The sequence below is a fragment of the Henckelia pumila genome, chromosome 3, assembly GCF_033568475.1.
Source record: "Henckelia pumila isolate YLH828 chromosome 3, ASM3356847v2, whole genome shotgun sequence".
NCBI classification, from domain to species: domain Eukaryota; kingdom Viridiplantae; phylum Streptophyta; class Magnoliopsida; order Lamiales; family Gesneriaceae; genus Henckelia; species Henckelia pumila.
In genome coordinates, this window is record NC_133122.1 from 180179222 (window position 1) to 180251310 (window position 72089).

Sequence of the window (72089 nt, forward strand, 5' to 3'; positions counted from 1 at the left end):
TTGAGTTTCTTATTAAGTGATTGTAAGACTTATTTGGGTGATTTCCCTATGAGATTAGAGATATGATTTTGAGTTGTCAAGTGATGAAAATTTTCATTAGGATACAGTGATGATTGATAATGAGAGACGTGGACTGTAATCAGGATTGGAAGTGGTGGTATGTGTTCCCATTATTGCTCTGGAAGTCTTTTGTACTTCAGAAAGGTTATTGGAAAGTTACCCCAGTCTAGAGACCATGATGTTACTAGTGATTATTTAGATTCAGTGAGGTCTTGTAAAATTATATGAGAGAATAAAGAACTTGTTGTTCTTATTCAAGTCCATATCGGTACTTAAGATGTATTTCGAGGACGAAATTATCTTAAGTGGGGGAGAATATAGTAGACCGATTCTATTTTACAAGATTAAATGATTTTAAACATGTTAGAAAATGACATATAATTTTAAAAGTGTCAATACATGTTTAAGGAGTCCTTATTTAGTTAAAATAAGTGGAAAATCATATCCGAAACGTCCGAAAAAGGTAGGGTAGGTCCCAGGGGTCCAAAAATGAGTTTGGAAGGACCAAAACAGTTCGGAGCATACGGACCAGTTCGGGCCCTCCGAACCACTTCGGGCCCTCCAAACCCAGTTCGGGCCATCCGAACTCAGTAGAGCCCAGGTGTCAAAATGGCTCGGACAAGTGGCAGTTCGGGCCGTCCGAACTCCGCCTATAAATAGGCCATCCGAGGGCCTCATTTCTAACTCTCTCTCTCTCTCTCTCTCTCTCTCTCTCTCTCTCTCTCTCTCTCTCTCTCTCTCTCTCTCTCTCTCTCTCGGTTTCAGCTTGGTTTTAGGGGTTTAGGGGTGATTCCAGCCTTCCTAGGCTTGGTCCGGAGGTTGGCCAGGTGCTTCGGGATTGCGGCGGAGCGGTGCCCAAGTTCTGGGGCAGTCGTCATCAGCGGGCTGACGACGGACGCAGGTATAGCTTTGGCTCCTTATAGTAAATAGGAAGTATGCTATAGTCTAGTTAAGGCTTTTAGAATAAAGTGATAATGCATGAGTACTTTGCATTGTAGTATAGACTGTAGGCTTGTACATAGTGCTGGTCTAGCTTGCCTAGTTTTTGAGGTACGGAAGTATTTTTCGAGATATCCAGATTGAGTATGCATGTATTATGTGTTTGCATGGATTATGTGATTGCATGTTTTATATGCCTTTATATATACAGCATGTCACGACTATATGTTGCATACATGAGCATATTGAGCCTGTATCCTTGCGATATCCGGTATTTGGATATTTATCCTGTCAGTAGATGGTTGGACACAGAGACACATGTTAGGTCACCAAAATCAGTTTGACACGGATCTCGTGTTAGGTCACTGATATTTGGTTGGACACGTGTACTTGTGTTAGGTCAACATCAGGGCTTCTGGGTATGTTGGTCACCTCCTGTAGCAACGGCTCAGCGTGGAACATACCAGGACCCAAGTTTGTTCTTGATCAGATATTCTTGACCTCGTGTCTTGGTACACAGTTCACTTGCATACATGCACATATAATACCGTATACTCATACTCTCGTACTGAGCTTATCATGCTCACGTCCCGTACTTGTTGTATCTGGACACCCTATTCCATAGGGCAGGTCTGCGGCTGGATGATGCGGGTGGTTCCAGGAGGGCTTAGGCATTGGATGACCAGCAAGGCTTTGTCTAGACTTTTGTTTCTGTTGTATTTGAGTTAATACATTTGATTTATTCGATTTGGTTGTATCATAATTATTTTATTTGGGGATTTATTTATGCTTTTCCGCTGTTAATTTTGATGATTTTATTATTTAAGTTAAATGCATGCTTAAACTTTTGATTAGTAGGTGATCACGGCGCGGATCACTACATGTCCTGTATCCAAATGTCCACTCACTTGTAGGGATTGCAATGAGCCGGGTTTAGTGTTAAACCCGCCCCGGATGAGGCGGGTTCAAACCCGATCAAACGGGTTTTGGGGCGGGGCGGCTCTTGGTCAACGGGTCCGGAGACGTGTCCGGGGCGGGTCCCGGGTTTGAGTGCACCCCCCGAACCCGCCCCGTATATATATATATATTTATATTTTATATATCATATAAAATAATATATAACATTTATAATATATTATATATAGTATATATTAATATATACAGTATCTCTATAAAATATATTATATTATATATATAGTATATATATTTTAGATATACAATATATTATATACAGTAATATACCGTAGATTATATATATGTATAATTTTTTTTTGTTCAGTATATATCGTATAAATATATATATATATACATACTGTATATATATATTTCATATAAATAAATAGATATGTATATATAAATATATTTATAATATTATAAATAATAATATATTTAATTTTTATTAAAAAATAAATGTTAACGGGTTCGTGGGTCCAAACCCGGGTTGGACCACCAGGTTTTGAGGCGGGGCGGGTCAAAAAAAGAGGCGGGGCGGGTTCGGGTCTGGGTCTAATATCTTTTGGCGGGCGGTTCTTGGGTTTGGCAAAACCCGCCTCGAACCCGCCCCGTTGCCATCCCCACTCACTTGCTTGTTTGTCTCGCTAAGGATCGGACGTTCCTATCGTAGTTCGGACCTTTCGAACTGTTCTTTTGCATCCGAACATTGACCATGCTTCTGAAAACGTTCGGACCTTTCGAACTGAATTCGAACATTTCGAACCGCCCTGCATCAGAACTTAAACAAGGCCTAGTTCAGTGCTTCCGAACTGTACCTCGGACCTTCCAAACCTTCGAGTGGATCTGAAGCTTGAAATTCATATTTTATTCCTAATTAAGTTTTTATTTGTATAAATTTTAACCCTTAACCATATTTAATATTTAATTAACTTAAATCAGGGTATGAGTTACTACCATTAGCCCATTACCATCCCCAACTCTCCAGAAAATCCCCTTACGGATGACATTGCGCCTCCATAGTGATGATCACCACATAAAAGAAGGTTTGGAACCCAGATCCGCCACCATTACGTCAAAGTGTTTAACACAGAGAGATTTAAAGATATTGGCCATCAACGAGTTAGGATAATGGAACACTCGTCAAACTTGCTTGGCCACAAGGGCTTTGTTAAATGCACTCAACTTATGAAAACCCATTCCCTGCCACTTCGGCCTACAGACGCTATCCCAACTCAACCAATGCATACCCATTTTCCCTGTGTTTTTAGACCACCAAAAAATTGCACAAGGTTGCTTTATTCCTTGACAGACTGAGATTGGTATTTTAAGGCAAAACAAATCATAAGTCGGTATAGCTTGCAACACTACTTTAATTAGAACTTCACGACCTCCCATAGAAAATCTTTTGACCACCACCCTTGAATTTTCCGACAAACGCACTCGCACAAATAGGAAAAATGGAGTCGTTTTTTTTTAATAAAGAGAATGTTGGCATCCCAAATAGAGATCGTGAGCCTGTACCATTGAAGTAGGAAACACGTTCTTGATATATTAGATAACACCATAAGAAGTATTAGGGCTAAAAAAAAGCGCAGATTTATCATAATTAACCATCTGACTTGACGCCCTTTCATAAATTCGTAAACATTGGCGAAATTGTAAGAAACACTCTTTCTTCGCTATAAAAAAGACTAGACTATCATCTACAAAGAAAAAATATGAAACAACCGGACATGACGCTGCAATCTTCACTCCTTTGAAGAGCCTTTGATTCACGACTTTTGAAATTATAGAGGACAAGCCATGTGCACATAGAACAAACAAAAATGAGGATAGCTTATCTCTTTGCCTCGGCCCTATAGAAGGCTGAATTTTGCCAACAAAAAATTGGTTGATCCGGAAAGCATATCTAACTAAGATAACACACCTCATAATAAAATTAACCCACTCCTTGGAAAACCCTCGTTTAATCATTATAGTACTCAAAAAGCTCCACTTAAATTTGTCACTCATATCAAGCTCTAAAAGCTGTGTATCCTGATTTCTCCTTCTTGTTATTCCTAATCCAATTCATACATTCAAAACCAATAATGACTGTAGTAGCCCGATTCTATTTTACAAGATTAATTTTCTAATCATGTTTAGAATTAATGAAACATGAATTAAGATATTTTTATATAATTTAACGGACCAAGGAATTGGGTCTAGAATGCCCGAAAAATGCTTAATGGGTTTATTTAGGCTCGGGCAGTTCGAGGGTCCAAACCAGATCGAAGCCACCGATGGAGTTTGGAAGATAAGGGTCAGATCGGAGCGTCCGAACTCAGTGCCATGCACGTGGACATTGGGATTGAACACGTAGCTGCATGCAAGGGATCAGAGCCTCCGAAGTGGGATCAGAGAGTCAGATCTTACCCGGTCGGAACGTGGAACTCATGAATGGATCGGAGCGTCCAATCGATGTCTATAAATAGGGGTCCGAGAGCTCTTATTTCTTGCTCATTTCTCATCTCTCCTTGGCCCATGTTAGCTTGATTTTAAGAGCTTTTGGTTACTCTTATTTTAAGAGTTGGAGTGGTAGTAGTTTTTTTTATAACGGACAGTGTCCGTAGTAGTGGCCAGGCGGGGAGCTCTGACAAGGTGTCCAAGAGTCTTAGCAAGGTTGTGCCCAAGCTCTAGGGCATGCGACATCAGCGGGCTGACGACAGACGAAGGTATGGTTATGGTTTCTTATAGGAAATAGGGAGTATGTTATAGTTTAGTTAAGACTTTTAGAGCATGTTAGGTTTTGTTTGGCATGCCAGATAATGCATGGTATTTATGTATTGTAGTGCTGCATGGTAGGCTTGGACCTAGAGGGGAGCTTCTAGGATCTGCCTTAGTAAGGTACTGAAGTTTTATTCGAGATATCCAGATTGAGTATACATGTATTATGTGATTGCATGATTTATATGATACATCATGCCACGATTGTATGTTGCATACATGAGCATATTGAGCCTTTATCCTAGAAGTATCCTATAGTAGGGCGCTCACCCTACGAGTTTGTGGATGGTTGGATACTGTGAGACCTCGGTTCTAAACAATAATTAAACATACCAGACCCAACCAAGAAAAGCGATTATTTTTTTTTTATAAAAGAGAACGCCTCGCGCTCGCGCTCGACAACATCTCGCGCGCGCGCAAGCTATGCCTCCAGATCCCCAGCTGAAGGCTCGCGCCCGCGCGAGATACATCTCTCCACCAAACATCTCGAAAAAAATTGATACACACTCCTCTTCATCCCTTTCCACCAGAATCTAGTTCGCAAATTCTTATACATTTTCATGCTTCCAGGATGAACTGATAATCGACTCCTGTGAGCTTGAGAAAGAATATCGTTCCTGAGTTCCGCAACATCAGGTACAACCACTCAATTAGATAAGCACAATAATCCATCTGCCTGAAAATGGAATCCAGATGTATTAACCCCATTGGTTAGACGTGCCAAACGCTGAGTCTTAACATCAGATATCTGAGCATTTCTGATCCGAGAATACAATGCTGGCTAAGATAGAATAGTATACAATCGAATCTCATTTCTCCCTTTCCTGTGCTTGAGCGTAAAACTCAATGAACAACACTCTTGTATCATATGAGATATTTCATTAGTCTGAAGTGTAGACAGTCTCACCTGCCGACTCAAGACATCAGCAGTAAGATTAGCAGAACTTGGATGATATTTGATTTCATAATCATAATCCTTCAGAAGATCCATCCAGCGTCTCTGTCGCATATTCAACTCCGCCTGAGTGAATAAATACTTCAAACTCTTGTGATCCGTAAATATCTCAAATTTCTCGCCATAAAGATAATGCCTCCAAATATTGAGTGCAAATACAATGGCGGCTAACTTGAGATCATGTACTGGATAATTATTCTCATGCGTCTTCAACTGTCGAGAAGCATAGACAATAACATGTCCATGCTGTGTAAGAACACATCCTAACCCCTGACCAGATGCATCAGTATAGACAATATAACCTCCTGATCCAGAAGGTAGAGCTAACACAGGTGCAGTAGTAAGACGTCTACGCAGCTCGTGAAATGACTCCTCACAATCCGAGGACCATATGAAGGCAACATCTTTCCGCGTAAGCTGTGTCAAAGGCCTGGCCAACTGTGCAAAATTCTCGATGAACCGACGGTAATAACCCGCTAGACCCAAGAAACTTCGAATCTCAGCAACCGTCGTCGGACGAGACCAGTTCAGCACTGCCTCTATCTTACTTGGATCAACAGATATCCCTTCACTAGAAATTACATGACCGAGAAACACTACCCGATCAAGCCAGAATTCGCACTTGCTTAATTTCGCATACATCTGCTTATCTCGTAACGTCTGTAAAATAATTCTCAGATGCTGTGCATGCTTATCCTTGTCATGAGAATAGACAAGAATATCATCAATAAAGACGATGACAAATCTATCCAGATATTCTTGAAATACCTGATTCATCAGATTCATAAAGACTGCCGGTGCATTCGTCAAACCGAATGGCATCACCAGAAATTCATAATGCCCGTATCTGGTCTTGAAAGCAGTCGTAGAAATATCTGAGTCTCGTACCCGCATCTGGTGGTATCCAGATCTCAGATCTATCTTCGAGTAAACAGAAGTACCCTGTAATTGATCGAACAGATCATCAATCCACGACAAAGGATACTTATTCTTGATGGTGACACGATTCAACTGCCTGTAGTCAATACATAATCGCATCGATCCATCCTTCTTCTTGACGAACAAAACAGGTGCTCCCCACGAAGAAACACTCGGACGAATATATCCCTTATCAAACAGATCCTGCAATTGCTGTTTCAATTCCCTCATCTCTGACGGTGCCAGACGATAAGGTGCTCGAGATATAGGCATAGTTCCTGGTACTAGATCAATACCAAATTCAACCTCTCGAACCGGAGGAAAATCAGGAATCTCATCAGGGAATACATCAGGAAACTTGCTGACAACCGGTAACTGATCGATACCCGGACTACTCGTGGACATATCAACTGCATAGATGAGGTAGCCCTCCCCACCTGACTCTAAGACATGACATGCCTTCAAAGCCGAAACAAGTGGCATCGGAGGTCGCGCACCCTCTCCATAAAAGTACCATCACCCTCATCCGGATGAAACTGTATCAGACGCTGATAACAATCCACAGTAGCGTGATACAAAGTCAGCATATCTATTCCCAAAATACAATCCAAATCTGTCATCGCTAGAATCATCAGATTAGTAGACAACACGTGACCCTCAAACTCTAGAAGGCAACCCATCACTAGACGCTTAGTCACTACCTCCTGCTCCAGCGGAGTAGATACAACTAAATCCATATCTAATAATACATAAGGTAATATATGTATCTTAACAAAATGGCTAGAAATAAAAGAATGCGGTGCTCCAGTATCAATTAAAAAAAGTTCAGGAATACCACATAACAAAAAGGTGCCTACCAACATGTGATCGCTTCCCTTAGTAGCCTGGTCTTGAGACAGAGCAAACACCTGCCCTTGTGAGTGTGGACGGTAACCAGAAGAACTCTGTGGTGCTGGCTGCTGACGTGGAAAAGTAGAAGCCTGAGATCCAACCTCTGATCCCGATCCACTAGCAGAACCCATACGCTGAGGACAATCTCTCCGCAGATGTCCCTGCTCACCACAAATATAACAAGAACCAGTAGCCTTTCGACATGAAGCTGCAGGATGTTTCCCTCCACAGTGGCTGCAAAATTCCTCTTTCTTCTTCTTCTTCCCGAAACGGAATGTACCTCGTGAACCACGAGAACCAGATAAAGTAGAAGGAGTAGAAGAAGACATAGGTCCAGATTGCACAACAGATTGAGCTCTAGGCTCAAAGATCCACTAGGCTGTCCTGGCATCATCAACTGTGCCCGCCTGTTGCTGGTCTCCACAAGACGGCAACGGTTCACCAAAGTCTCATAAGATGTCGGATCATTACAGACGACAACTTGTGAGTAGATATCTTGATTCAAACCTTGCAGAAAGATATCATACTTGGATGCATCACTGTCACTGATATGAGGACTGAAAGGTAGCAGATCAAGAAATCGTTGCTGATATTGATCAATAGTCATTGATCCTTGCCTCAGAGTAAGCAAATCCATCGATCGTGCTCGGCGAACAGCTGGAGGAAAATACAGTTTCTGAAACTGCTGACAAAAATCTCTCCAAGTCACCTGTCCTCTCTTAGTACGTGCCTGAGCAACCTTGGCATCCCACCAAAATCATGCTCGATCCTCTAAAACGAATTCTAAAACTTCCAATTTCTGCTCCTCAGTGCAATCGAAAGCTCGAAAAGCACTCTCGAGTTTGGACATCCAACTTCTTGCTTGTTCAGGATTCTCGCCTCCCACCAAGGGTTTCGGTCCTACTTGCATGAACTTATTAATAGTGTAGCGACGTCTACCCTCATGAGGACGATGCTGATCATCACGATGGCGATGATGACGATGATGACCACCTCCCTGGTCAATACTACTGTGACTCTCGCCAGCCATATCCTGAAAAGAATTGCACATTAAAATCCCAAATGTGCAATAATTACTCAAGACTAAACTAAATCCCAAGTACTAATTCCCAAAATCTATGCATGCTCTGATATCAAAAATGTAGTGACCCTGCATGGAATCACCTACTAACTGGCAACTAATAGCATGCATTAAACTTAATACAGCAAAATACTTAACAAAATAAAACGTGCGGAAACATAATCCATAAATTATATATCAGCTTAGTAAAATATATCCAGGCTTAATACTGTAGTGATACAATCATATCGAAAAACTTAAAAGTAAACATTATACAGCTATATCGAATCCTGCTGTATAATAAACTCCTCAAGGCTCCTGCTCCGTCCATCCTGCGACCTGCCGCATGGAATAGGTTGTCCAAGATAATAACTAGAACGTGAGCGCTAACGCCCAATACATAAACATGAGTAAACATATGTATATAGTGCATGCAACATGATGACTGGTAAAGGGTCATCTGAAAAGTCATGCTCAGTACCGGCGCCACATGAGTGCTGCCACCGCACGGATCAACCTCTGGGTGCAACCAAACTCGTCAAGTACACCAGAGTAGTCAGACATAAATGTCTCCGCCGTCGCGGTACTCTCAGTGACAGACTATCGAGTATAGAGCTGAGCGGCTCTATAATAAGGTATATCAAGGTATAGGCTCAAAGTGTATATGCACATGACATATGAATATAGAAAGCGGTAAATCATATATCATGCCATATAATAATGTCAAATAAATGCAACATATAAACATGTATACTCGCTGGCAATCTCAGTCAATGTGTACGTACCTCTAAGCTAGTTCAAGTATAGTAGGATCCTAGATTCCAAGCCTATATTCAGAAGTTCATCGTATCACTACACAAGTTCTATAAGCCTTAACTAAGCTAATAAGTACTCCCAAAACTTAAATAGATTCCCGGACCATACCTTCGTCCGTCGATAGCCCTTTGAAGTCGCTAGTTCCGGATGACTATAACCACTCCTTGGTTATTCCAGAACCTCTATTATAACCGATAGGGACCTCAAGTGTATAACTCACACTATATAACTGAAGAAGAAAACTCGGGAATTCGTATTCAAATTATGACTCCGAAGAGCCCTATTTATAGCCAAAAATCCGTCGGAGTTCGGACCCTCCGAACCTGCATGTACGACACTTGTCAAAATCGCGGATTAGTCATCTAGCATTGCTGTCTGGGGGAGTTCGGAGCCTCCTAAGTGCTGGGTTCGGATCCTCCGAACCCAGGTTCGGATGGTCCGAACTTTGTATTTGAGTTCGGATGGTCCGAACTCATTTCGGTGCCTCCGAACTGTCCGAGACTCCCAGGACCCTCCCTACCATTTTCGGACGTTCCGAAGCTGTTTTTCCACTTATTTTTATCAAATAAGGACTCCTTAATCATGTTTTGCCACATTTAAAATTATATGCCATATCATAGCATGGAAAGTGGAACTTGGCTATCACCCTTATATGCAGCAATCCCTCTGGTAATTCTGAAGTCCAATTATGCCTTGAAATTGGTTAATTACTAACCCTTAATCATGTTTAACATATCATTATCTTAAAATAAAATCTGGGTTACTACAGTTACTATAACTGTTTAACCAGAAAAGATATCTTTGGAATTTATTGGTATATTGAGCAATATGTGAGATATAGTTCAAGCAAGTATTGCAATTATATGGGATAATATCCACTATGTATCACTGTTAAGATGATACAGTGGATACAGATCTGACATGTATGGAAATACCATGATGTTTACTGAATCATTCGGAAGATCTTGTAAAATGATGTGAATAAAGAAATTGTATTTCTTATTCAAATCCATATCGGTACTTAAGATTTATTTCGAGGATGAAATTATCTTAAGTGGGAAAAAATGTAGTAGCCCGGTTCTATTTTATAAGATTAATTTGCTAATCATGTTTAGAATTAATAAAACATGAAGTAAGGGATTTTTTATATAATCTAACGGACCAAGGAATTGGGTCCAAAATGCCCGAAAAATGCTTAATGGGCTTATTTGGGCTCGGGCAGTTCGGAGGATTCTAACCAAATCGGAGCCACCGATGGAGTTTGGAAGCTAAGGGGCAGATCGGAGCGTCCGAACTCAGTTCCATGCACGTGGCCATAAGGCTTGAACACGTAGCTGCATGAAAGGGATCAGAGCGTTCGATCTTACCCGATTGGAACGTGGCACTCATGCACGGATATGAGCGTCTGATCGATGCCTATAAATAGGGGTCCGAGAGCTCTCATTTCTTGCTCATTTCTCACCTCTCCTTGGCCCATGTTAGCTTTATTTTAAGAGCTTTTGGGTACTCTTATTTTAAGAGTTGGAGTAGGTAGTAGTTTTTTTTTTATAACGGACAGTGTCCATAGTAGTGGCCAGGCAGCGGAGCTCTGGCAAGGTGTCCAGGAGTAGTATCAAGGCTGTGCCCAAGCTCTGGGGCATGCGACATCAGCGGGCTGACGACGGACGAAGGTATGGTTCTGGCTCCTTATAGGAAATAGGGAGTATATTATAGTTTAATTAAGACTTTTAGAGCATGTTAGGTGTTGTTTGGCATGCTAGATAATGCATTGTATTTATGTATCATAATGCTGCAGGTAGGCTTGGACCTAGAGAAGAGCTTCTAGGATCTGTCTTAGTAAGGTACGTAAGTATTATTCGAGATATCCAGATTGAGTATACATGTATTATGTGTTTGCATGTATTATGTGATTGCATGATTTATATGATACAACATGTCACGACTGTATGTTGCATACATGATTATATTGAGCATTTATCCTAGAAGTATCCCGTAGTAGGGCACTCACCCTACGAGTTTGTGGATGGTTGGATACGTAAGTTTTGTGTCAGGTCACCATTATAGTTGGACACTTGTACCAGTATCAGGACATCATTATCCACTGGGTATATGAGCCACCTCCTGAGGCGACGGCGCATCATGTTATATACCCTGGGCCCGGTCTATGAGCTTGATTTCTTGACCTGAGTGTCTTGGTACTCAGTTCACTTGCATACATGCACGTATAATACCGTATCCTCATACTCTTGTACTGAGCGTTTTATGCTCACTTCCGGTTATTTTCTGTTGTCTGGATACCTTATTCAATGGGGCAGGTTGCAGATATTTATCCTGAGGATGAGGAGATTAGGTGGTGGTCAATACATGATTGCAAGGTTGACCACTAGGTGGTATTTCTTGGTATATAGTCTCCGCATTTACTCTGCTTAAGATTTTCTATTAAGTCAAATGTATGCTTAAGTTTTGATTAGTAAATGATCACGATGCGGGTCACTACAATGGCATTATCCAAAATTAGTCTCTTTGGAATAAAAACAATTTGATATGAGTCAATAGCTTGATCAAGCACTGGCCCGGGCCTATTAGTGATTACACAAGACACAATCTTATAACATGTATCGCATAAACTAAGAAACCTAAAATCTTTCAACATCGTAGAATCTGGCACCTTGGGAATTAGGGTGATAAGTGTAGAGTTTCGCTCCAAAGGATCCCTTTTTCGTTGAGAATTTTAAGCTCCACAATAGTGACATTCGATCTTTTTTTTTAACCATTAGATATTTTATGATTTACCAAAATGATATTCACTTTGTACCATTTGATTTTTTTTATTTACAAAAATGTCACGCACTCTGTAAAATTAATATATTTATTGCGTTTTTGTGATTAATAATCACAAAAACGCTATATTTGTTTGTTTGTTGATAAAAAATGGACTGTACAAAAAGGCAAAACGTGCAGAATACTAGTATATATAATTTTCTTATTTTTATTCTTAACAAGTATATGATATGTACGACAATAACAAAATTGAGTAACTTTTTACTTGCCGAAAAATCTAAGGTTACGTAAAGATATCAATTATAATCTTTTGACAATGTAATCATATTTCAATTACTCATCTAATTATTATTATTCTGATGAACGCGTTGCATGCTTATATAATCTGTTTTTAATAAAACTTAAAAAAATATAGCATTTTTTCTAAATAAATAGTCACAAAAACGCAATAGATATATTGATGTTACAAAGTGAGTGACATTTTCATAAATAAATAGACATCAAAGAGCACAAAGTGAGTGTCATTCTGGTAAATAATAAAACATGTAATGGTTAAAAAAAGAGGAAGCCATATAAGATGACTAATTTGGCTTATAATTTTGGTTTTATTAAAAATTAATTTAGGATATAATGATAATTTCAAATCAAGTATCACCGATTAATTGAAAGTTGGTTAATTAAAGGACCTCTACTATAATAATATAATAAAATATTTCAACCATTAGTGTTTGGACTTCGTTGCCCATTATATCAAGCCTCACCGATTAATTGAAAGTTAGTTAAAACATCTAATTTCACATCAGCCGTTGCCCATGTAGGTGCCCATGGTGGTTGCCCATTATATCAAAACTTTATATATATATATATATATATATATATATATATATATATATATATATATATTACGTGACTAATATCACGGGACTGAAAAAACCATGCATATTAATCATAAAATGACAATGATATTAATCATTTAGATTTTGTTTGGACATGTACTTATAAAATATTTTTATAAATTATTTTTTAAATTTTTTTTAGAAAATATTTTAAAATTTGTTTTAAGAATAAATATGTGTTTAGACAATTATTCTACAAAAATATTTTAACATTTCAAAAGTAATGTTTTTCATCATTGTCTTTCATAGTTCCATTCTAACAACTTATAAAAACACATCTCAAGTGTTCTTTAAAAATATACTCGGAAAACACTTTTCAGAAAATATTTTCAAAAACATGATACAAAAATATTATCAAAATACATACTTTAAGTTTTTTCACTTATAAAACACTAAAAATATTTCTAAAATACATGTGCAAACGAAACTTAATTACAAAATTACGAGAAAAATGAGATAAAATCAGTAGTCAAAGCATGATTACAACAGGCTCCCCACAGAAATTGAAATTTGAGTTATGTCACGTATTGATGGGTGATGATCATTTTTCTTAATTATACTATATATAGTAAAATTTATATTGGTATACGATTATTGATAAAATATCAAATTGATACATGAACTATTGTAAATGACGTAATTGATAAATTATCGAACTAAAAATTCAGTTTTGACCTTGAATGAAATTGGTTTTAAGTCTAATTATTTTCAGTAAAAATTTAACTAAATGCATATTTTATTTTTTAAAATTATTTTATTGATTAAAATTATAAAAAAAGTTTATATATATTTAAAAATTATAATAAATAAGTGTCTTAATATATTATTGTTTAAATATATTTATATTTTACTCATTAATAAATTTACTCAATATAATAAAATTTCAAAATACTAGTAATATATAATCAAATGATATTTGTTCCTATCTATATTAAGGTATTATATTTTTTCTAAATAAATTTGATATTATTATAAAATCAAACTCAATAAATAATTCATATATATTGTTAAAATATATTTTAATTTACTGATAAAATATAATTTAAATAAATTTAATATTTTAGAATGAATCAATAAAATAACCTTAAGAATAAATATGTACCTAATTGATTTTAATAATAGTAATTGACTTAAGAACAATTTAACTTAAAGGTAAACTTTATTTTTTAATTTGATCATAAATCATTTACAATAATTCATATATCAATTTATCAATAGTTACAAATAAATTAGTTCAAAAAAAAAATATTTACAAATAAATAACTTGAGTGTAACTTTCTTTCCTATTTGATTTTTCTAGAAATTTAACCCCGAGATAAGTTTGGGTGAGCGTAGCATCGACCGCTTATCGACGAAGGCAAGAAGTGGGAGAGAAGCAAATGGCAGCTGCAGCCCACTCAAAATGCTTCCTGGTCACTGGCCCTCCGGTCTCTATGCACTTGTATCTTACATTCATTACTCAAAAGATCAGACCTTTTCTTTTTCCCGTTTCGATTGATCCTTTGTTTGTTTATTTTTGGCCAGGGAGTAGGCAAAACGACTCTGATAATCCGAGTGCTAGAAGCCCTCAAACGTTCTAATCAAACCTTAAAGATTCAAGGATTCTATACTCGTATGCTTCAATGTCTTATTTCATTGTTTGTAGGATGATTTATGCTTCTATTTCTATAATTGAATTGAATGTTCTTGTTGAGATGTTACTAATCTGTCTTAGGTTTTGACTTTGGAGTGGCACAACATTTAGTTTTGGAATTATTATTTTATTGTTATGTTGGTGAAAGGGTTGAATGTGATTGGAGATACTTGAATTACATAGGGGAGATAAGAGAAGGTTCAGAAAGGGTAGGCTACGAAGTGGTAACTCTAGATGGTCGTAAAGGCCCACTCGCTTCCACCAGAACTACTAGGTACCTACAAAATGCTATATTTTCCCCTTTCCCTTGTCCCATTGTGGACAATATATTTTTGTATTTGAGAATAGTCTGTTTCTGGAATGTGACTTGCTGTTATCTGATATTCATGCATTTTTTTTTTTGAAAATGATATTCATTCATTTTCAAGAATATGTATATGTATGGATAGCTAAACTGTAAGTGCTTGCAAATTTAGCAGTCAGGTAGGATAAAAAGATGGCTTAAATATTTTTTTATTTAAAAATTAATCTAAAAGATGCACCTTCTTCGAAATATAGAACGATGAAAGATGAATAATATGCTACTCAGGACAGATCTCTTGTATGCTCATGAGAATTTTTCCTCACTGGATAGTGGTTCAACCATTACGGGAAGCTCCCCAAGCATTGATAGTGGTTATTATTTGGTGACATTTTAGTTATTTGAAAATTGTCTCACTTCCATGGTCCGGTGTTCCAGTTTACATAGAGTAGCTATATTTTTTCAGTAATTTATGGTGTTTGCTCTGTCCACTACTGATCTAGTTGCTGTTTTAGAATCTGAGACTGAGAGTAAATAATCTTTATCCTTGCAGTCTTGAAGCCCAAAGATGGCCCAGTGTGGGAAGGTACAAAGTGGACGTTTCATCCTTTGAGTCATTAGCACTGCCTGAGCTACAGGTAGATGGATTCAAAGTTGTTTGGCACAGGTTACAGTTAATATGTGTGAGAACTTTAAGTAAATTTTCTAGCTTACTTGTGGACTGTGGTTTGATGGTTCTTGGATAATGGTGGCCAGACCCTTTTTTCTTTTCTTTTGTTTTGAAAATGATAAATCTCGAAGTCCTAGCTGAATATAAATATCCCTCTAAACAGGTCAAGGAAGACACTGATCTATTCATAATTGATGAAGTTGGTAAAATGGAGCTGTTTAGTTCATCTTTCTTTCCTGCTGTGTTACGGGTTCTGGAATCCAATATTCCTCTTCTGGCAACGGTCCCGATTCCAAAGTCTGGCAGAGATATTCCTGGAGGTAAAATGATCCTACAAACGTCAATGCTGCATTTTCTTTATTTTCATGAATTTAACATGTGACATAACCCATTTGATCTAGATAAAACTATTTTGTTCTGTAGCATTCCATGTTGAAAGATCTGCCAAGTAAATATTTATCAAGAGATGCCATAGGGTGAAAATCTTGAAAAAAGCAAATTATAGTTTTGTTATCATACTTGCTGGACTGACTACATTGACGTGATCATGTTGGCTCCATGATCAGCTTAGAGCTTAAAAAGCAACATAACTACATTTTCTCTAAAATATGGAACAGGCCAAGTCTATCTTTGTTGAAGAGTTGAAAAATATGGGAGTTTCAGAAACTTACGTGATCTTTATATTATTTATGCATGTCGTCATATTCATATTCATGAAGCTCTTGAATTTTATGTACTTATTTGAATCAGACACTAAAGTTGATTGTTGGTTTCTCAGATGCAAGTGAACAACTTCATATTTTTTACTTTAATTGAAGTTTCCCTTGATACTGTCACAGTTGCGCGGTTGAAAAATCATCCAGGGGCTACCATTCATATGCTAAACACTAGTAACAGGGATATCACAAAAGAACAAATATACTCCACCTTATTAGACTTACTGCAAAATCACTAGATCCCACCCAAAACTCGTGCTGCGGATTTCGAGAACAGAGACGTCTTTGCTTTGGTGAAGCATCTGTTGCACACAACAGATTTTTGAAAGTTATCGGCAATTTTCGGTGACATCCTTGGAATTTTGGTCCTAGAAATTTGCTGACATGTTGAGTATGAAACATAGTTTGATTCAGAAGGTGAGATGTGAAGCTTTCGCTTGGTAAGAATTAGACTACAAAGTGATTGGACCTTGCTTCTTGGTTCCCACTAATTTCTTTTATACTACAAAGGTGAAATGCTTTCACTCTGTTGATTTTGTAGCACTTGATTAGATTTTGATTTTGTATGAATTGACTCTTCGAAGTCACAGCCAAGTGGGAGTGAAATACATAGACATGGCCTGTGTGAAAGAAAGGAATGGTTTTCCAAATTGTTTTCCAAGCCCATTATATTGAAGGACCTCCAAATCAACTCAAAAAACGTCTTTGAGTCCATTATATTAAAGGGCCGGAAATCAATAATATCACTAAAATTGTTGTGAAGACAACAACTCGAAGAAAACACAAATAATCAGTCCAACACTGAAGCATTGTTTGCAATCACAAAACAAAAACTAATTTCAGAATCATTCATAAATCACTTGGACAAAATCATGATATCTTGCAAATACTCCCTAATATTTGAGTGATAAAAACAAAAGGAAACATGCAATTATGTAACCATAGAGGATGAACTATAAAGCATGTGTGAAAATGGCACAAATGAGGGAAAAAAAAGTAGAGATAAGAGGGTATTCCATGAAAAGGTTAGTTTGATGATGGGGTGCCTGGTTTACAATATGAATAGATTCCTTGAGGAGTAATAGTTTAAGGACCATGCACATGCTACACGCTTCCGACATCATTTGATAAGGCCTCCTTTACAACCTAATTAAAGCCCCACCCCCAAACCAACTAGCTCCATGCACAAGTACCACTTTTTATTCCATCACTCTAAAAGTCACTTTTATTATTTTACATTAATACAAAACACCAAAGCCCACGTGCTCCAACCCCCCACCCATGGCCTCATACGTTATATTCTTTCCGTCGTACTTGTTCACGCTATATTTACTTTTTCACTCGTTTCATTTATATATAGTCAAATTTTCATTTTCAGCATTATCTTTCTTATGTTTTTTAAATTAGACAAAAACTTTTGTCAGACGCTCTCACGAGTTAATTTTGTGAGACGAATCTTTTATTTGGATTATCCATGAAAAAATATTTTTTTTTTATGCCAAAGTATTTACTTTTGTTGTAAATATGAATATGATTGATCCATCTCACAATAGACCAACTTATCATTAACTACTTGTATAATTTATTTTACCCGATTAAAATCTTTATTAAGGACAAAATCAGAAATAATTGCTTTATAAAATTTATTTTTCCAAAAAAATTACATATGATTGAGCTAATTTTCTAACTCAAAACTCAAAAGTGCTTTTTAGAAGCAGTTCTAAGATAGTGTTTGAAAGAATTTATTTCAAAATTTTGTTAAAAAAACTGAGAAGTGCTTCCTAGAAGTTTTCTCAAACACTACCTGAATATTATCTAAATGAGTGGGACGGATGGATAATATATAATGTCCGTTTAATTATACTCACAAGTGGGAAAAATCACTTGGGGTTTGGTCTTAAACAAACTAGTGTGATGATTACAAGTGCTCGTTGTTGCGCCTAATTTCATGATTTGCGCGTAATAAATGGAAAAGTTATAATTTTTCACACTGTTTCTTGGCTTTAATTAGCCCTCACCTAATTTCATGTTTTGGGCGTAAAACATTATTTCCTGTACATTCACAGCATTAATAGAAATGATACCAAATTAAATAAACATTCTTAAAGCCTCTAATTAAGAGACTCGTGCTATAGATAAATTAAACTTTTTTTTATTTTAAAAAAAAAATGAAAACTACATGCGTAACACGAAGTACAGGATTTTACAAGGAAGTCTATAAATTTAATCACATACATACATGCATGCATGCATTTGTTGTTATTCTATACAATTGCATGTCTTCTACCAATATTTTATGGTGTGTATAAAATCTTTCGTGAAATTGACTTGCAAGCACGTCTGTGAAATTCGACCGAGGCTTTAATTTGCAAGTTTTATAATCGATTTTTCACTGTTCAAATTAAAAACCAAGTTGTGGATCTTAATTAATAACTCGTAATTTTGGGTCAAATTTAAGTATATGTATAAGATTAGTTGTTAATTAAATGGTAGCTAGGATTTTAGCATATGATTAAAATATTTCCAGCTGGAGACGAACTCTAAACCCACATGATCATCGAGATTATTGACATATATATATATTAATCATTATTCACTATTTGTCCAATATTCGCATCAAACTATTGATCCGAATTAACACACTAATTTCATGGTCAAATTCTCATGATGCATGAACACCCCTTTTGCATTTTTCAAACGTACGAAATTTTATGATTTATTTTTTAATTTTATTTTTTGGGAAAATAACAATATTTGTGTTCAATAAAAAAAAATTTATTGGTTCCTCTAAAATTGAGGAGAATATCCCAGAAAGACGAATGATTGGGTGCAGAGTGGAATTTTGCTGATGCTGACATTTCCAATCCCAAATAATAATAATAATAATTACTAAATGTGTATGTCTTTTTATTTATCGAAAATTGAGCCAAATGGCGCATAACAATATATATCTTTTCTGTTTTTCTGAGCTGTATTTACTGTTTTTTGATTTGACTCAATTATTAACTAATTAATTTTCATTATAAAAAATTTACGTAACATTCGGAGCCGTAAGCGTCCGCTGAAAAGTCTCGCCGGCCTCCTTGGTTAATTTATTTACCATTCTATAGTAATAATTAAATGACACACATATATATGTATATAATAATATGCAATTTATTATATACAAAACATCACACTTATTATCTCTTCCTGACATATATATAATTGTTAAAAAATATTCTTTGAATCTTGGTTGGTATTGACTCGATCCTCGTTCGATTGAGAATATAATATTCTATTTAGCATCAACTACGTACCGAAAAAACTAAGCGGTTTATATGCTTGTGTAAAACTAAATAGTATTTTAAAAAATTAATATAGTGATGTTTATTACAGTTGTATATCTTTACTATTTTATAATGATTTTTACCTCTTAGAAAACCTGTGTTGGTAGTTTAAGTTTTACACTAAATTTTTGTTCTTTATTAAAAATTATGATTACATACATTTTTAACTAAAAACAATGTAAAACCACACACATACATATATATATATATATATATATATATCAAAATTAGTCCTAAAAAGCACTTATATATATATATATCAAAATTAGTCCTAAAAAGCAAAGTGCAACTTCCAAACACGTCAATGCCACATGACCACAAACTAACTTCTCTATTTTTTTCTTCATAATTCATAACATTTGTTTTCTTCAACATCTTGAATTATCTAACTCATTTTAAAATGAATTTTATCTCAGAAAAGTGCATACTCGAATAATTTTTTTTGACCACATTAAAATTTTAAAATTTTTATATAGTTTTAATTAAAAAATAAAAACTTTATTTACTCGCAATACATGTGCTCCGGTGTCTATTTTTGATTAAAGAGGTCGAGTTCAATCTATCTTTATAATATATATCCAAGTATATCTAGTGACAATCCATATTTATTTATATATGTAAATTATAAAATGGTGTTAAAAAAATAATCAATGCCAGTTTTGTAAAATATCAGGTTGAAATTTATGAGAAGGGATTGTGAGACTACAAATTGGACCTTTTTTTCCTATCAACATCTGTAATAAATATTATATTCATAAATAAGGATGGAGACCGCATTTAAAGAGGAAATATCCATATATTTGGCCATAAAAACAGATCACCATTAAAAAGCATGGGGAGTTTGATTTGGTATAGTGAGAGAGAAAATGTTATAAAAATAGATACAAAAACTTTTTTGAGATATAGTTTTAGGAGTTAATTTTTTGATACAAATCTTTATGAAAAAAATATTATTATTTTATTATAATTATAGATCGGATCGACCGATCGTAATTTTCAAAATTGTCATAAATATGATTTTTTCCTTCTTATTTTAACAGTTTATAAAATAAAAATAATAAAAATGAAGGGATTCAATCACCATGGCACACCCGTTGGAAGGGGAGGGTAAGAGAAATCATCTAATATTACGTCCCAAAATGCTATGAGGTGCTCGGGAATGGTCGAAATTAGTTGAATAGGAGGATCACTGTGACTATATTTTTTGATAAATTTATAAAAAAAGAAAATGATTTATCTGTTATCATGGATGATTGGTTACGAAGAAATTATTTCGTTTATAGGATAATCGGATCTATTGCTCTTTTTTTGTATCTATTTCGCTTTAGGGGTTGATTCAGAGTTACAACATTTGTAAGTTTATGGTATGTTCATGTATTGACAAGTAAATTTTGGGCAATAACATTGGTAAAAACTTTTTTTTTTTCCCTCTAAAAAATTAATAAAAAAGTTTCATTAATGTTATTTTAGTGATTATCCGATCCGTAATAGTATTTATATTTTTCTTTAAGTTGTTTTTAATTATAAAAAGGAGTGCACTAATTCGTCTTAAGATAATAAATTTGTCATCCGAGTTCGAAACTCAAAATATCTTATAAATTATTTGAAATACTTTTCACACAAAAAACAACAAAAAAGAAGAGAAAAAGAATGTGAAGAAAAACAAGTCCACTGCACCTTCCATGCTACCATGGTGCACTTGATTCTTAACCAATTATAATTTTCATATAATAAAGCAATTAATTAATTAATCTTCAGAATTAATTAAATTAAATATTAAAAAAAAAACAGCAAAGAGAGAGATACAGAGGTGGCTTTTGGGTTCTTGATTGCGTGATTTACAGCAATGGTTGTCATCACATTATTCTTTCTTTTTGTTAAGAGCAATTATATATTAATTTTACCATATCATTATCCCCTCAGAAGCTAGCTAACAATTCTTCTGTTAGTATGCAAAAACTTTTCTTTCAAGGCCCATTCTCCATCCCATTTCGTGCTCAAGTTCTGGCGGTAAAGATTTGTTTTCTTTGCAAAGTTCACATTTTTTGAGCTGTTGATGCCGAACCCAGAATCATTAATTAATGCTCAAAGGGTATGGATCATATGACCTTTTGTTTTCTTTTTATGTTTCTCCGGAATTTGGAATGTGCTTGTTATCCTTCCATTCTCTTGATGGGTGCGTTTGAATTCTTGGGCAGTACTGGGTTGTTAATGAAGAGGAATTTATGAATCACTGATATGTTTACAGTTTCATTAGTTACGGGATCTTGGGTTCTTGAATTTTAGTTGATTGGAGGAATTTTCAGTTTAGATCAAATTTATGGTCATCGTTAATGAAATGTGAGAGGTATTAAATTTTTTTTCTGGGAGCTTTAAGTTTATACCGTTGTCTTCCCTGTGATCTTGCATTTACCCTTTTTGGTTTTTTTTTTTTTTTCTTCTTTTAGAGAGATTCTTTTTTCTTGTTGTGAAAGTTTCTTTTGCTACACTGTTGCATTTATGTAAAGGAAAATCTCTCTTCCAGGAGAATGTCCTTTTTCAGACGTGTCAAAAGATGAATTGGCTTCAAATAGTCACAATTTTAATTAGTTTACATTCTTATTATGATCCTTTGCTTCATTTGTGAACAGCATTAATCAACCAATGAGACAATCTCGGTTTTGACCAATTTGCAGTTGCTGGCCTCTGTGTTCCTAAGAAATATTGCTGCTTTAGATTTAGAGATTTGGGAATTCTAGAATGCAAATTACAATCTTGGGACCATTTAGTGTGTGTATTAACATATTTGATTTTGGTAAAACCACTATTTCTGTTGATTTTTGTAACACTGTTTCCCTGCTTCTGCAGGATTGGATTGTCTTTCCACAATAAAGCATTTAGTTTCCTTTCGAGGATGTAGAGTCACATAAATATTTGCAGAACAGTTATTTTTGCATGGGAATTTTGTTCCATTTTCTTGATATCGACTAAGACTACATGGCAAAAAAAGTTGTTTCACATCAGAGACATGTTGGGGGTAAGTGTGAACCTGTTCTTGTAGCTAAAAGAGATGGCAGAACTACCAAGAGTTGCTTAGTTTATTTGTTTCATCACACTGACACTTGTAATAATTTTCAGATGAAGCCTCCCGTGTGCTCACGGAATTAGTTCATCTAGAAGTGATTTTGTTTCTTTGATCCATGAGCAGTGATTATGTTTTTGAGAAAATACTGCAGTCTGTGTAATTTGAATTATATTAACAGATCGCACTAATATGTTTCCTAGGCACAATGTTCCTTTAAACTTAAAAAAATAGAAAGCTTAACTGCTAAACTATGAAAACTGAAAAGGTGGAGCATTTTATTCTTTTCGAAACTCTTTCAATAAGCTAAGTGGTGAGAAAAAAAATTTCTATTTCTTTGAGCTTTTCAGGTTTGGAGGCACCACGAAACAGTTTGGAGTTTCCGGTGGAGACATCGTATGGCTTATGTGCTGTAAGAGATAACATACTGGTAAGAGTTATTGCCTTGTACTGCTGTCCATATAAAATTTTCCTTTTCATTACTCTCATTTTATTGTTTGCATACATTTTATTTGATTCATGTATCCACTCGGTGTTGTTGATTAGCTGCTATGGTCACACTCCTCTTCTTTGCTACAAAACAACGAATTTCTTGTTTTCTTGGATGTTCTATTCTGATTCCAACTGATTATCAAACTTGTCTCTGACGATCTCTTTAATTCCACAAAACAATTGGAAGATGGTTATTTCTTATCATTCATTTGGTTTGCTGCATGTGTTCAGTATGCTTATAAAGTTACGAAGGAGTCATCTGACAAGAACTACCATCCCTCTGAGGCCCCAATGAAAAGGTTGATCAGCGAGGAGATTGCCGAAAAATTAAAAATGAAAAAAAATTCACCTAGCATAGTGGCTCGTCTAATGGGAGTTGATATGCTACCCTTCGATTCAAAAGCTGCGCTAGAAGTGGTTGAAGTAAAAAATAAAACTTCGGAAGGCAAGTTGTTGGGCAAGGAACGATCAGTTAAAGGCTCGGTTCGCCATGTCCTTCCTGCCTCAAATCCCTCTCAGCAGCTGGAACCCGGTTCCCTTAACCATCATATTGACAGCTATTCTGGAACATGTGGCACTCGTGTAAAGTTGAACAAGCCAAAGCCTCGAGAACATCCTCAAGAAGAAGAACTGCAGAGGTTTAAGAAAGAATTTGAAGCTTGGCAAGCTGCAAGATTTAGGGAATGTTCTAAGGTTGTAGAATACAGCAGCGACATAATACAGTTGGTTGCACAAGCAGACCTCAACAGAGAAAAGACTTATTGTTATTCTAATTCTAAAAGAATTGAGACTGGTGATAGACTGAGAGAACCCAAGGATCTTGCGGTTCTAGCAGGGCCACATGAAACACTTACTCTGCAGAACCGCAAAATGAAAAGCAAATATTGTCCAGCCGAGGAGAAGGAATCTCTATATTCAAATAGGATAACTCAAACTGACATATGTGCATCTCAGATGATGAATTCTGATCTCTCACTTGATATGGTTTCAGCTCCCACCAAGATTGTTATTTTACAGCCCGGTCCTGGAAGATTGAGTCTTTTTGAAGATTCATGGAATAATACGCCTAGCACTTCAGAAGAGAGAGGTAGCATAGAAGATTTCCTTGAAGAGGTGAAAGAAAGACTGAAGAATGAACTTCAAGGTAAAAGTTCTAAAAAGAGGACAACTGCTAGAGGAGGAGAAATCGAGACTCCTTATTGGGGAAAGCCTTCCGAACCAAAACAAATAGCTCAGCATATAGCTCAACAAGTCAGAGATGGCGCGGCAAAAGAACTTGGGATGAATTTACATCGGTCAGAGTCCACAAGGTCATACAGAAGTGAAATTCAGTTTAATGGAACAGATTCTCCCGAGTTCATTAACAGAGACACAAGAAAATTCTTGACAGAGAGGCTGACAAATGTTCTGAAAGGAGAAGCACATCGAGAAATTTCTTTGTCTGTCCCGGATAGAACTAAAAGATCAGTGTCAGGTGGTGATAAAATGAGCTACCCTGATAATTTTACTAGTGAACTAGAAACTCAAAGTCTGGCTTTTAGACGGGAGTTTGATGACAGTGTAGTGCAGCACAAACAACTTTCCCCTCGAAACCTGGTTAGATCTTTGTCTGCTCCAGTATCAGGAACTTCATTTGGGAAGCTCCTTCTTGAGGATCGCCATATACTAACCGGGGCACAAATAAGGAGGAAACATGAAGTTTTTGAGAAAGCCTCGTTGACTACCAAAAAACAGAAAAAGGATAGGTTCAACATTAAACAAAAGGTTTCAAGCTTTAAATACAGCTTGACTCTCCGAGGTAGGTTGTTTCGTAGGAGAGTTAAGTCGATACAGGAACCACCTCAAAAGAATAAACACTTCTTAAAAGACATCACGAGTGGACCAACTGTGATGATGAATTTCTGCGAAACACGCGTAAGGATCTTATTTGAGTCTCCCTTCCGAATATTAGATGCATTGTTCTAATCAAGTCATCTATCTTCTAAACGTTGTTGACTGTTGTTTATTCTAGGAAAATTTCACTGAAGTGCCGCCAAGCCCCGCATCTGTGTGCAGCAGCATTCATGAAGAGTGCTGGAGGCCAACAGATTACTTAAGTACAACACCATCTTCAGGTGTACATCAGCTGGAGGAAAGTGAGATGCCTCAAGTGTTCAAGGAAATAAACTCAAACTTGAATGGTGGGTAAATGGAACTATGGATTCACTTATGTAGTCTACTGATTAATTTTGGTAATCAATATTTTGCTGATACATGATGTTAAAACATTTTCAATATTAAATATAACTGCCAGTTAAAATTTTTGGTTGGCTGGAATTCGAAATTTGTCAGTATAAATGCCGAATCAATTTCTCTTAAACTCCAAAACCTTTTGACTATGAGAATTAACTTTACAGTAAGAAAATGATGCAAATTCAGCGCATAATACGATTGATACCATGACATGATCATCTACATGTATTAATTTCTCCAGATATTCTAAAATATTTTCTCATAGCTTATCATTTCTCCTTTTTTACTTTTGATCATGCAGAGTTGCGAAGAAGACTGAGTCAACTCGACGGTTCTTTTCCAGTGGAGACTATAAACGAACAGCAACCAATGGAAGTTGAAATAGACATAGAGGATCATGATGAAGCCTTTGTTAGAGATTTGCTTGTGGCTGCAGGTCTGTATGATGGTTCACTGAGTCGTTCTTTGTCTAAATGGGATCCACTTGGTAAGTCTATCAGCTATCAAGTCTTTGAAGAGGTGGAGGATTCTTATAGACGACAAGCCACTAAGGATAACGAAATGTGCACAAAATATCATGGAGAAAAATCAAGTCACAAGATGATTCTTGATTTGTTAAATGAAGTACTTCCAACTATACTCAAGCAACCTGTGAATATGTCGAGGCATATCGAAAAAGCTAATGGATTTTTGCATAAAGCTCCACGTGGAAGGAAGCTACTATCTTGTTTGTGGCAAATTATTCAAGAAAATTTGTACCCTGCAGCTGATGAATCATATTATTCTCTCGATAATCTGCTGGCCCGAGATTTGCAGTCAAACCTATGGTCCGGTTTGATGGATGATGATATAAACTTTATCAGTAGAGAGATTGAATATCAGATAACTAAAGATTTGATCGACGAAATGATTGAGCTTATTTGAAGACAGCTTCTTGAGGAGTTTTGAAATGTCCATTCCTGGATCATCTCCTTGCTATGCAGATTGGTTTGTTTTAGCTATAAAAGTTTGTTCCAAGCAACCCTCAATTACGAGGGCGAAAATATACAGAATAGCTTGATGGATAGAGGATCGTGTTCGTGTGTGCCGGTTGTGTGTTGTACAGTAGATGCTGGTGTAGATTGCTGATGTGAAGTTCATTGTTTCCTTTTCCCTTTAGATATCTTCATTCATAATCAATATTGTATCATTAATTTTCACTCTCACCATCCTTGATTTGTCTCTTGGAACGGAGCAGATGATGCCAAATGTGCTCTTTTAGATCACATTAAGCACTAGTAATTTTATTTTTTTTAGGTATATTAGTTTTGAAATTAAATAAAATACTTCGTGATTGAAATGAATGTATATTAGCAAATATGATATAGAAAGTATTAGAGAAACTAGTGTCCCGTTGTTGCATACAGTTAGAAATATTTATCTAATTAGCATGATATTTTTTGTTATTTTCAATAAGGTTGCCTTTGGTTTGTTTAGATTTGAAATCTATGCATCACTTATAGTTTTATTATTAACAATGAAACAATATATTAAATATTAAATTCATGTCTTATTTACATATTAGTTATATAAAATAGAATGTATTTCAAATTACATCATACTTACCATGAAATACTATATAAAACATTTAAGATGTGGGTTTGAAGTTTATATCTTAGCTTTCTAAACAAAAATATATTTGAATACTGATGAGTAGGAACCCAATTAAAGATAATTAAATTAAATTATAGTTGATTATAAAAAAAAGTATTACGTAATAAGATGAACAAAATAAAGCATCTGAATATTTTCGCAAAGCATCTCCTATCGCCTCTAACCTCATTTCGTGAGGCATGTGAAAATCCCAATATTTGTTGATTGAAATACTGAAGTATCTGTCATACAATGGAACACGGATGTCTCCACAATGGTATGATATTGTCCACTTTTGGTCTAAACCCTCATGAATTTGCTTTTGGACATCAACCAAAAGATCTCATACCAATAGAAATATCATTCCGATCGTTATCTTGATATTTCAATGTGGAACTTTGGTTGAATACCCAAAAATCCTCGCGTCAAACGAAGTTCCACCAATTATCCTTATGGTCCGGGCATCTACTCAAGCCTATCTGTTCTCTAATCATGGTTACTATTCTTTATTGCGTTGAGGCACACACCTTGCAAGAAATATCGAGAGCATCACCCATCTCGAGAGCTTATCACGTATTTTTACTGGGAGCCCTCACCTCTTTCGTTTAAGTATTCGAGAATTCCTCCCACATGGCTTGATCTAGACCATGGCTCTGATATCACTTGTCGTGCAACGAAAATAGGATATCTCCACAATAATATGATATTGTTCACTTTGGGTTTAAACCCTCATGGATTTGCTTTTGGACTTCACCCAAAAGATCTCATATTGATAGATATATCATTCCATCTAGATGTATTAAAATGGATTAGCGGGACGGGTCGGGCCGACCCACGACCTCTTTCAACCCACCATCAGGCGGGTCGGGGCAGGGCGGAACGACCCATCGTTTAAGCGGGTTGAAAAAACATCAACCCAACCCACCTATTTTAGGTGGACATTAAGCAGGTCTGCCCGGCCCATGTTTTAGACGGATTGGAAAATTACCAACCCAACCTGCCTATTTGGTATAGCGGGGTGGGCCAAGCCGATGAGTCTAGCCCATTTTGACACCTTTAATTCCATCTTATTATCCCATGATCTTTATCTTGATGTTTCAATGTGGGACTTTGGTTGAACAACTAACAATCCTCCCCTCAAATGAAGTTCAACCAATTATCCTTATGGTCCGGGCCTCCCCTCAAGCCTATCCTTCCTCTAATCGAGGTTACTCCTCTTCATTGCATTGGGATGCACGCCTTACAATAAATATCTAGACCACTGCTCTGATACCACTTGTCGTGCAACAAAATTCGGATATCTCTACAATGGCATTATATTGTCCAATTTGGTCTAAACTCTCATTGATTTGCTTTTGGACTTCACCTAAAAGGCCTCACCAATATATATATCATTTCATATATTAACTCATGATCTTTATCTTGCTCTTCTAATGCGGGACTTTGGTTAAATACACAACAGTATCATTTGGCTACCCAAAGTGCTTGTTTATCCGGATTTACTGACCTCCTAGATTAGATGTTCACTTAAAGTTGATGACAACCCGAATCAACTTATTATCCTGGGTGTGTTCACCCGGATCGACCTCTCTTCCCGGAGAGACGTATTCATCCGGATTGACTTGTCCTCCCGGAGAGACGTGTTCACCCGAATTGACTTGTTCTCTTGGATTTGTGTGTTCATGCGACACCAAATTCAAAGTATACATCCAATCTTAAAAAATAATCATTCATTTCTATAGATAAAGGGAAAAAAAGATCAAAATTAAATTTTTTCTTTCTATTATCTGATAGAATTTATTATCATATTCAATTTAAAATTTAAAAGAACTGTTTATCAACTTCTTTCCATTTAATATATTTATTTATTTCTAACCTTCCTCAATTTTTTATTTGCGTAGTTTTCTTTTATTATATTGCACAAGTATCGCATGCGCATCGATAACTAGCATAAATAAAGATGAGTAGGTCTAAACAGGTCAATATTGTCTATATTTACAATAAAAAATAATATTTTTTGGCAACAATATTATTTTATAGGTGACCGAAATAGAAGATTCATCTTACAAAATTGACTCATAAAATTGTCTCAAAAGATTTTTTTTTTAAGTCAAAGGAAATTACTATGGATATGATTGGAGATTTAAAAAGGCTATTTTAGGAACACAAAAAAATGCATCAATAAAGTGAAAACATAATTGTAATTTTAAACAAAACTCACCGAATCAATTATTAATTAATATAAGAGGTTCAACTTTAATTAAATAGTAAGAATAACAAGGTAAAATTGATATGTTTAATTATAATATGACAAAACAATTATTGGTAAAGCATACTTTAAAATGTACATTTTATGTTCGCAATTAATACATTATATTATATTATATATATATTATGGAGTACTAGAATCATAGTATATTGTGTATTTGACAACATATCAGGTTATGTTATGTTTGGACGGACAAAATTAAGTAAATTTCAAATCTAATTCATATCAAGTTATGTAAATTTCAACAGTACTTGTGATGACTCTCAATTCTCAAATACTCCCAAAATACGTGCCATTCGAAATACGTTCAATTAATCCAAACATAACCTAGTTAATGTTGGAAAAATTGGGTTGTGTACTCATTTAGAATCGATAAAATATTTGTGATAAAATTATTTCTCCAATTACCAATTAGGGTGAATGAGAAATTAATAAAGTGTTCACAAATAATTGTTCGAATTTTATCGAGTTAAAAGATTTAATAGAAAAATAACTAGCATGCAGTTATACTTGACATCTTTTGATGAAGGGTCCAATTTGAAGGGATACACCTTTTCTTTCAAGGCTTTCAATCTTTATTAATAGAACTCATATGTTTAATGGAAAGGTGTTAGATATTCTGAAAGTCGAATATACAGTAATTTTGTATTGTTCATATTGCTGCATTCAATAGTTTGTTCTTCATTTTCAAAAAGTTCAAAAAACATCTTCAAAGTTCGCCGGATTTTGTAATTTGTAGTGCTCATATTACAAAACGAAGTCATTGTATCTTGGGAGACGATTTTCATATTCCATTAGCACCGAGTGTGGGGCAAATTCATCTTAAGGACATATAGTCTGACTCTAGCCTCGGCTTATAGTTTTCTGTTCCCGTCTTGTCTCAAGTCATGTTGCAACATCACCCAGAACACAAACTGAACAATTTCATTTTGTACAGCACTCCGAACCCAACAATCTTAAGACGAATTTTTCTGTGTATTCTGAGATGACATCCACATCTATTGCGCCTGTTTAACCTACTATTCCAACGTCACATTTTGAGAAATCGGGGAAGTTTTCCCGTGTGGACTTCAAAAGATGGCACCAAAATATGTTGTTTTATTTGACCACACTGAATCTCGTGAATTTTTTGCAAGAGAATGCTCCTCCTGTATCTGAAAAAGAGACGGACAAAGATAAGTGGGCTACTTATGATGCTTGGAAGAATGAAGACTATCTTTGTCGCAATTACATTTTGAATGGTTTGGACAACACGTTATACAACATGTACAGTCAAGCCAAGACGTCAAAGGACATGTGGAAGTCTCTGGAAAAGAAGTACCGAACTGAAGATGCCGGAATGAATAAATTCATTGTTGGTAAGTTTTTAGATTTTAAAATAATTGATTTTAAATATGTGTTGAGCCAAGTCTAGGAATTTCAAATTTTGCTGCACGATTTGCACGCTGAGGTTATACAAATAAATGAGGCTTTCCAAGTGGCTTCGATGATCGAGAAACTTCTGACTTCGTGGAAGGATTTCAAAAATTATCTAAAACACAAAAGAAAGGATATGGGACTTGAGGATCTCATTGTGAGGCTGCGAATTGAAGAAGACAATCGCAAACAGTATGATCCTAAAGGAAAATCACCTATGGATACAATGAAAATTTGATGGAATCAAATGCTAACAAAAAGAGGAAGTTTTCCGGGAAAGGAAAAACTTCAGTGAAGGCTAAAAGGTTCAATGGAACGTGCTACAACTATGGTAAGCCAAATCATATGGCCAAGGACTGTCGACTTCCAAAGAAAGCCAATAGAGACCAATTTAACATGACTGTTGCAAACCGTGTTGCAACAGGTCGTGAGACAGAATTGGTTACAGACCTTTCTGCTGTGGTTTTTGAAGCCAATATGATGGAAAACCCTAAAGAATGGTGGGTAGACACTGGAGCAACACGTCACATTTGTTTTGATAAGACGTCGTTCTCAACATACTCATCTATGATCGGAAGAAAGCTCTTTATGTAAAATTCAGCAACATCGGATATCATGGGTGTTGCGCCCCGAGAACAAGACGTGCCACCGGCGTTATTTAAAATTCTCAAAAATTATAAAACAACTAATCTCGTAGTTCAGTATAAACCAAACCAGTCTATTATCATAAATAAATTCCAAAACATAGTCTTTACAACTTGATAAATCCAAAATAACGAAACAGATGTGGAAACTTATATAAACTTAATAACAAAATATTAATGCAAAAATCCCAATAATAAAAAAATAGCGAAATTTAGTCTTAATATTCCTCTATCACCATCCCCAAAACATATTTTTTACGATCTTCTAAACCATCAACTTCATCATATAGAAGGGGAAAAGTAAGGGGTGAGTGTTTTGGGAAACACTCAGCAAGTGGGGGCCGATCGATCATACCAAATTATATACATATATATATTTATTTCAAAAACTCATGGATTAATTTAAAGCATAAACATTTCATATCATGTCTCAACATAGCATAGCATAAATAACATCATAACATATTTGACATGACATAACATAATCTTTGACAAGACACTAAAATTCCTCTCATTACTCGTGGCTAACTGATCAGTTCCCTATATGTAATCCCTCTAAGGGGTGAGATCATAGAACGGTTATTATTACCCACCGTATCAGGGCCATAACATAAAATGGTTCGGAAATTCCCTTTCCACTCCTAATTCGAGTCATAACAGTGTCAAAATATATTTTCAACAAAACATCATCATGAACAATATTAATTATCAAAATTCCAACGATTAACATGAACGATTGAATTTTTAAAACATACATATAATTTTACAACATAAGGCCACTTACAAAAATTATTTGTGCAAATAACAGGTGAAGCTTTGACAGAAAGTTAGGAGCAAGACCCTCGAAAATTCAGATTTGAATTTTCGGAAATTTCGAGAACCTGAGCAATAATTCTTTCCAAATCCCTAAGCCACTAATCTAAGAAATTAAGAACAAACCGACAGATTAGTGATACTTAGTAACTATACTAAGTATTCGAAACCTTGGCAAAGGAAGAGGACAAACTCTGACGTACCTTTCAAGCCTAAACTTTGATGTCAAATTTGCTTTCCCAATCCTTATCCCCACGAGACTATGAAGGAAACAAGTGCCAACCTTTGACTACACATAGTAACCTAGGAGGAAGATGGCAACCCTTATTCACGTGAATAAGGCATAAAGTTGACAGAATTTTCTCGATTCAAATTGCTTGCTTGCTTCGGAAAAATATAGAGAAAAGAAATGCTCTGGGCGTGAATATTCTAAGAACTGAGGGACGGTTTGCGTAGCACATAAAGAGGCTGAAATTTTCCTTATTCCGTGTGAATTGGAGAAGGAAAAACAAATCTGCATTTTTATTGTTTGATTCAATTGCTGAAAATATGTTGATTGTGTACCAAGATCTCGGCCAACAAATTTTCTTGAGAAAAGGTAAGAATATAATTTCCATGCTTGGGAGATCCTTCCATGATGGTGCATATATACTTGGGGCCCAAGTTCCGGGTTTCACATCCCTCCCTCCTTATGAGAAGTTTCATCCTCAAAACTTGAGTCATCTTGTTCTTCAAATAAAAAGGGATACTTCTCCTGCATCATTTCTTTTAACTCCCAAGTAGCTTCTCTTTCAGTGTGATTTGACCATTGTACTTTGACGTAAGGGATAGTCCTTCGTCTAAGGACTTGGTCCATGGTATCCACTATTCGAATAGGGACTTCCTCATATTTCAGCTCTTCATTCAGATTACCATCAGTTACTAGTGGCTCAGCTTCCAAAATATGATTTGGGTTAGGAACATACTTTCTTAGCTGCGACACATGGAACACATTGTGAACCCTCGACATAGCAGGTGGTAAGGCTAGTTGATATGCCAATGTTCCTACTTTGTCGAGAATCTCAAATGGTCCCATATATCTCGGGTTCAATTTTCCAGCTCTGCAAAATCTCACGACTCCTTTCATAGGTGAAAATTTGACATAAGCTTTTTCGCCAACTTCAAATTCCAAAGGTCTTCTTTTCAAGTCCGCCCAACTTTTCTGGCGATCTTGTGCAGCTTTAAGTTTCTCCTTGATTATTGCAACCTTTCCCACTGTCTCCTGAATAATTTCGGGTCCGATAACAGCCTTTTCTCCGAATTCATCCCAATACAGAGGAGAACGACATTTTCTCCCATACAATGCTTCATACGGAGCCATCCCGATGCTGCTATGATAGCTGTTGTTGTAAGCAAATTCAATTAAAGGTAAATGTTCGCTCCAATTGCTGCTGAAATCCAGGGCATATGCACGCAACATATCTTTAAGAGTTTGGATTGTCCTCTCAGTTTGGCCATCAGTTTGAGGGTGATAAGTCGTACTGAGTGTGACTTTAATCCCCATAGCTTGCTGAAAGCTCTTCCAAATGCGCGATACAAACCTCGGATCTCTGTCAGACAAGATGCTGACTGGAACCCCATGTAGCTGTACTATATTATCCATATATAGCATAGCTAATTTTTCCAAACTATACTTCATGCATACTGGTTGGAAATGTGCAGATTTTGTGAGTCTATCTACGATCCAAATACCATCATGCCTCTGCTTTGATTCAGGGAGTCCCACTACAAAATCCATGGAAATGTGCTCCCATTTCCATTCCGGAATTTTTAATGGTTGGAGTAGCCCTCCAGGTCGCTGATGTTCTGCTTTAACCTGTTGGCATACTTGACACTTAGAGACGAATTATGCGACATCCTTCTTCATTCCTTTCCACCAAAAATTCCCTTTTAGATCTCTATACATCTTTGTACTTCCCGTATGAACTGAGAACTTTGACTTGTGTGCTTCAGACATGACTTCATTCCGAAGATCATTGACGTCCGGTACCCATATACGTCCTTTCATCCATAGGACTCCTTTATCATCCACTTGAAAGTCTAGTAATTTGCCCTCCTTGATTTGTTCCTTGAATTTAGCCAACGACGGATCTAGCTCTTGACTCAATTTGATTGTTTCTCGGAGATGCGGTTGAGCCGTTAATGAAGATAGAATCTTCTTGCTCATGTCTTTTCGACTCAAGGCATCAGCCACTTTATTGGCCTTACCTGGATGGTAGCTTATGATTAGATCGTAATCTTTTAAGAGTTATATTCATCTTCTTTGTCTCATATTCAGCTCCTTTTGCGTGAATAAATACTTGAGACTTTGGTGATCAGTGAAAATTTCACACTTGGCACCGTAGAGGTAATGTCTCCAAATTTTCAGTGCGAACAATACTGCTGCTAACTCAAGATCATGAGTGGGGTAGTTTTTCTCATGAGGTTTCAGCTGTCTAGATGCATAGGAGATCACTCTCCTTTCTTGCATTAGCACGCATCCCAAACCTTCCTTTGATGCATCACTATAAATTGCAAAATTTTTCCTTCCTCGGGTAGCACTAGTACTGGTGTAGATGCTAACCTTTCCTTCAGGACTCCGAAACTCTTTTCACAGTCCTTGTTCCAATCGAACTTTACGTTCTTTTGGGTGAGTTTCGTAAGAGGTATAACTATTGAGGAAAATCCTTCAACAAATTTTCGATAATAGCCAGCCAACCCCATGAAGCTTCGAATTTCAGTCACTGACTTGGGTCTGGGCCAGTCTGTTATTGCTACAACTTTTTTGGGATCCATCGAGACTCTGGCTGCTGAGATAATGTGTCCCAAAAATGCCACGCTTCTTAACCAAAATTCACACTTCTTGAATTTGGCATAGAGTTTATTCTCCCTTAAGGTTTGTAGTGTAATACAGAGATGTTCTTTATGATCCTCTTCACTAGGTGAGTATACGAGGATATCATCATAAAAACCACCACGAACCTATCAAGAAACTATTTGAAAACTCGGTTCATGAGGTCCATAAATGCCGCAGGGGCATTTTTCAAGCCAAACGACATTACAAAAAATTTGTAGTGCCCATATCTTGTTCGAAAAGCCGTTTTCGGAATATCTTCTGCCTTGACCTTCAACTGGTGATAGCCCGACCGCAGATCTAGTTTGGAGAAAACAGTAGCTCCTTTAAGTTGATCAAACAAGTCATCTATCCTTGGAAGAGGATACTTGTTCTTGATTGTGATCTTGTCGAGCTCTCTGTAATTGTTGCGTGTTTTTCGTTCGCAAGCGCACGATGTCAAGTTATAATATAGGAATTAAGTCCAAGTCGATCCCACGGAGAATGAATAAATGATATTATATCAAATATTTGCAACTAATAAAATCCTAATCCTATGTAGAGCTACGAAAATGGTTTGATTTTTATAAAACTAAAATTTGCAAGAAACAAAACTAAATAACCACGAGTTCACGAGAGAAAAATTCAATAAGCGATGAATGCTAGAGGTTCGATTTCACTTGACTGTCCACCACAATTTATTTTTAATGATTGTTTAATTATCAATTCTTCTAGTTTATTAGCCAATAATCCCTATTATTTTCTACTACCTCTCTCGAGTGTCAAGCAGAAATTCGTATTCAATAACAAACTCAATATCTCTATCAAAGTTCAATTATTAAATCCGGTAAATAGCACAAGAATCATTCTAATGACTTCTATGGAGTTATATGCCTCTCGAATAGTATAAACACCAAAGATGTATTTTCCTATGTCGTATTCAAAATCTCCTCTTTCGAGTGATAGATTCTAATTAAAATATCATTCAATCTATGGCCAGTAAATTGAAAGCATTAAGATCAGGAAAACACAAATAAACTGTACGAAGAAATTTAAATATATAAATCAAAATATGTCAATCATGGTTTCCAGTCAAGATCCGTCTACCTCTAGACTAAGAAATTAGTTCATAACGCAATTCAAAATCAAATAAGACATGTTTTTCCAACAATCCATAAACTAAGAAAAATAGAGTTTAAAGGAAAACTAGAACGAATTAGAATGAAGCTTTTCCGTCGCCGGATATCGCCGTCTTCTGTCTTCGTATCAAATTCTCGAGCTCTTGTACACTTCAAAACTCTCAATAGCCATCTCTATGCTCTGAAAACTCTCTAAACCCTTGTATCCTCCAGAATAAGTCATAAAATCCATTTTAAAACTCGATTAAAGACTTTCCATATTTTTGGAGACTGCTTAGCGCTGGAGCGCGAATAATTCGGCGCTGGGGCACTCAAGTTTTGTATTTTATTTTTCAATGATGGACGTCTAGCACTGAAGCGCTCAAAAGACGGCGCTGGGGCGCTCTGAACATGAATTTACGGGCGCTGGAGCGCTGGAAAACTAGAGCTGGGGCGCTACTTGTTCATCCATTTTACCATCTGCGCAGCATTTTTGTAAAAATCATAACTTAAGTTCTAGCCGTCGGATCGAGGTGAAATTTGGACAGCAACTTTAAAACATACTAAACTTCAATTGGAACGGTGAAGATCGGATTTAGAAGTCTGTAACATTCCCAGTAATTTTCTGAAGTTTGCTGTCCCGTAATTCGGCTTTCCGCTTCTTCTTGCTACTTTTCTTCAAATCCTTGCAACTCACAAAAACAACAACAAATACGCATAATATTCACTCGATACATCACAAAATCCAAGTCAAATCATATATAAATTAAGTGAATAAAATGCACTTATCAAATCCCCCCAAACTTAGACTTTTGCTAGTTCCGAGCAAAACAGTAATGAGCAATATAGTCGACCTCTGAATTTTTACATTTCAAGATTCAATACACATGCCCGCTAATTTTCTCAAGAGTTCTCGTGTGTGTCTGATTTGCCAATTTCATCTACCCACCTAACTTTCGATAAAATCATGCAATTCGTAAGTTTCATAAAATCATTAACTTCGCCCTTAAGTTTCAAAATACTCTCAACCAAGTTCAACTTTTACTCACACAGATCAACAGGACTTTTTCGGTTAACATTAGGCTCAAGTATAATTAGCAGGAGATAAGCATCCATATGTATATCAATGTAAACAAGGACTCATGATGCAAAGCAAAGGGAATTGAATATTTTCAATTTGTGCAGGATTATGAGTAGCTAAAAATTTTTTATTTGCATTGCCAGACATTAGTCTTGGCTTTCTTCTACTCCATACATCTCCATCTTTATGCCTTGTATTTGGACTAGAATTTCAATCCTTTTTTTTTAAGGTCTCCCCTCACCTTACTTTCTTTGCCATTACTTTTCTTTGAACTTTTTAGCTACTCAATTTGTTTTGGATTTTTCATGAATATAGAATGGCTAAAAAAAACTCAATAGATTCGAAAAAAAAACGCCTAAATCACTTCTGTGATCTTAAAAATCTACCTCAGTTTCAAATAAAAATCACAAGAGTTAAGAATCAAATCCTTTAATCCACATTACAAATCCACATAATTTTTTTCTAATTGCTAGGAGTATCGAAAATCATGGCATTCGTGCAAAAATGTGAGAACTCAAGATTAAATATAGCTAACATAAACTTTTTCAGCACACAAAATTTATTTTCATCATAGGCCAACACAATTACAACATCATGCCTTCAACTCCAACTAACTCATAAAAAATTTCAAATTTTCACAATTTTTAAACACCCCCCCAAACTTAAATTGTGCATTGTCCTCAATGTACATTATTCATTAAAAACAAGGGACACATACCTTAGGCACCAAGCGTCAGTACTCAGCACCATCTTAATCACTCAAAACTCTTCATCAGGGATGGCTCCTAAACTCTTTTAGCTCCATACTTTTTAACCTACACAATTCAAAATCATTATTGATGTCTAGTTTCTTATGATAAAAAATAATAAAAAGGAAAACAACTAAAATAAAAGAAACAATAAAGCAAATAAAAAAAAATCGCTTGGGTTGCCTCCCAAGAAGCGCTTAGTTTATAGTCCATAGCCCGACTATATTCTGATTCTAGCCCGGTTCCACTTTGTTGGAGGTCTTTTCCTTTTCTTTCACCCTCCAAACATATTCAACAATCTTCTTGATCTTTGCTTTCTTTCTCTTCTTCTTCTTTGCTACCATCGGATCATTCTCTCTTGGCAATTCTACAGCACTAACAACTTTGCAGCAACATTCCATCTTTTTTGATTGTTCAATCATGAACACTTTTTCCATGGATAAATTTTTAACCTCCTTATAAACATTAAAGATCACCTACTCACCTTTCTTCACATCAATCTTGGCTTCAGCAGTAGCCAAGTACGGTCTCCCCAAAATCAATGGCATATTGCATCCTCCTCCATATCTAGCACAACAAAATCCGCAGGAAAAATAAATTTATCTACTTTTACCAGTACATCCTCAATGATTTCAAACGGATATGTGATAGATCTGTCAGCTAGCTGCAATGCGATTGTCGTGGGTTTCACTTCTCCAAGTCCCAAACTCCTGAAAACAGACAAAGGCATTAAGTTAATGCTAGCTCCTAAATCACAAAGTGCTTTATTAAAATTAGAAGAATCAATAATGCAAGGAATCGTAAAACTCCCTAGATCTTTTAATTTTTGTGGTAGCTTCTTTTGCAGGATAGCACTGCACTCTTCAGTCAGGTTGACAGTCTTGAACTCCTCCACCTTCCGCTTCTTAGACATCACCTCCTTCAAGAATTTTGCATAATGCGGCATCTGCTCCAAAGCATCAGCGAATGGAATATTAATATGAATTTTCTTGAAGATGTCAAGAAACTTAGAAAACTTCTCATCCAACGCTTTCTTCTTGAACCGCAGAGGATATAGCAAAACAGCTTCTGGTACAGGCGGTTTCTCAGGCACAACTGCAGAATTGCTGGAATTTTTGCTAACAGATTTTTCAGACTCCACCACAATCTCTTCAACCTCTTCATCATCTACTTCCTTTGGGTCATCAACCCCAAGTTCTTTACCACTTCTAAGGGTGATAGCCTTGCACTGCTCCCTTGGATTAACCTCAGTATTACTAGGAAACACACATCTCTGTTGATTATTCAATGCATTCGCCAGTTGACCAATTTGTGTTTCAAGATTTTTCATAGAAGCGCTCACATTGGTCAAGTGTGTCTCCATACTATCAAGCCTATTTTCATTCCTCTTAAATCTTGTGGATGATTCTGCAATAAAATTACTCACCAAATCTTCCAACGATGCCTTACCTTCACCATTTTGAGTATTGAACTCCGGTGGAGGATTCAACACATTCTTATTGTTTGCATAGGAAAAATTCTCATGATTACGCAAATTAGGATGATACTGATTAGGTACAGGATTACCTCGATAATTGTTGTAATTCCTGTTGTTCACATAATGAGCTTGCTCCACACTCTCAAATTCATTAGCAGAATTTACGGTAGTCGCCAGCAATGTTGTCTCATTAGAACTTTGATTCCCTTTGGTCAGTGCAGCCAACTGTGTAGAAATAGTAGCCATCTGAGCAGTCAAAGCAGTGAATGCGTCAACCTCATGAATTCCAGCAGGCTTCCTTATTGCAGATATCTCACTCGGCCACTGATAACTGTTAACAGTCATTTGCTCAAGCATCTCATAAGCCTGTTCAGGAAATTTAGAAAATATTGAACCTCCAGCTGCAGCATCCACAGAAATACGAGTTGGCCCATTCAAACCATTGTAGAATAACTCAATCTGTTCCCAGTCCGGAAAATTATGGTTTGGACACTTCCTAAGCAACTCCTTGTACCGCTCCCAGGCTTCATAAAATTGCTCAAAATCTTGCTGTTTGAATATAGTGATCTCTATTTTCAACTGAGCAGACTTAGCAGGTGGGAAATACTTAGCCAGAAATTTAGAAGCCATATCATCCCATGTAGTGATACTCCCAAGAGGTAGTGATTGCAACCAACTACGAGCATTGTACCTAAGAGAAAACGGGAACAATCGTAGTTTGATGGTGTCTTCAGTAACACCATGAATCTTCACTGTGTTAGCAATCTCCATAAAAGTACGCAGATGCAGATTTGGATCTTCAGTAGCTGCACCCCTGAACTGATTTTGCTGCACCATATTAATTAGAGCTGGCTTCAACTCAAAATTATTCGCCGTGATGTTCTGCCGAGCTATCCCAGAATAATGAGTATTGATCACCGGTCGAAAGTGATCTCTGATCGGCACCGGGGCATTATTGACAACTCTTTCTCTTTCTCTTTCTTCAGCCATTTGTTGCAACTCTTCTCTTCTAGCTTTTCTCAAAGCTTTAGCAGTTTTCTCAATTTCCGGATCAAAGAGCAGTGAGTCGTAACTTTGGCTTTTTCGCATAAACTGCATAGAGAGGAAAGATTTAAAATTAGAACCAAAAAAATAAAATAAAATGCTCTAAATCAAAATTAAGACTAATTAGCACAATTTAATATAAATCAAATAAAATTCAATTCCCCGGCAACGACGCCAAAAATTTGTTGCGTGTTTTTCGCTCGCAAGCGCACGATGTCAAGTTATAATATAGGAATTAAGTCCAAGTCGATCCCACGGAGAATGAATAAATGATATTATATCAAATATTTGCAACTAATAAAATCCTAATCCTATGTAGAGCTACGAAAATGGTTTGATTTTTATAAAACTAAAATTTGCAAGAAACAAAACTAAATAACCACGAGTTCACGAGAGAAAAATTCAATAAGCGATGAATGCTAGAGGTTCGACTTCACTTGACTGTTCACCACAATTTATTTCTAATGATTGTTTAATTATCAATTCTTCTAGTTTATTAGCCAATAATCCCTATTATTTTCTACTACCTCTCTCGAGTGTCAAGCAAAAATTCGTATTCAATAACAAACTCAATATCTCTATCAAAGTTCAATTATTAAATCCGGTAAATAGCACAAGAATTATTCTAATGACTTCTATGGAGTTATATGCCTCTCGAACAGTATAAACACCAAAGATGTATTTTCCTATGTCGTATTCAAAATCTCCTCTCTCGAGTGATAGATTCTAATTAAAATATCATTCAATCTATGGCTAGTAAATTGAAAGCATTAAGATCAGGAAAACGCAAATAAACTGTGCGAAGAAATTTAAATATATAAATCAAAATATGTCTATCATGGTTTCCAGTCAAGATCCGTCTACCTCTAGACTAAGAAATTAGTTCATAACGCAATTCAAAATCAAATAAGGCATGTTTTTCCAACAATCCATAAACTAAGAAAAATAGAGTTTAAAGGAAAACTAGAACGAATTAGAATGAAGCTTCTCCGTCGCCGGATGCCGCCGTCTTCTGTCTTCGTATCAAATTCTCGAGCTCTTGTGCACTTCAAAACTCTCAATAGCCGTCTCTATGCTCTGAAAACTCTCTAAACCCTTGTATCCTCTAGAATAAGTCATAAAATCCCTTTTAAAACTTGATTAAAGACTTTCCATATTTTTGGAGACTGCTCAGCGCTGGAGCGCTAATTCGGTGCTGGGGCGCTCAAGTTTTGTATTTTATTTTTCAATGACGGACTTCTAGCGCTGGAGCGCTCAAAAGATGGCGCTGGGGCGCTCTGGACATGAATTTACGGGCGCTGGAAAACTAGAGCTGGGGCGCTACTTGTTCTTCCATTTCACCATCTGTGCAGCATTTTTGTAAAAATCATAACTTAAGTTCTAGCCGTCGGATCGAGATGAAATTTGGACAGAAACTTTAAAACATCCTAAACTTTAATTTTAACGGTGCAGATCGGATTTAGATGTCTGTAACATTCCCAATAGTTTTCTGAAGTTTGCTGTCCCGTAATTCAGCTTTTCGCTTCTTCTTGCTACTTTTCTTCAAATCCTTGCAACTCACAAAAATAACAACAAATACGCATAATATTTACTCGATACATCACAAAATCCAAGTCAAATCATATATAAATTAAGTGAGTAAAATGCACTTATCAGTAATATATACACATTCTCATGCTTCCATCCTTTTTCTTTACAAATAAGACTGGGGCTCCCCACAGGGATGCACTCGGTCTAATTTTCTTCTTGTCCAGCAACTCTTGCAGTTGCTCTTTCAATTCCTTGAGTTCCGCTGGTGCCATTCGGTAGGAAGCTTTCGAAATCAGAGCAGCACCAGGTTCTAGCTGAATCTCAAATTCAATCTCTCGGTCTGGAACCATTCCGGGTAGTTCCTTCGGAAAGACATCCGAAAACTCTCGTACAATCGAAAGGTCTTCTAGTTTGAGCTCTGGTTCTTCTTTTACCTCGCTCACCATAGCCAGGTAAACTTCTTCGCGACCTTTTATCGCCTTCCATGCTTGAGAGGCCGACAAGAGGGGTTTTCGCGTCTTGGTCTTGCCTTAGAATGTAATTTCTTCATGGTTTGGGGTACGAAGTTTAACATTATTATCCCGACAGCTAACCACTGCAAGGTTTCTAGACAACCAATCCATCCCAAGGATGACATCAAATTCTACCATGTTGAGTTCAGTCAAATCAGCATCAAAGATTTGTTCACAGACACACATCTTACATTTTCTATGTATCTTTAGTGTCTCAATTATCTTGTTAGTAGGGGTTGCTACTCTCAGTGGTTCAGTTAGTTTCTCAGAGATAAGCCCTATCTTTTTAGTGAATCTCTTAGATATAAACGAATGAGTGGCACCACAATCAAATAAAGCATATGCAGGCTTAGTATTGATTAAAATGGTACCTGCCACGACTTCATTCGCATCATCTGCCTCTTCTTGTGTGATAGCAAACACATGGGCGTTGAGCTTCGTATCTTTTGGTTGGGTCTGTGTAGCACTACCATTCGGCCCGGTCCTTGGCTTCACAGGATTAGGACAATAAGATATTCGGTGTCCCAATTTGCCACAGTCAAGCGCCAGTCTTCCGACGACACTCCCCTTCGTGTCAGAAATTGCAGGTAGGACATGGTTTGATCATTAGTCGATTAGGAGCAGGGGCAGTTCCCCTGAACGATCCACCAGATTGGTTCGGGCGCTTGGGTGTTGGCCCGATAGCAGAAGATTGACCAGACAGAGGTCGTTTGTTCTTGAAGTCGTCTTCCCGACGTTTGATATCCGATTCAGCTCGGATAGCTGCTCCCATCAAGTCTGAAAAGTTGGCAGGTTGAAAAACTGCTAATGCCGGGATTCGGTTGTTCAACCCCATTTTGAAACGGTGCAGCTTCAGTTCATCATCTCCCATAATGGTAGGGGCATAAGACCCGAGCTCATTGAACTTAGAAGTGTACTCCACCACTGTCATATCTGAAGTTTGTATGAGATTTTCAAATTCTCTCAACTTCTGTATACGAACCTCAGCTGGGAAGTACTGCTTCAAAAACGCAGTACTGAATTGCTGCCATGTGACTGGTCCCGCAGCTAACATAGCAGGTGTAGTAGCCCGGTTCCATTTCACAATATTAAGTGATTTTAAACATGTTAGAAAATGACATATAATTTTAAAAGTATCAAAACATGTTTAAGGAGTCCTTATTTGGTGAAAATAAGTGGAAAATAAGATCCGGAACGTCCGAAAATGGTGGGATAGGTCCCAGGGGTCCAAAACTGACTTCGTAAGGACCAAAACAGTTCGGAGCTCACGGACCAGTTCAAGCCCTCCGAACCACTTCGGGCCCTCTGAACCCGAGTTCGGACCATCCGAACTCAGCAGAGACAGATGTCTTAAAGGCTCGGACAAGTGGCAGTTCGGACCGTCCGAACTTCGCCTATAAATAGGCCATCCGAGAGCCTCATTTTTCACACAAATTCACTCTTTCTCTCTCTGTCTTTAGTGTATTCAAGGGGTTTTGGGGTGTTTCCAGCCTTCATAGGCTTGGTCCAGATGTTGGCCAGGTGATCCGGGGTTGCGGTAGAGCGGTGCCCAAGTTTTGGGGCAGTCGTCATCAGCGGGCTGACGACGGACGCAGATATAACTCTGGCTCCTTATAGTAAATAGGGAGTATGCTATAGATTAGTTAAGGCTTTTAGAATAAAGTGGTAATGCATGAGTACTTTGCATTGTAGTGCGGATTATAGGCTTGGACTTTAGAGCTGGTATAGCTTGCCTAGTAGAACTAAGGTACGTAAGTACAAACTGAGATAGCCAGCTGAATATGTGTTGCATAATTATGTGTTGCATTATTATCTGTCATGATATGCATGAGTTACTGTTCATGATTTGTATGCATCATTTGCATACCATGTTGAGTCTGTTATCCTTTTGAGATAGCCAGTTGTTCTAGGGTCGCCCAACCCTAGGGTTGTTGTTATTATACGATCGGGTACCGTGTGACACCCACTGGACCGACGGGACAGCGTGTGCGGTTTTACCCAGGACGGTGATAGTCCAAGATCAGGTTCAGTATGTGTGGCACCCACTGGATCTTCGGAGTAGTATGCACATATTGGAGGCGCCTATGTACTAAGAATGATTTTCCAGATATGATCCCAGTTACCCAGAGCATTCAGAGTTCATGTTGCATGCATCATATAGACCTGTATATTCAATACCTTACGTACTGGGTGTTAGCGCTCACGTCCCTGCTTTTATCTCGGACACCCCATTCGACGGGGCAGGTTTGCAGGTGGATCAGGAGCGAGAGATGTAGTTGGTCGATGACCAGGGCTTGGTAGCAGGAGTTTTCAGAAGAGTTTTAGATTAAGATTTTAACTGGTATTCATTCGATTTGGTTGTATCATTATTTGAGGATTTATTTATGATTTTTCCGCTGTTATTTTTGATCATTTATTAATTAAGTTAAATGCATGCTTAAGATTCTGATTAGCAGGTGATCACGGTGCGGGTCACTACATTTATGATATCAGAACATGCATATTAATCTTGGGATCTAGATTGTTGGAATTGGGATTAACCTTTTGATCATCGTATAGATGGCGGGACTTGGTGATGAAAGTAGCATAATAGCGTGGGTGGACGCTGGGGCGATCAGGATGATCGAGAGCATCTTTGGGTCGTCATCACCATCACCATGATGATCGTAGGCATTTTAGTATGCATAGATATTTGCATAACAAGGGGTTAGAGTTGTGCTGGTGATCAGTTCTAGGCTTTCTCCTGAATCGATTCAGAAAGCCAGTGGTTTGACTTAGTGTCTGAGATGACTCAGTGTTAGGGTCATTGGTTATTGATGATGGATTTTCATCATAGATTCAGTGATAGATTATACCAGGTGCTGAAGACTGTGCAGGGTTGTTCAAGATGGGAAAGGAAGCGCGACCTATGCCGGTGTTTTCTTGGAAATTTATTCCAGATAGGCTACTGGGGGAGGCTACCTGAGTCTTGATATTTTGCACAGTTATAGCAAGGGGTATAATTATCAAAAGGAATGTTTTTATGAATTTGTTATTGGTACTGGATTAGTGCCAAGAGATATGAACGCTATCGTCTGACTTTATCAGAGATACATATTTTAGTTTTTGTTAACAGAATAGTCTTGAAAAGGATTCTTTGAAAAGTGTACATTCTAGATGGATAGTTTTTGCTGGTGGTACTGGGGGAGAACCAGGAGATTCGATCAGTATCAACTGGCCTTATCGGAGTTACAGATAGTGATCGGGGACATGATCAGTATGATGATTTGGATTTCTTATTAAGTGATTGTAAGATTTATTTGGGTGGTTTCCATTATTGCTCTGGAAGTCTTTTGTACTTCAGACAGGTTATTGGAAAGTTACCCCAGTCTGGAGACCATGATGTTACTAGTGATTATTTGGATTCAGTGAGGTCTTGTAAAATGATATGAGAGAATAAAGAACTTGTTGTTCTTATTCAAGTTCATATCGGTACTTAAGATGTATTTCGAGGACGAAATTATCTTAAGTAGGGGATAATATAGTAGCCGGTTTCATTTCACAAGATTAAGTAATTTTAAACATGTTAGAAAATGACATATAATTTTAAAAGTGTCAAAACATATTTAAGGAGTCCTTATTTGGTGAAAATAAGTGAAAAATCAGATCCGAAACGTGCGAAAATGGTGGGGTAGGTCCCGGGGGTCCAAAAATGACTTCGGAAGGACCAAAATAGTTCGGAGCTCACGGACCAGTTCGGGCCCTCCGAACCCGAGTTCGGACCATCCAAACTCAGCAGAGACAGATGTCTTAAAGGCTCGGACAAGTGGCAGTTCGGACCATCCGAACTCAAACTTCGCCTATAAATAGGCCATCCGAGAGCCTCATTTTTCACACAAATTCACTCTTTCTCTCTCGGTCTTTAGTGTATTCTAGGGATTTTGGGGTGTTTCCAGCCTTCCTAGGCTTGGTCCGGAGGTTGGCCAGGTGTTCCGGGGTTGCGGCGGAGCGGTGCCCAAGTTTTGGGGCAGTCGTCATCAGCGGGCTGACGACGGACGCAGGTATAGCTCTGGCTCCTTATAGTAAATAGGGAGTATGTTATAGATTAGTTAAGGCTTTTAGAATAAAATGGTAATGCATGAGTACTTTGCATTGTAGTGCGGATTATAGGCTTGGACTTTAGAGCTGGTATAGCTTGCCTAGCAGAACTAAGGTACGTAAGTACAGACTGAGATAGCCAGCTGAATATACATGTTTATGTGTTGCATTATTATCTGTCATGATATGCATGAGTTACTGTTCATGATTTGTATGCGACATTTGCATACCATGTTGAGCCTGTTATCCTTTTGAGATAGCCAGTTGTTCTAGGGTCGCTCAGCCCTAGGGTTGTTGTTATTATACGATCGGGTACCGTGTGACACCCACTGGACCGATGGGACAGCATGTGCGGTTTTACCCAGGACAGTGATAGTCCAAGATCGGGTTCAGTATGTGTGGCACCCACTGGATCTTCGGAGCAGCGTGCACATATTGGAGGCATCTATGTACTGTGCATGATTTTCCAGATATGATCCCAGTTACCCAGAGCATTCATAGTTCATGTTGCATGCATCATATAGACCTGTATATTCAATACCTTACGTACTGGGCGTTAGCGATCACGTCCCTGCTTTTATCTCGAACACCCCATTCGACGGGACAGGTTTGCAGGTGGATCAGGAGCGAGAGATGTAGTTGGTCGATGACCAGGGCTTGATAGCAGGAGTTTTCAGAAGAGTTTTAGATTAAGATTTTAACTGGTATTCATTCGATTTGGTTGTATCATTATTTGAGGATTTATTTATGATTTTTCCGCTGTTATTTCTGATCATTTATTAATTAAGTTAAATGCATGCTTAAGCTTCTGATTAGTAGGTGATCACGGTACGGGTCACTACAGCAGGTGAAACGGCTTCCCACCATTTTCTTGCTTTTTCCTCCAGAAAAGGAATTGCCACCTCCACTTTAAGTGCTTCAGGGACTTCAAGTAAACGCAGTTGGTCCTCCATCTTCTTCATCCAATTTCGTCCCACCTCTGGGTCAACATCTCCCTTAAACATTTCAGTTCGGTTCTTACGGAGCGATTCATAATGGAATTTGACTCCATTCTAACCAGGTGGGGGAGGTGGCGGATTTCCATTGCCGTTGTCGTTGCCATTTGCATTTACCATCCCTTGGAGGGTCGTCACCACTATTTCTGCGATAGCCGCAAGGTCTTCTCTGCTAAGACTGATTCCTGGAGGTGGATTCGCATTTTCCCCACGATTGTTGTTGCGTGTTCTTGGGGTTCTCCGGCCATTTCCTACAGTAAAGGAGTTCTAAGAGTTTGTCGAAAAACGATACTTAAAGAAGAAAGGAAATAGCAGAATAAATGAATCAATAAATAATCCCAAGAATAAAAGTTATTTTATTCATTTCCAAAATGTCATGAAGATAAATGAAGCAAAACAAACCAAGTCTCAAAACATCAAGATATCATGCTGAATAGAATAAAACAATGATGAATAAAAGGACTAAGCTGGATAAAAGCCTAATCTATGATTTCTCCATCACCCGAGGCTTCATCTTTTGACGGAACATCTTCGGGGTCCTCATCTCCCGCAAAGGCTGCCATGTGGAGCTGATCAATGTACTCGAGTGCGGCTAAGTTCTGTGCCTCAAGGTTTTGCACAGTGTGTTGCAGCTCTTGCACTTGGTTTTGTAAACCTAGGATTTGAATTCCCGACTCTTGACGCCTTAGGGCCTCTTTGCGTGCCTCTTCAAGGATTATGGCTTGGAGTTCCTTTACGTTAGCTAGGGCAGATGCTAGTTCCTTCTTTGTTTCCTCGTGTTCTTTCTCCTCCTTATTGAGGTAATATGAAAACCTTTCCACATCGGCTTCAAGGTGGTCCCAATGCTCCTCCATCTCGCTCTTGTTAGCCTTTAGTGTATTCATGTATTTCATAATTTCTTCTTTCTCGTATTGCTCCACGTATAGCGAAGACCTCAATAATTCGATAACTTGTTCCTTGCTTCGAACAACGTTTTTGTGAGTCGTAACTATGGTGCGAGCCATCTTCCTAGAATAAAGAGGAATGCGTTCAAGTTAGAATTCAAATTGATGAAACTTCAGGCAGAATTGATATAGAGCAAGATTTTTAGTCAAATTTTCCAAAAATGGAAATTTTTGATATTTTCTCAAGGATTGAACTGCTGATCATAAGGAGTATGGGACAATCGACGGAATCGAATTTCGAGTATCCCACAAAAAGTTATAGGCAAAACAAACATTTCCAAAAATAGCAAAAACGCGAATTCGGGGGCTCAAACGGCCGAATTTGGGCTAAAAGCGTCACAAATCATACAAATTATGTGTTTGACTCAGAGGGTCGTTTCGGGTCAGGATAAGCTGGGCTTGGGTCAAAATTTGACAACGTCAAATTTTTTCGGTACGAAATCCCGTCCGGATTTATGAACCTGGCGGCTCTGATACCACTTCAATGTCATGCCCCGAGACCGAGACGTGCCACCGGCATTGTTTCAAATTCTCAAAAATTATAAAACAACTAGCCTCGTAGTTCAGTATAAACCAAACCAGTCTATTATCATAAATAAATTCCAAAACATAGTCTTTACAACTTGATAAATCCAAAATAACGAAACAAATGAGGAAGCTTCTAAAAACTTAATAACAAAATATTAATGAAAAAATCCAAATAATAAAAAATAGCGAAATTTAGTCTTAATATTCCTCTATCACCATCCCCAAAACATATCTTGTTCACGATCTTCTAAACAATCAACTTCATCATCTGGAAGGGGAAAAGTAAGGGGTGAGTGTTTTGGGAAACACTCAAAAAGTGGGGGCCGATCGATCATACCAAATTATATAAATATATATATATTTATTTCAAAAACTCATGGATTAATTAAAATCATAAACATTTCATATCATGTCTCAACATAGCATAGCATAAATAACATCATAACATATTTGGCATGACATAACATAATCTTTGACAAGACACTGAAATTCCTCTCATTACTCGTGGCTAACTGATCAGTCCCCTATATGTAATCCCTCTAAGGGATGAGGTCATAGAACGGTTATTATTATCCATCGTATCAGGGCCATAACATAACATGGTTCGGAAATTCCCTTTTCACTCCTAATTCGAGTCATAACAGTGTCAAAACATATTTTCTACAAAACATCATCATGAACAATATTAATTAACAAAATTCCAACGATTAACATGAACGATCGAATTTTCAAAACATACATATAATTTTAAAACATAAGCCCACTTACAGAAATTATTTGTGCAAATAACAGGTGAAGCTTTGACAGAAAGTTAGGAGCAAGACCCTCGAAAATTTAGATTTGAATTTTCGGAAATTTGCAGAATCTGAGCAATAATTCTTCCAAATCCCTAAGCTACTAACCTAAGAAATTAAGAACAAATCGGCAGATTAGTGATACTTAGTTACTATACTAAGTATTTGAAACCTTGGCAAAGGAAGAGGAAAAACTCTGACGTACCTTTCAAGCCTAAACTTTGACGTCAAATTTGCTTTCCCAATCCTTATCCCCACGTGACTATGAAGGAAACAAGTGCCAACCTTTGAATACAAATAGTAACCTAGGAGGAAGATGGCATGCCTTATTCACGTGATTAAGGCATAAAGTTGACAGAATTTTCTTGATTCAAATTGCTTGCTTGCTTCAGAAAAATATAGAGAAAAGAAATGCTCTGGACTTGAATATTCTGAGAACCGAGGGGCGGTTTGCGTAGCACATAAAGAGGCTGAAATTTGCCTTATTCCGTGCGAATTGGAGAAGAAAAAACAAATCTGCATTTTTATTGTTTGATTCAATTGCTGAAAATATGTTGATTGTGTACCAAAATCTCGGCCAACAAATTTTCTTGAGAAAAGGCAAGAATATAATTTCCATGCTTGGCAGATCCTTCCATGATGGTGCATACTTGGGGCCCAAGTTCCGGGTTTCACAGTGGGTCTTGACAATGTGGTATTAAAGATGACTTCTGAAAAGGAAATGACACTACGTGATGTCCTCCATGTTCCTGATAATCGGAAGAATCTAGTGGCGGGTTCGGCTCTTTTGAATGCCGGTTTTAAGTTAGTATTTGAGTCCAAAAAGTTTGTACTTTCAAAGAATGTCCAATTCATAGGCAAGGGGTATCTTGACAATGGTTTGTTTAAAATGAATGTAAAAAATATACTCCGTGATTTCAATGGCAATAAAGTTATAATTTCTTCTTACTTGCTTGAATGTTCTAATTTATAGTATTTAAAACTTGGGCATGTGAATTATAAATCATTGCAAAGATTAATGAAGATGAATTTATTGCCAACGTTTGATGTTGATCCAACACACAAGTGTAAAGTTTGTGTTGAAGCAAAAATGTCCAAATTACCTTTTCATTCGTTGGAAAGAAATACTGCTCCTATCGAATTAATTCATAGTGATCTATGTGATCTGAAATTTGTGCAAACAAGAGGAGGAAATAAATACTTTGTTACATTCATTGACGATTGCACTTGATATTGTTATGTGTATTTGTTTGAAAAGCAAAGATCAAACATTGGATGCATTCAAAGTTTATAAAACAGAAGTTGAGAATCAACTAAGCAAGCGAATTAAAGTGGTTTATAGAGATAGAGGAGGAGAATATGGTGCTCCTTTTGATGAATTTTGTACGGAGTCCGACATTATTCGTCAAAAGACCGCACCTTACTCCCCTCAATCCAATGGTGTAGTGGAACGAAAGAACCGGACACTAAAGGAGATGATGAATGCTATGTTGATAAATTCTGGATTACTGCAAAATTTGTTGTTGAGGGGGGGGGGGGGGGGAGCGATTTTGTCGGCTACCTACATTTTAAAAAAATTACCACATAAAAAAAGGATAAGACCCCTTATGAATTGTGGAAAGGCCACAAGCCTGCCTACAAATATCTAAAAGTGTGGGGGTTTTTGGCTAAGGTAGAAATTCCTAAGCCAAAACAAGTGAAAATTGGACCAAAGACAATCAATTGCATTTTTATTGGTTATGCCAATAACAATACTGCATATCGATTTTTGGTGCACAAATCAGACATTCCTGATGTTCACAGAGGGACTACAATTAAGTCACATAATGTTATGTTCTTTGAGGATATGTTTCCTTACAAAGAAGGAAAAAATGAACTGTGTTCCGAAGCATGTCGCAACATGCATCAGAACAAGAATGAGATAGTACCTCGTCACGACAAATGCATGGACAAAAATGTCAGTTAAACTCATCTTAGACAAAATATGGATGATACTGGACTACTTCTTCTTGAATATAACCAAGAAACTGCTACTGAAGATAATCGTAGCAACAAAATAGTAAATGAAACTACGGAAAATCATGAAAATGATAACGAATTGAGACGTAGTAAAAGGTCCAGAAAGGAAAAGACTTTTGGTCCTGATTCTCTGACTTATGTGTTAGAAAATGAACCTCGAACAATAATTAATGCATTATCGAGTCGGCCCCATTATGGAAAGAAGCTATTAATAATGAAATAGACTCCATCATGCAAAACCATATATGAGAATTGGTGGATATTCCACCAGGAACAAAGCTTTTAGGATGCAAGTGGATCCTAAAATATAAATACAAGGCTGATGGATCTATAGAAAAATATAAGGCTCGGTTGGTGGCTAAAGGCTTCAACCAAAAGGAAGGCCTAAATTTCTTTGACATCTATTCACCAGTGATTAGGATAACTTCCATTTGAGTTCTCATCGCCATTTCAGCGTTGCATGACCTTGAGATACATCAAATGGATGTGAAAATCGCGTTCCTAAATGGTGAATTAGATGAAGAAATATACATGGAGCAACCTGAATGGTTTGTGGCTCCTGGACAGAAGCATAAGGTGTGTAAACTCGTTAAGTCTTTGTATTCATTGAAACAAGTGTCAAAACAGTGGCATGAGAAATTTGAAAAAACTATGTTGTCAAATGGTTTCAAGATAAACGAGTGTGACAAATGCGTTTATATCAGAGGCACACCTGAATCATTCGTCATAGTATATTTATACGTAGAAGATATGCTTATTATGGGAAGTGATCATAATGTGATTATGAACACAAAAAAGTTGTTGACTTAGAACTTTGATATGAAAGATATGGGTTTGGCAGATGTAATTCTTGAAATTAAGATCATGAAGACAAAAGAAGAAATTGTCCTCACACAATCTTATTATGTTGAGACGGCGTTAAGAAAGTTTGGTTCTCATGTCCTAGCTCCTGTCGCAACACCAATTGATTTAAACGTGCATTTGAGCAAAAATCATGGTGAACCCATATCACAACTGGAATATTCACGTGTGATTGGAAGTTTGATGTATATCTCAAACTGTACACGTCCAGATATTACCTCTGCAGTCAATAAACTCAGTAGATTCACGAGTAATCCAAGTAATATGCATTGGAATGCACTGATGAGAGTTCTTAAGTATTTAAAACATACTTCAGAATATGGATTACATTATGCGAGATATCCAGCAGTGTTGGAAGGCTATTGTGATGCAATCTGGATTTCGGATACGAATTATTCCAAATCCACATGTGGATATGTGTTTGTCATTGGTGGTGGAGCCGTGACATGGAAATCCACAAAGCAAATGTGTATTGCTCGATCCACAATGGAATATGAGTTTATAGCCTTAGATAAAGCCGCTGAAGAGGCTGAATGGCTAAGACATTTCTTAGAAGATATCCTGTGTTGGGCTAAACCTGTGTCTGCTATTATGATACGTTGTGATAGTCAATTGGCGATTAGAAGGGCACAAAGTAGCATGTACAATGGTAAGTCACGACACATACGTCGTAGATATAATACCATTAGGCAGTTGATCTCTAATTAAGTAATCTCCATCGATTATGTGAAATTGAAAGACAATTTAGCGGATCCGTTGACAAAATGTTTGAGTAGAGATCAAGTAAAATGCTCATCAAGGGGAATGAGACTAAAAATATATAAATAAAATGATCATAACGGAAACCCAACCTTACTAACTGAAGATCCCAAGATCTTGGTTCAATGGGACAACAATGTTATGAGAGCTGTTGCAACAGCACCTGAGATAGACTTTGAATCGAAGTTGTCTTCTCATTACTAGGGTGAAATTTTTGTTGCCTACCACATGTAGTGAGGTTAAGCTTATGCTTTTAATGATTCCTATACTTGAAAAAGTCGGGTATGGTAGGGTACTCGTTATAGGAGATCACCTATGTAAGTGTGAAGACGAGCCACTTCAATGAAATACTTATCAATCCAAGAGTGTGTTCATGACTAAAAAGGACACAACCATGAGAACTAGTATGATGTGAGAAAAGTTATTGTATTGATACCATTGCCTTGGTTTACACAAATGGCTGGGTAGTTCAAGACATCGCGTTCACTAACTAGCTAGTAAATCCGATGGTATTCTACTACGGAAGGTTCAAAGCCAAAGCTACCTCTCCCGATGCAGTAAAATTTTGTTTGGAATTTCTAAAGTGTCTGCATTTCATACATGCATTAATTTCTATTCATGTGGAGGATTGTTGGAAAAATTGGGTTGTGTACCCATTTAGAATCGATAAAATATTTGTGATAAAATTATTTTTTGATTACCAATTAGGATGAATTAGAAATTAATAAACTGTTCACAAATAATTGCTCGGATTTTATCAAGTTAAAAGATTGAATAAAAAAATATTATATATATTATTGAAAGAAAAAAAGGAAAATAAGTGGCATCTCTTGTTGTTTGTCACGTGTATCTCTTTGTGGCAATCGGCCAATTGAGATTGTCAATTGGAATTTGAATTTGAATTCAACAATTCAAATATGAGTTGGGTAATTACAATTCAAATTGGAAGTTAACATGCAACCAAATGGTTGTTTGTAAGATGCAGTTATACTTGGCATCTTTTGATGATGGGTCCAATTTGAAGTGATACACATTTTATTCCAAGGCTTTCAATCTTTATTAATAGAACTCATATGTTTAATGAAAAAGAGTTAGATATTCTGAAAGTTGAATATACAGTAATTTTGTATTGTTCATATTGCTGCATTCAATATTTTGTTCTTCATTTTCAAGAAGTTCAAAAAGAATATTCAAAGTTCGCCGGATTTTGTAATTTGGAGTGTTCATATTATAAAACGAATTCGTTGTATCTTGAGAAACGATTGTCATATTCCATTAGCACCGCATGTGGGGCAAATTCATCTTAAAGACATAGAGTCTGACTCTAGCCTCGACTTATAGTTTTATGTTCCTATCTTGTCTCAATATTAAAGCTCAGATCAAGAACTTGGGAAAAATTCAAATCGTGAAAGACTTTGAAACTAAGAGAGTGGAGAGGTGATTGCGAGACAATTTAGTTATACACAAACAGAAAGTTGACGACGAGGATGGATTTGGGATAATTTAAAACATGAGGGACATAAATGATCTCGGAAAAACTTTAAGAACATAATCGAGATTCGATTGAAACTAATGATCTTCAAGCGAAATTAATGTACCTATGTCAATATTAATTAATTATGTCGTAATCAAAGTTAGCTGACGTAAAGTGGGAATTGAAGTAGTGATAAGTGCATTTTGTGTGCATTATTTCATGTTATTTTTATGTCTATTTTATGTGCATTCATATTGCTTTTATGTGTTTTAGTGCATGTGTGTGTATTTCACTCCTCGGGTTAATTTTGTAGGAAAATGGATTTTTGAAGTGTGAATTACAGAGCAGCTTTGGTAGAAAAATCAAATTTAATTTTAGGGAGATCTAAATTCGATCTTCACTGTTCAGAATGAAGATCAAGATGTTTTGAAGCTGCTGTCAAAATTTTAGGTCGATCCGACGGCTAGAACTCGAGATATGATTTTTTGAAGAAAACTGCCGGTGGGAAGAAAAATCCGGCGCCTAGGCACCAGTTTTCGGTGCCTAGGCGCCGATTCTGTGCAAAAATAAAATCTGGGCAGAGAGGGACGCGCTCTAGCGCGATTTTCTTTCGCTCGAGCGCGCCCTAGGATGAGAATTGCAACGCCTAGGCGCTAGTTTCGGTGCCTAGGCGCTGCTGTGCGAAATTTTTTAAAAAAGGCATTTTTCGAAATATTAAATTTTTTACTTTTCGGACTTTATTTGACGGGCTTTCAAATATATATAAAAGAGGGTTTTAAGACCGCATAGAGGGGTTGAACACGCAGAGAATGCAGACAAGAGGCGAGAGGCGGCTAGCTTGGAGATTGAAGATTTGCTCCATCGTCATCAGAGTTTTTCTTTCTTTCTTCTTTTTGTTTGAATTCTAGTTTCAATTATTGAGTAGTTTGTTTTCAACCAAGACGGCGTGATTGGGCCGAACAAATTCATGTAGAAAACTTGGATGTTTGTTTGGGTTTTTTAAGACTTGATTTTATTTTATTGATTTTCATATTTATATTTGTCTTGTGAATAGCCTAATCAATTGTTTGCTTGCATGTTAATTGATTCCAAGTTGACAGAGGAGGTATTGATTTCGATCACTCTGATAATTAACATATTATAAAACCGACTAGAAATAGAATTCGGTTTCAGTGTGCGGTTTGAGTGTAAACTGAATTTTCATAAATATTTAATGCATTCAAATTTGATTAGAATTACGAAAGATCAATCCGTCAATATTTGAGTAGGTTTTATTGTTCTAGAAATAGACCTTTGAACAAGGTAGGAGAATTCCCGTGATCTAAGATTAAATTTGAGTCCTGAATCAACTAGATGTTACATGATTTGTTTGGTACCTACGTGTGCTTTGATTCTCTCTTTTAAATTATTTTTATCGTCAGTTATTTTAATTCTTATTTTTTTCATAAGTTTTTATTTTATTTTCTTATTTTATTTAAATCAAATTGATTTTTATGATTTTGTCTAGATTAAGCTAAATAATTAATTCTTGAGAATTGACTGCAGTCTCTGTGGGATCGATACAAGGACTCTCAGTCCACTTTACTATTACTTGACCTGATGCGCTTGCTAGTAGATTTATATCACACCGATTTAGCCGGTCAAGTTTTTGGCGCCGTTGCCGGGGACTGTTCAGTTAATATTATGATAGATTATTTGTTTGAGACTAGATTTTTTTTTCTTGCATTTTTTTTATTTTTAATTATTAATTATTTTTTTTCTTACTTGTGAAGTACTTGGAGATGGATCATCGACAGGTGTTCACAAGGTGTGGCCAACAATATTCGGAGCCTTTCTATGCTACTTGGGGGAGATTCAATGATTTGGCGAACATATTTCGATGCCATAATTTTTCGAACTACACGCTCACTCAGATTTTTTATGGTGGTTTGGATGAGACTACAAGAAGTTGGGTGGATTATGGAGCCTTGGCCACTGGCAGTCACCTGTTCAGAAGAGATGAAGACAGTGCTATGCACTTGTTAAATGATATGGCGGATTTCGACTACCATTGACATTGTGATCCTTCATTGCAAGGTTGGAGTCACAAATATCCTCCAGAATTCAACTCCACAAATTTTGCGAACCAACCACCGGAGCATCAAAAAGAGTGTGTAGGGTATTTTGAGGATCATGTGGCTCAGTTGGAGAATTTTTTGAAAAGGCAGGAAGAGACAAACCAGTTCTTCGAAAGCCGCATCAAATTTTTGAGTCTTTTGGATGAACAGATTGCGCTTCATAGAGAACCAGTCTCTGAGATTTGCCAAGAGAGTGAAGTAATTGAGCCAGAGCACGAGAAAATAATTTTTGAGGAATCTTCTTGTGAGGATGAATCAAAAGTGACAATGGAGGGGGAAGAAACATACAAGGCTACATATTTTACCTCGTCAATGGTCGTTCCATGTACACCGTTAGAAGATTTTTTCTTGCCATTGATGTCACCTCCAGCATATTCCATCCTCTATGAGCTTCAGCCTAGATTCGGAGTCTCCTTCCAAAAGAAAAATTTCAGACCAAGTGTTGTTGGACCGATGAGCTTACAAAGTCTATATCATGCCAAGCTTGAGGGCGAAGAAAATCTAGACCCATACATAGAGTCGTATGATTCTTACTATGGGCGGCAGTCGCTCTTTGATGGTGGCTTCTGCATAGTCGAGCTGTAGACTATAAATTTAGCGTTGACTGGGAGGCAACCCAGTGTTCTTTCCCTTGTTTTTTTAATTTTATTTTTGGTTTTTGTTTTTTTTATTTAATTTTTACTTCTTTCCCATTTCAGTTTGCCGAGCCTGCCGATATACACAGTCTCCTGCTGCTGTCCCAGCTGATACTGTCAAGAAGGAAGATGATGAATCAAAAACCAGGGGAGTGTTATTTTTGTTCTCATTGTGTTTTTGTTCGTCTTTCCATTTGTGTGTTTGTTATGCATTATGTTCATTGTTCTGAAGCATTGAGGGCAATGCTTTGGATAAGTATGGGGGGTAGACTAGACTAGTATATTGCATTGTTTGTTATGTTTGTGTTGCATATGTCATGTTTTGTGTTTGTTTGCATTTAGTTTATTTTTGTTGTTGTTTGCATTGTTATGAGTAGGATGAGTCATAATAGCCAATGATGATGAAGTTTTTTTGAAAAAAATTTGCTCTTGACTTGACATGAGAAACTGTAGGTTGAACCGTGAATATTTTTAACCACTAATGTTAGACCAGTGAGTTGTAGCGAAAGATTTGATGAAGTTTTTGTCTGTTTGTTATGTTTGTGTTGCATCTGTCATGTTTTGTGTTTGTTTGCATTTAGTTTGTTTTTGTTGTTGTTTGCATTGTTATGAGTAGGATGAGTTATAATAGCCAATGATGATGAAGTTTATTTGAAAAAATGGATTTTTGAAAACAATTTGCTCTTGACTTGACATGAGAAACTGTAGGTTGAACCGTAAATATTTTTAACCACTAATGTTAGACCAGTGAATTGTAGCGAAAGATTTGATGAAGTTTCTGTCTGTTTGACCATTGCACGACAATAGGTGGTTTGTGGATCTTGATTGTGTTCTATGAATTTTGATGAGGCTCTAGTTTACACTTATGATATTGGGCGCACATAGAAAAAAAAAATAATTTTCAATTCCATCCGGGCCTTGAAAGGATTAAAATCCTATAAAAGACTAAATTTAAGGCTAAGTATGCGGATAAAATGGGATTGATGCTCCATCCGGGCTATAGACAAGGGGATTAGAAAGAAAAAAATAGAATGATTTTTCGTATCCTATCCAGTTATAGCTAAGTCAGCGGGTAATTATTGGGGCTAAAGCAATACCGGGTGCAAAATCCGGAGGTGTGTAATTCATTATCTCAAGGGAGGTGGGTTTAGTCTAGAGGTCGTTGGAAGGAATGAGCACTAGATTGTGATACTTGAACTTATTTGTCATAGGTCGCTAAACAGATTTGAGACGAATTCGATCTAAGTTGCATGAAACCGGAATGACATTTTACACACATACGTTCACGTTAAACCAAAAGTGTATTATGAAAAGTTGAGAGCATGTCTGTGTTTTTGGTTTTGTGATTGAACTTCTCGGAGGCTGTGCATATTTATGAATCGTCCTTACTTATGTTTTTGTTTGCATATTGTTTTTGCATGTCTTGCTCGAGGGCGAGCAAGGTTTAAGTATGGGGGTGTTGATAAGTGCATTTTGTGTGCATTATTTCATGTTATTTTTATGTCTATTTTATGTGCATTCATATTGTTTTTATGTGTTTTAGTGCATGTGTGTGTATTTCACTCCTCTGGTTAATTTTGTAGGAAAATGAATTTTTGAAGTGTGAATTACGGAGCAGCTTTGGTAGAAAAATAAAATTTACTTTTAGGGAGATCTAAATCTGATCTTCACCATTCACAATGAAGATCAAGATGTTTTGAAGCTGCTGTCAAAATTTCAGGTCGATCCGACGGCTAGAACTCGAGATATGATTTTTTGAAGAAAACTGCCGGTGGGAAGAAAAATCCGGCGCCTAGGCGCCGATTCTGTGCAAAAATAAAATCTGGGCAGAGAGGGACGCGCTCGAGCGCGATTTTCTTTCGCTCGAGCGCGCCCTAGGATGAGAATTGCAGCGCCTAGGCGCTAGTTTCGGTGCCTAGGCGCTGCTGTGCGAAATTTTTTAAAAAAGGCATTTTTTGAAATATTAAATTTTTGACTTTTCGGACTTTATTTGACGGGCTTTCAAATATATATAAAAGAGGGTTTTAAGACCGCATAGAGGGGTTGAACACACAGAGAACGCAGACAAGAGGCGAGAGGCGGCTAGGCTTGGAGATTGAAGATTTTCTCCATCGTCATCAGAGTTTTTCTTTCTTTCTTCTTTTTGTTTGAATTCTAGTTTTAATTATTGAGTAGTTTGTTTTCAACCAAGACGGCGTGATTGGGCCGAACAAATTCATGTAGAAAACTTGGATGTTTGTTTGGGATTTTTCAGACTTGATTTTATTTTATTGATTTTCATATTTATATTTGTCTTGTGAATAGCCTAATCAACTGTTTGCTTGCATGTTAATTGATTCCAAGCCGACAGAGGAGGTATTGATTTCGATCACTCTGATAATTAACATATTGTAAAACCGACTAGAAATAGAATTCGGTTTCAGTGTGCGGTTTGGGTGTAAACTGAATTTTCATAAATATTTAATGCATTCAAATTTGATTAGAATTACGAAAGATTAATCCGTCAATATTTGAGTAGGTTTGATTGTTCTAGAAATAGACCTTTGAACAAGATAGGAGAATTCACGTGATCTAAGATTAAATCCGAGTCCTGAATCAACTAGATGTTACATGATTTGTTTGGTACATACGTGTGTCTTGATTGTCTCTTTTAAATTATTTTTATCGTCAGTTATTTTAATTCTTATTATTTTAATTCTTATTTTTTCATAAGTTTTTATTTTATTTTCTTATTTTATTTAAATCAAATTGATTTTTATGATTTTGTCTAGATTAAGCTAAATAATTAATTCTTGAGAATTGACTGCAGTCCCTGTGGGATCGATACTTGGACTCTCAGTCCACTTTACTATTACTTGACCTGATGCACTTGCCAGTAAATTTATATCACACCAATTTAACCGGTCAACTAGCCAAATCATATCCCACTCTTTCACGTAAAGTGGGAATTGAAGTAGCCAAATCATATCCCACTCTTTCTATTATTATTATTATTATTATTAAAATGGAATCCTACGGTGAAGAATGTGCCAAACTGCAGCCTACCGGTGACATATTGGATTTTTGTTTGACCAAACTTCAATCATATGATTCGTATAAAATATTGTTGAAAAAATTGAACGAAGCCTTCCACCATTGGTTTATAAATTATTATATTTTTAATTCCAATAATTTTCCAACTAGAAAACACAACATCGGAGTTGCTGCGAGATCAAATAATTAAAAGAGGTCTTTAAATTTATTTCTTAAAATGATCTTAATTTTACTAACTGAAATAATTTTAAAAAAACAATATAAGAAGGGAAAAAAATTAATGTTTTATTTTCATTATCTCACTTTCTCAACCTTACTTCCACTTTCATCTCTTCTGTTGTTATATATTGTTATATTTAATTTTACTTTTTACCTTATAAAAAAAAACATAAAACGTACAACACATGTTCTTCATCTTTTTTATTCAAATGTTTTCTTCCATTTTGTATTTTACGTACTTTTCAGTTTCACCCACAACGTTTGCTAATGTATTTAATAATGCATGATTGAGATGGATTTGATTCAAATCTAATTTCAAATACTTTTATATCAAATTATATTAATATGTCCAAACACAACCTTTAATATGTGGATTTACGTAGCTGGATTTACATTTTTAAAGAGTCAAAAAACAGTTGCACAAAATTTTGTATTTTAGTCGACTAGGATCCATGATGCATTTTCTTCAAAAAAGAGATACTCTTTCCGATCCACCTATTTAGGTTATATTTATTTTTTTATTTGTCTCAAATATATAGTCTAATTGTCATATTTAATGTTATTTTTCTCTTTTTTAATATCAATTTATCCCTATTAAATTAATATCATCAACTAGTTGTACAATTATTTTATTTTATTCTAAAAAAAATTATTTTATTCTATTAAAATCTTCATTAAATAAGGATAAAATAAAAAATTCATTTTTAAAATTTACTTTCTAAGTGAAAACACACACTTGTTTATTGATGTAGAATTGAGATAATAATAATAATAGAATTAGGACGATGGGCTTAGTTGATTTTTTTGTTTTGTTTTTGTTTTAAAAAAAACGAATAGCTTGGATTTATCAAATTTTGCACCAAAAGTCTAGATATTATTATTATTATTATTATTATTCGCCCTAAAGTGGAAGAACAAAGAGTGGTTGGAGAGTAAATTCAGAATTATTAATGACACCAAATTTGCCATCTCGTCACGTGGTGCGACATACATGATATATCACTACAGATAATTAATATATGGATTTACTGATATACAAGATCAATACAGCTCCAAACAATTGATCTTATTATTGATACGTGATATCGTTTCACGTACTGATATGAAAAAATATTAATATTTATATTAAATATATATTTTTTTAATTGTAGATATGGATTGAACATATACACGCGTCTCATAAAAACATATTATATCTATTAGTATCGAAATTTTTTCAATATATATATATTTTTTTGTATATAAATTTTTTTTATGGTATTTATACGGTATTAATATGAATTTTTTCCATACTTGCACAATCTATTTTTTTTATAACGAAAAAACGTGAATTACAAAACAAACAAAAAATCACAAATAAATATCCACCAAATGACAACAAATAATAAATATGACATTTACTTAATTAAATAGTTATTGTAAAAGAAAAACTAAAGCACGAGCACGAGGGATCATAGCAGCGTATCAAAGTCCCGTCCTACATAATATAAGGAAAAATTAACATTTTAGTCCTGTATGTTGGCTTTATTTTGGTTTTGGTCATGTATATTGGCTTGTTTTGAAAAATATCCTGTAACTTTGTTTTTATTTTGGATTAAGTCCTACATGTTGATTGTTTTGGTTTTGGTCTTATAAGTTGACTTAATTTTTAATTATGGTCCTATACAAAGTTATGTTTTCAAAAAAGTACAGGAATTTAGATTTTTTTTTGGATTTGATCCTATTAATTGACTTGTTTTTTTTTATTTTGGTCATAGAAAAGATACGATTTTGACCAAATTAAGCTCGGTTAAGTTAGAATAAGCGCCTATGTTTTTTATTTTAAAATATTAAATTAAATTTAAAATTTAGAAGTTGACTTTTCAACTTCACCGCTTAAGCTTTTATAATAAATATTTTTTATGATTTTATAATTAAATAAATTAGATTTAAAATTTAGATGTTGACCTTCTAATTATTTTTTAAAATAATAATTATGTTCTACAGGTACGTTTTTTTTTGTATTTTTCCTCGTCGCCGAAACTGGAGGGAGCAGCAAAATTTTGCTTATTTGCAGTGTTCTAAAAAGCAAGCTTAAGCGGCGATTAAGCGTGATAAAAGTGAAACATACCTAAAAAAACTCTGCTTTCGAGAAAAGCGCAACAAAAAAAGTCAACCATAGTTGAGAACGATAAAAAAATATATTAGAGTGTTACTTTTTAAATGAACGAAAGTATGTTTTAAATATATTTTTAGTTTTTTAGCTAATTTTGTTAATTTAGGTTGGAACTTATTTATATGATCATTAATAGGTGCTAAGTGGGCGAACACTTAGTGCCAAATAAATAAAAAAAATCGAAGTTACACTTGAGAACGATATAAATGAATGTTTGTTTGTTACTTTTTAAAAGAACAAAATTATGTTACATTTAATACATTAAATTAACATATTTTAGATTTTATTAAATTATTTAGATTAAAAAAAATTTAAGCGTAAAAAATATTTTTTTATTAGTTAGTTGTAATTATCTCAAACCAATAAGCAGATAAAACATGAAAGAATAAAAAATATTTATTACAAAAATAATTAGAGATCAACTTTTAAATTCCAAAACATGATAACATACATGACCAAAACCAAAAAGCAAACCAACTTACAGGACCAAAACCAAAATAAGCCAACATATAGGACTAAATCCAAAAAAAAATTTGAGTTACAGGATCTTTTTCAAAACAAGCCAACATACATGATTAAAACCAAAAAGAAGCCAACATACAAGATCAAAATGCTAATTTTTCCCATAATATAATACAGAAATAAAGATATTTTGTATATTGTACTACATTATTAAATTCGATATATTTTTTTTTTTGTATATTATACTACTTTTCATCATCATCATCATTATTATTATTATTATTATTATTATTATTTCTCTTCAATTATACATCGTTAGATTTTGAGAGTCCTAGGTAGGGCTGGGTACGGTACGGTATATCGTACCGAACTATGATACCGTATATTGTATAGAGATATTTTATACCGAATGCCATGTCGGAAATAAAAAAAAATTCGGTATACCGAAAAATTTTGGTATACCGAAAAAAAACTCGGTATACCGAAAAAAAAAAATTTATATACCGATACCGATACCGAAAATTTCGGTACGGTATCATACCGTACCGAAATTTTCGGTATACCGATTTTTCCATATATTCGGTAAATTTTTCGGTACAGTATGACGGTATTTTCGACATTCAGTATTTTTTTCCAGCTCTAGTCCTTGGCTCATTAACCTGTGTTTATAAAGGGAGCGTATTAAATAATTGCTCATAAAATTTCTGTCTTCTATTCTATGTGTGGTTTTTTTTTTTTGGAAAATAAATGATGATACATTGAACACAAAATTTCATTATATAATTTCTGTCTTCTATTTTATGTGTTTATTATCGTACTTATCCATGAAACATGTACCAGATTATGAATGATGTTGCATGCATATCAATTTTTACATCACAAAATATTTAATATAAAGATTCTATTTTATCAAAATATGATGATAGATTGAACACAAAATCTCACTATAAAATTGAAATAAATATCAATATATTATCTACTGGATGTACGTACTTTAGCATTATGTCTAAATTATTTAGTCGTGGAATTAATGAAGAATATATGTATTTCTTCTGCCCCTATATTTATTATATTATCAACTGAAAAATAAATTGTTGAATCATGAGTTGTCATGAGGCGAATCGTTTCCTAACAAGTAGTTCTAATCTGTCTTTTCTGAGTTATATCATAATTACCCATGAAACATGTATCAAATTATGAACGTTGTTATATGTAGATTAATATTTGTATATTTACAAAAATTTAATAAAAAAATTCTATTTATTAAAATCTCATGATACATTAAATATAAAATCTCATGATATATTTAAAAGTAAAATCTCATTATATAATTTAAGTAAGATGGTGTTTGACTGAACTTGTAAGCTCTGCAAAACTGTTTACAAAATAGTTTATCTATTTTGGAGCTTATAAGCTCTTCCAATTTGTTGGCAACAATTTGGTCAAACAACTTATAAGCGATCAAAATAAGCTGATTACAGCTTATAAGATATTTTTAAAAAACTGAGATGACTTTAATTTTTTAAATAATATCTTATTTTAAAATTTTACTTCTCCAAAATATATACCCTTCTATATTTTCATTAATCTCCACCATATTGTCTTGCACTCATTAAATATGAAATATTTTTTTAAAAAAAATAAATTTCCAAAGAATATCAAATTTTTTGTAAATTAAGATATAAAGTATTTTTTTTTATTTTTTTTGGTAATATAGGTTTACGATTTTGATAAAATTTTAAAACTATTTATAAATAACTTTCATAGTATTATATATATACTTTTTGATAACTTTGACAATAAAAAGATTTTATAATATCAAACACTCTTCTTTAATTTGTTTAAAGTAAGTTTATCCAAACATTTTAACAACTTATTTTTAAAATAAGTTCTGACAGCTTATGCGCTTAGCTTATAAGAAATTTTTAACAAATTTAGTAAAACACCCTCGAAATATCAAACACCATTTAAATATCAAATAAGACAATATGCATTTCTTCTTCTCCAATTTTTATTATATTTTCAACTAAAAAACAGACTGTTGAACTATGAGTTGTCATGAGGCGAACCCTTTCCTAACAATTAATTCTAATGTATCATCCTAGAAATTGAGACCCAACTTATTTTAAAGATGTCATTCTAACTATAAATTTAATGTTTTAATGATGTGTCACATCAATCTTATAACATTAATCATACCCATATATTAAGAGCATGTACAATAGGGGACATTTGGAGAATACATTTCTCCAAATGTCCCCTAAATAGAAATGTCCTCTACCGAGGTGGAAATGTGTGGAAAAAAAATTTAAATCTTTTTTTTTTATACACGCCTGCCATAATTGCGCGCGTGCACGTATCAATGTAACGGGTGGAATTCCACCGTTACATTGTTTTTTACTTTTTTTTTAATATTTTAAATTTTATTATTTAATGTGTATAAATATTTAATAATAATGGAAAAATTAGCCGTTGCCATTTTTTTTTGTTTTTTTTTGTAAAACTCCATCTATAAATATATTATTTTACCTTCCTCTTTTTCATAATTTTTCATATCATATTTTCTCCCTCCCATCTCATTTCACTTGCTTCAAAATGGCTGAAAATCCTAGTCAACAATACAAGAAAAAAGGCCAACAACAACGCTTTTTCCGCGTTGTAGTTGTCCCTGAAAAAGCGTTGTCATAGGCAGTGTTGTAAAAGACCGCGGTCAAAGACAACGCGAAAAAACGTTGTGCTATTTGGAAAAGACAACGCTTAAAAAGCGTTGTGGTAGTTGAAAAAGACAATGCTTTAAAAAGCATTGTAGATTAATGCAATGACAACGCTTTAAAAGAGTTGTGGTATTTGGAAAACACAACGCTTAAAAAGCGTTGTAGATTAATGCAAGGACAACACTTTAAAAGCGTTGTGGTATTTGAAAAATACAACGCCTAAAAGCATTGTAGATTGAGTAAAAGACAACGTTGAAACAGCGTTGTTGTTTCTAGAAATGACAACGCGTAAAAAGCATTGTAGATTGAAGCTAGGACAACGTTTTTTAAGTGTAAAAAAGCGTTGTGCTTTCTAGACATGGCTTAAAAAAGCATTGCGCTTCGTTGTTAATTTGGGCGAAAATAATCAATAAAAAAATGTTGTTTTCGACTTTTTTTTGAAAATTTAAATGTCTATATAAATAACATCATTAAAATATATGAAAGTGCAAAGCCGTGGGGCGAAATATTCTCATAAAAAGTACAAGATATGCACCCAAATCACACTAAAACACATTTCATACAGAAAATCTTGGTAAAATAAAATTTAATATACAATCGTCCAATATTATAAATCATTCAAATATAAAAAATAATCGAATTCTAAATCAATGAACACTAGGAAAAAACTATGCATTAATATCGAAAAACTTTGATTATTCCCTTCAGCACATGTTCCCGAGCTTTCATAAAAGCCGCAACAATCTCATATCTTTTAATTCGTATCTCCATACTGTAAATTATTAAAAATAAAAACAAACAAACATAAAATAAATATGAATAGATCAAAATAAAAAATAAACTTAAAACACATATTTGGCAGCAAAGAACAGGAATTACGAATTACAAAATTCAAGCCACAAGTTGCTAAAAATGAATGGTTGAACAAGTTATAATGGTTGAACAAATTACATTCCCAGTCGCAACCCCATTACTTTATGCATTCAATAACAATGAAGCCAAGCAACTCGAAAACACATACTAAAATTTTCACTTCAAAAGCCAAATACAACAGAAGGAATTGAAGCTTCACACTTGTAACAGAAGAAATTGCGACACCTAAATTCAACACAACTATAATTAGAGCATCTAATTTAATAAAGAGAAATAAGCAGCAACCAATGGAGGACTCTACTGATAGCACAAAGAAGTGATACCTGCATTTCATGACAGGGCAACCATCTATCCTCTCAACATAGAACCTGCACTTTGGACACCTACTCCATTTCTTTTTCTTGGCCAGATTGGCCAGCATTATATCATCAAGAGTCCTCTCGCCACTTCTCAACTTTTGAAACTCGGTGCACGTAGCCCCCGAATGCCAAGCAACCTTACACTCTGCGCAGAACAGCCTGTTACAATAAGGGCATTCGGATTCCATTATAACCTCATTCGTCCCACGCCGTTCGTCCACTAGCAAGGCCGAGCAATCCTTGAATGGGACATAAAGAAAAGATAACGTAGAGGTGATATTCAAATTACAGTTGAAGTATTAGGTACAAGTAAATAACAAAGGTGATATTGTCATACTTAACCCCATGTTATAATTTGATAATATAATTGGGAAGTCCACCCCTTCTCCCATGACGAAACACAAAGGAAGTTATCTGAAATAACTGAGATAAAAATTCACTACCTTGGATAATTATCCAGGTGATAATTCACTACCTGAGAGACATGGTATTCAGGGCCATTAGTCAATAAGAAGGTGACAAATCCCCGTGATTCATCTGTCTCCTCTGTTGCCAATAAAACATATAACACAAACACATTACATGATAATCCAAAATTAAGAAGAAAAAAATATAGAGCTGAATTTATCTTCTACTAATGCAAAACAGGATTCTCCCAACAAGGCTTCAAGGTTAACCCATCCTCCTTCCAAGGTCCATCATCCCCTTTTTTAAAACATTTTTTTGTAAAAAGCGTTGTCTTTTAACTGTTGTTAATGATCATTTTTGTTGTAGTGATTCTAAAGCATAAAAATTAAAAATTTAGTGGAAAATCAAAATTCAAGGGTGCTTAGACGTACTTTATACAAGGATAACATTGAAAGAGTGGGTGCCCGGTGAGCCAACTTGTGGCTAAGGGCTTTGATGACTCTTTGTATAAACAATCTTTTGTTTAATATAATTTACATTTTTTATTAATGGCAATGACTTTATCTTTCTTCATATTGTTATATTGTGATATACTATTGTTGTTTTGATAAAGACCTTGAATATACTATAGTGTATGTAAGATGTGGTAGCACATGGGGATGGCTATCATGAAACACATCTTATAGTCACTGTATATTCTAAACTGTTCCTAGTCGATTGAGCCGTCCGATAATAAGGATAAGGATCTCTCGAGTTTGAGACTAGCATTTGCGATGCAGAGTACCACGTTTCATTGGTAAGGAACATAGAGATGTTCAAAGCATGCAAATGGATATTCATACGATGAATGATCGAACTACCCTATTCGGACTTTCCAAGTGGTTATCACTTATCGAGTGGATAAAGTCCGCGGTTTTGGTTGTACACCATTAGTCCTTACTACTTGAAACATCATTGAGACTCTATATGCTAGTACTGTGCTTTGACTCGTTTACCGACTCTATTGGGGTCATCAGGTGTCGGGATTGGGTACAGTTACAACACATATAGGAGTTGATGCTTTGTTGTCAAAGATTCACCACATACTTGCGAGTGTGGATATCCTATGCGATCTGAGGAGATATTAGTGTGACGAATCTCTGGCCAGAGTACATGATGTGTTTTAAGAAATGGTTTCTTAGTAGCACATGCGATGTCACTATTTGATCTTCAAGATGCATTGCATAGTTATCGAATCTCGAACGACTCTCGATTTACCAATGGTTGTTGATTCGATCGGGATATATGGATGAAGGGACCGTACTGTACGCTAACCAAAATCTATTGGTTCTTGCAGGCACTATCAGTGATACCTAGGGAATCATGGGGTGATGTTGCTAGGCGCTCTTACCATGATTCGATGGGCAAGTCGGAAATTGTTGTTCCGAGTCACAAGGAGTTGTGAGCCCACGGCTAGCTGTATCCCTGAACCATTGAGGGTCACACAGAGTAATGGATTTTTAATCCCCGTTGAGATAGTTAAATTTAAAGAGTTAAATTTAATGAACAAAGAAGTGGGACTTCTTATTTAAGAGTAGAGGAGTAAGATTTCCTAAAATGACATGGGGATGGGCATTTTTGGAAACCACTGAATTCGGATTCAGAAAATTTATCTTGACTTTAAAAGGTGCAGAAATGGTTTCTGTGAACATTGGTAAAATCGGTTTATCAATCAGAGTCACGATGAATTTTATATTAATTTCTGGACATGCGGGCTTTGCTTGTCAGACTTGAACTTATGACTAATGGGCCCTAAGCTGTTAGCGCCCTACATTATAAATAAGTTATTGCAGTACAGAAATTATACACAACAGGTCACAATTTTCGAAAAACCCTAGTTTTCTCTCTAACAGTGGCCGCCCCCCTCCCCTCTGCTCAGGAAAAATCCAGCCTGTGAATTTTGAATTACAGTTTGGTTTAACGGATCAAATTCGTTAATTCTCTTTGTAGAAACTTCTGATAGATTTTCTAGTGCAATCTATCAGAGGGATTAAATCTCTGTTCGTGGACCTGATTGAAGAACAGTTCGTCCATCAGTTCCTGGGAGATACAACAAGAGCCGAGCAATCTGTTGGTGTCCATAATCTCGATTCGAGATTGGAGGTAAAAATTTATAATTGTTATTTAATTTTTACACACACAATTTAATCGTAAAGTTTTGATACCCATTATGAAATCGTTCCATATAAAATTTTTAAATTTCCGCTGCACCGGGTATCAATTCTGATTGATCTGATCGCCGTTCTCCAACAAACATTAGTGCAGTAAAACTTGAACCATTATACTTTGGTAGCTAATTTAGATGCTTAAAATTATCAATGTATGTCCAGGGCATCTGCATACAAATATCTCAGAAAATTAAATATGGGTGAAAGTAGACCAAATTAAGGGTGAAAGTAGATCAAATTAAATATGGGTTTTGACCAGAAACCTCAGACAAATATCTCAGAAAATGAAAACAGAGTATCATTTCATTAAAAAGAATATGCAAAAATAGATTGAGCCTTACCGAAATATTTGGCAGAAGTTAAACAAATCATGATAGCAAATCGATGCACAATCTGTACAAAAGAAAACCAAAACCAGAAAAAAAAAATTCAATTGTTCAAACCTAATTTCTATAAATAATTACTTTATCATCATACCTTACAAACATCATGGATGAAAAAGAAGGAAAAACTAGAAAATTTGGCATTTGTAACAACTACTTTAAACATAAAAGATGTAAACAAAATAAATTTTAAAAAAAAATACTAGCAATAGACAACGGCGGAGAGGGCGGCAGGAAGGGGTATTTTGCTGGAGAGGAAGCACCTGTACTAGAGGTCGTTGAAAAAGGGGAGGAAGTACGTCGCAAAAGGTCAGAATTCTTGTAGTGGAAGTTGACTAGTGAACATGACCCTAAATAGCTTTTTGTACTAACCACCGAAGGAAGCTGTAACTGCAACAAAACCTGCAACACTTCTTGCAGCACTAGCAACAGCAGCGAACCCACTTGTGGCAATAGCTGGAGCAGCTAAACCTAGTAGATTATGAGGCACAAATAAATATAAAGTCCATAATATACATCCTGTTGATATCTGATTTCACCATAAAATTTCGTTTCTTTTCTTTTTACCCTGCCTAGTACCAAAGAAAAAATATGGTTGATACACAAGTCCAAAAAATTAATGAGTGATAAAGTTTTTATACCTCTAGTAATAGCCATCATGGTTTCTCCAGTTCGTGTAGCAACACCGATGATACCTCCACGTTTCCATGCACTTGGCCCACGAACTTTCTGGTGATCGCGTTTATTCTTTGGATTCCTCCTCTTTCAGAACAAACAAGAATTTTAATTTCTAAGCAAGAACCACCACATGCATATTTAAGACTTGAGGGAATAAAGAATTGCATGACAAAAAATGAAAGTGAGCTGGCATAAGACATAAATCACAAGAAAAAAGAAACTTCATCCAACATTTAGATATAACCACCAGCGAACTTCCATTAGCTGCACCAGATATTGCACTGATGTAATAATCTCTCCTCTTGCTCCATGATCCAATCCTAATAAGAACCAGGAAACATTAGATAGGAAACAAGGTCATGGCTCGCCAAAACATAGCTCCAAAATATGGGAAAAAAAACATTTTTATTTTATTTTTTGAAAATAATAACATATAACTATACTCTCATTTCCCGAATCTAAACTGGCTCGAGCATGATCCGCCAAAACATGGCTCTATACACTTACCAGTCAGTAACTCTATCTCCTTTTCTCCCTGCCGAAAAATAAGTGACAAAACCAAATCAAGAATCTCCATATTCACAGCTCATTATCTTTTGCTAAATCCCACTTGACATTCTACACAAATCTCTTTGTTTTAGCTACCTATGTTATTTTCAATTCTTGGTATAAAATCATGGAAGTCTCAATTTCGGGTATGTAGTTATAATATAAATTCCCACAAAACATTCAATTTCCTGAGCTTTGGTTATCAAGATTGAATTTTGCAACTATGGCTCAAGAAAGAGC

The 72089-nt window shown here is 35.8% G+C and overlaps 4 protein-coding genes, 1 non-coding gene and 1 pseudogene across 8 annotated transcripts; 3 read left to right on the top strand and 3 right to left on the bottom strand.

Annotated features, from left to right (window-relative positions):
• Positions 1-14324: 14324 nt before the first annotated feature.
• Positions 14325-16990, top strand: LOC140891899 (uncharacterized). 2 transcript variants are annotated; one of them, XM_073300568.1, is made up of 6 exons: positions 14325-14463; positions 14561-14648; positions 14853-14943; positions 15524-15608; positions 15804-15960; positions 16480-16990. In XM_073300568.1, exons 1-6 carry the CDS (start codon positions 14416-14418, stop codon positions 16593-16595), a joined length of 585 nt encoding a protein of 194 aa, XP_073156669.1. In that variant the 5' UTR covers positions 14325-14415; the 3' UTR covers positions 16596-16990. The 2 variants fall into 2 exon arrangements, with proteins under 2 accessions (XP_073156669.1, XP_073156670.1); XM_073300569.1 differs by having other exon boundaries at positions 14362-14477.
• A 4525-nt stretch (positions 16991-21515) lies between these two features.
• Positions 21516-26737, top strand: LOC140891039 (uncharacterized). Of its 3 annotated transcripts, none has more exons than XM_073299268.1 (6): positions 21516-21777; positions 22533-22701; positions 23097-23176; positions 23470-25152; positions 25250-25418; positions 25772-26737. In XM_073299268.1, the coding sequence occupies exons 2-6, from the start codon at positions 22662-22664 to the stop codon at positions 26392-26394; spliced, it is 2595 nt and encodes an 864-aa protein (XP_073155369.1). In that variant the 5' UTR covers positions 21516-21777; positions 22533-22661; the 3' UTR covers positions 26395-26737. The 3 variants fall into 3 exon arrangements, with proteins under 3 accessions (XP_073155369.1, XP_073155370.1, XP_073155371.1); XM_073299269.1 differs by having other exon boundaries at positions 21516-21695; XM_073299270.1 differs by lacking the exon at positions 21516-21777 and adding an exon at positions 22322-22454.
• Positions 26738-32917: 6180 nt separating this feature from the next.
• Positions 32918-42540, bottom strand: LOC140890081 (uncharacterized). The gene is made up of 8 exons (XM_073297837.1): positions 42231-42540; positions 40212-40272; positions 39797-39851; positions 39686-39745; positions 39072-39538; positions 38528-38610; positions 34211-34491; positions 32918-34099 (listed from the first exon to the last, which is right to left on the bottom strand). The coding sequence occupies exons 1-8, from the start codon at positions 42538-42540 to the stop codon at positions 32918-32920; spliced, it is 2499 nt and encodes an 832-aa protein (XP_073153938.1).
• LOC140894010 (small nucleolar RNA R71) lies at positions 39996-40101 on the top strand. Its single transcript, XR_012153566.1, has one exon. It is a non-coding gene; the product is annotated as a small nucleolar RNA R71 (small nucleolar RNA).
• An 84-nt stretch (positions 42541-42624) lies between the features above and the next one.
• Positions 42625-43660, bottom strand: LOC140890082 (uncharacterized). Its single transcript, XM_073297839.1, has 2 exons — positions 43248-43660; positions 42625-43156 (listed from the first exon to the last, which is right to left on the bottom strand). The coding sequence occupies exons 1-2, from the start codon at positions 43658-43660 to the stop codon at positions 42625-42627; spliced, it is 945 nt and encodes a 314-aa protein (XP_073153940.1).
• Positions 43661-67869: 24209 nt separating this feature from the next.
• Positions 67870-72089, bottom strand: part of LOC140890424 (uncharacterized) — an 8056-nt pseudogene continuing 3836 nt past the window's right edge.

Excerpts from the sequence above, each read along its gene's own strand:
- LOC140891899 (XM_073300568.1), top strand. The coding sequence starts at position 14,416 with ATGGCAGCTGCAGCCCACTCAAAATGCTTCCTGGTCACTGGCCCTCCG. Across the intron at positions 15,609-15,803 it reads TAGCACTGCCTGAGCTACAG|GTCAAGGAAGACACTGATCT; the intron begins GTAGATGGATTC and ends CCCTCTAAACAG. Across the intron at positions 15,961-16,479 it reads TGGCAGAGATATTCCTGGAG|TTGCGCGGTTGAAAAATCAT; the intron begins GTAAAATGATCC and ends ATACTGTCACAG.
- LOC140890082 (XM_073297839.1), bottom strand. The coding sequence starts at position 43,660 with ATGTTAGCTGCGGGACCAGTCACATGGCAGCAATTCAGTACTGCGTTT. Across the intron at positions 43,157-43,247 it reads CCGAACCAATCTGGTGGATC|ACTGGCGCTTGACTGTGGCA; the intron begins GTTCAGGGGAAC and ends TGTCGTCGGAAG.
- LOC140891039 (XM_073299268.1), top strand. The coding sequence starts at position 22,662 with ATGGCAAAAAAAGTTGTTTCACATCAGAGACATGTTGGGG. Across the intron at positions 25,153-25,249 it reads TGAATTTCTGCGAAACACGC|GAAAATTTCACTGAAGTGCC; the intron begins GTAAGGATCTTA and ends TGTTTATTCTAG. Across the intron at positions 25,419-25,771 it reads AATAAACTCAAACTTGAATG|AGTTGCGAAGAAGACTGAGT; the intron begins GTGGGTAAATGG and ends TTGATCATGCAG.
- LOC140890081 (XM_073297837.1), bottom strand. The coding sequence starts at position 42,540 with ATGGTGAGCGAGGTAAAAGAAGAACCAGAGCTCAAACTAGAAGACCTT. Across the intron at positions 40,273-42,230 it reads GGATGGAAGCATGAGAATGT|TGAAGATTCATGGTGTTACT; the intron begins GTATATATTACT and ends TTGCTAACACAG. Across the intron at positions 39,746-39,796 it reads AGCCTGCTGGAATTCATGAG|TTGGCTGCACTGACCAAAGG; the intron begins GTTGACGCATTC and ends ATTTCTACACAG.